The sequence below is a fragment of the Prionailurus bengalensis genome, chromosome C2 (genome assembly GCF_016509475.1).
Source record: "Prionailurus bengalensis isolate Pbe53 chromosome C2, Fcat_Pben_1.1_paternal_pri, whole genome shotgun sequence".
In the NCBI taxonomy this organism is placed as follows: Eukaryota; Metazoa; Chordata; class Mammalia; order Carnivora; family Felidae; genus Prionailurus; species Prionailurus bengalensis.
The window spans coordinates 74,705,681-74,777,097 of NC_057350.1; the positions used below are offsets into that span (position 1 = coordinate 74,705,681).

At 49.1% G+C, this 71,417-nt stretch overlaps 1 long non-coding RNA gene across 1 annotated transcript; it reads left to right on the forward strand.

Annotated features, from left to right (window-relative positions):
- The first annotated feature begins 27,541 nt into the window (after positions 1 to 27,541).
- On the forward strand, positions 27,542 to 38,653 carry LOC122492363. Its single transcript, XR_006299596.1, has 2 exons — positions 27,542 to 27,776; positions 38,247 to 38,653. It is a non-coding gene; the product is annotated as an uncharacterized LOC122492363 (long non-coding RNA).
- The last annotated feature ends 32,764 nt before the right edge of the window (positions 38,654 to 71,417 follow it).

A 71,417-nucleotide genomic window follows, 5' to 3' on the forward strand; every position in this document is an offset into this window, starting at 1 on the left:
TAGCCTTTTGATGTCTAATGTTATCTTTTACTTTCAATATTGACAACCTGTATCTTCTCTGTTTCTTGATCAGCTTAGCTAGAAATTAATTTTATTGATGTCTTTAGAAAACCAGTTTTTGTTTCATTGATTTTGTATTTCATTGTGTTTCATTGTGATTTTTTGTGTTTCATTGTATATGTATATGTATGTATATATATGTATATATGTGTATATATAAATATATGTATATATATAAATATATATATATCAAGTTTTTTGTTGAATTGATCTTTTTTTCATTATAAACTGTTTTTATTTGTTTAATTAAAAATTTTTTTAAATCTTTATTTATTTTTGAGAGAAAGAGAGAGACAGAGTAAGAGTGGGGAGGAGCAGAGAGAAAGGGAGACACAGAATCTGAAGCAGGCTCCGGGCTCTGAGCTATCAATACAGAGCCTGGTGCGGGGCTCGAATTCACAAACTGCGAGATCATGACCTGAGCCAAAGTCAGACACTTAACTGCCTGAGCCACCCAGGTGCCCCTATTTCTTTAATTTTTTTGTCTTGAAATCTATTTTATCTATATTAATATAACTTCTCATACTTTCTCTTTTATTCTAAAGACTTTATTTTTCAGTAATCTCCACACCCAGTGTGGGGCTTGAACTCACAACCTCAATATTGAGAGGTGCACACTTTACTGACTGAGCCAGCCAGGTGCCCCTCAAACTTTCTAATGGTTATTGTTTGCAGGGCAAATATTTTTTTTTACCATCCATTTACCTTAAGCCTATCTTTGTCTTTATATTTAAAGTGTGTGTGTGTGTGTGTGTGTGTATGTATGTGTGTGTGTATATATATATATATATATATATAAACATATACTGGGTTGGTTGTTTTTTCCTTTGATTCCTCGTTGCCTGCCTTTTGTTGGATTATTTGGATAGCTTTTAGAATTCCATTTTAACTTACATATTAACTTTTAGAAAACATTTAAAAATTTTTTCAGGGTTTCTCTAAAGACTGCATTTGATGTATCCTTAACTTTTCAGTCTACCTTATGGCTAATATTTCACACAAAATGGAGAAAATTTGCAACCTTATAATTTCATACCCCTCCATTCCTTATGCCTAAGTTATTATATATGTTGCAATTATATATGTTATAAACCACTCAAGGCAGTAATATAGTTTTTGTTTTAAACAGTTGTATATATTATAAAGAAATTAAAAGGAGATACAGTTTTTGTCTTGTTTTGTATTATACAGAAATTAAGAGGAAAAAATAGAGTTTTGTATTTATACAGATATATATATATATTTTAATGTTTATTTATTTTTGAGAAACAGAGAGAGAGAGAGAGAGAGAGAGAGAGGGAGAGAGAGAGAGAATGAGCAGGGGAGGGGCAGAGAGAGAGGGAGACAGAATCTGAAGCAGACTCCAGGCTCTGAGCTGTCAGTAAGGAGTGCAAGGCAGGGCTGGAACTCACGAACCACAAGATCATGACCTGAGCCGAAGTCAGATGCTCAACCAACTAAGCCACCCAGGCACCCCCAGATATTTTTTATTTTTAATTGTTCTTTTCTTTCTGAGGATCTGAGTTCCCATTTGGCATCATTTCCTTTCAGTTTGGAAAACCTTTTTTGCATTCTCTGCAGTGCAAGTCTATTGGTGACAGATTTGTTTAGTTTTTCTTTATTTGATAATTTATTTCTCTTTTATTCTTGAATATTTTCACTGAATCTAGTGTTCTGGGTTGACAAGATTTTTTTTTTAATTTTGGAACTTAAAATGTTGTTCTACTCTCTTCTGGCTTTCATAATACCTGATGAGATATCAGCTCTTAATTGGATTATTATTCTCCTGCATATAATGTGTCGTTTCCTCTTTCTTCTTGCAAGATTTTCTCTTTATCGTTGGCTTTCAACATTTGACTATGGTGTTAATGAGATTTTCTTTATGTTTACACTGCTTGCTGTTCATTGAATATCTTGAATCTGTAAATTTATATCTTCATATTTGAGAAAAATTAAAAAAAAAATTTAAAGTTTATTTATTTTTGAGAGGGGGAGGGGAGCATAAGCAGGGGAGGGGCAGAGAGAGAGGGAGAATCCAAAGCAGGCTCCAGGCTCTGAGCTGTCAGCACAGAGCCCAAGGCAGGGCTCGAACTCAGGAATCCTGAGATCATGACCTGAGCTGAAGTTGGACACTTAACCGATTGAGCCACCCGGGCACCCTGAGAAAATTTTGCTTTGACTTTCTTCAGGTTTTTTTTCCTGCTTCTTTTCCTCTCCTCTTCTTTAGAGACGACATGGAGGTCTACTTTATACCTTTACTCTTTTTCCTTTAAATTCAATAATTTCTATTGTTGCATGTTCAAGTTCACTTTCTCTTTTCTTCTTTAATTTTTCATCTAGTGATTTAGAGTAAAAATTTGATGTTATGGTTTTCAATTCTAGAATTTCCTTTTTCTTTTTATTTCTGCGATTTCCTTTTCCTGAGATTTCATTGTGAGCACATTTTCATTTGTTTCACTGAAGATAGTTCTAATGCATACTAGAAATTCCTTGTTTGCTAATTGAAACATCTGGGTCATCTGTGATTGTCTCAGGTGGTACTCTTTTATCCTGGGAATGTGTCTTTTTTTCCCAGTTCTATGTATTTCAAATAATTTTGGATTATTTTCTGGACATTATGTTAAATTGTATGGATTCCGGATTTTAGTATTTTTTCCTTGACTGGATATTATTTCTTTTGTTTTATCAGGCAGTTATCTTGCTTGGCTTCCAACTGTGGACTCTGTTTCTTAGGCAACAATGACATTATCGGTTCTCTTTCTTCAATAGTTTAGCTGTCTTCTCTTTGTATGTGTGGTTCAGGGTTCAGACAGAGATGTAGACAGAGAGAATTCTGGGAGCTTCTTTCTTCCTTTTTCCCGTTAAGGATCTACCCTCTTTTTCTTCACTATCATTGTTTCTCTGGTTGCCAGACTAGAAAAGATTATTATTAAAAATGAAAAAATATACGTTTGTTTTATTTTTGAGAGAGAGAGAGAGAGTGTGTAAGTGGGGGGAGGGGCAGAGAGAGGGAGACATAGAATCTGAAGCAGACTCCAGGCTCTGAGCTGTCAGCACAGAGCCCAAGATGGGCTCCAAACTCACGAACTCTGAGATCAAGACCTGAGCTGAACTCGGACACTGAACCGACTGAGCTGCCCGGGTGCCCCCAGAAAAGATTATTTTTACCGCCAGTGCCCACCCAGCTCCTCATCGCATATTGTACCAATTGATCTGGTGTCACCGAAAAGCTGCAAGTGTGGAAATTTGCTCTTTCCATCGTATTCTACCTGCTTTTTGTTCACTGAGTGTGATATTACCCAACCATTACCAGCAGCGGAAGTGGACTGCATTTAACTTAGAAAATGAACCATCTATTTCTTAATAAGCGCAAAGAATGGAGGAATTTCAGGACTTTCAGAATTACAAAGAGCTTGCTGGGTGTGACAGCCCTAAATTCATGCTCAGGGATAAAGCTTCTTCCCGAATCCCACTCTGCTGGATTGCTCTCGGTGACAGAGGGCTCACTCCCCCACGAAGCAGCTCACACCATTTTAGGCAATCTGACCATTTGAGGTATTTTCTTTCCACGTACTCAAAACGTTGTCACTTCAGCGTTTTCTCTTCAGTTCCAGTCCCAATCCTCAGGGCCACATAGAGGGAGCCCAATCCCCTTTTCCCACACAATCACTGCGCCCTCAAGTGCGGGATGCAGCTTTAGCTCAGACAGCCAGTATTTGTGGTGTGGGTTTCTAGACCTTTCCAGATTCGAATCTCCTTCTCCCGAGCTTAGGTTACCCACCGATGTACTTCCAGCCATGTTGCAATTGCTCCTATGAAGCTGGGGGTAGGTAAGCACCCCTGGGTCCTTCTGCTGCCGTCTAAGGAGGGCAAAATCAAGCTTCAGAGGATTTGCCATTGTCAAACCCCGTCTTGCCCTGAGACTTCCCCTCGCCCTCTGAGCACCAGGCCTGGCCAGAGCTTGGAATTGAATGCCTCAGGGCCCTTGAATCTGTTTGCATTTCTGCTCTGTAGTTTTCAGAACGATCCGTCTGCTCTGCAGCGTGTGATGGTTTACATTCAGGTCAGCGTCCGCACAGTCACCACCGGACAAGATACTGTATGGAAACTTATAGTTTGTGAAACAGTTTCTATATCACCTCTTTGGATGCGTGGAATAAGCAGAATGACTGAATGATGTGTGCAGACGTGCGTGTAATATTCCCATTGGACAGATGAAGAAACTGAGGCTGCAAGTAGGCTCCAGGCTGCTGGGAATAGGGAGAAAGGACATCAAAACCGATGGAATGCTCTCTCTATTTATCACAAAACCCTTTTCTCAATGTCTCAGAGGCTTCAGGCTTCCATTCAGATGCATCTCTGGGCCATCCTCTGCCTAGAAATTATTTTCTTAAGGGCATTTTTGGATTCAGAGGATCTAAACGAGTCCCCCGTCCCCGCACTCCCAGCCCCAAGGACTGTGGTACAGTTGTGCAAAGTCACAAGAGAGAAGGGAGGCTCTAGGCCGCTTTCCAAGGAATTGCTTCTAGAATCATTTGCTTCCAGCCCCAAACAAAAGCTCAGGTATGGAAGCATGGCGTGCCCCTGACCTTTCACATCCCCAGAGCCAAGCTGTGTGGAGGAGGGAGCTGCAGCACAAAAGGGTCTGAGGAGTGACCCGGCCTGCCTCAGCTACCTGCTGTTCCCCACAATGGGGCCCGAGGCCCCGGTTGCCTCTGGAGGCAAGAGAAAAGGGCCCAGATAATGACAGGCTCAGCTACCGCTGCTCTCTTCAGAGAGAGGAGAAGAGGGAGGCGGCCAAACCTCCCGGATAATAAAGAAGTAACAAATGAGGAATAAAAGCTTATGGAAGACATCTTAACCCAGGGATGAAAAAAATGTCAACATCTGTGAGGCTTTCTGCACCAGCAGACCCAGGGCCTAATGAAAACCCTGGAAAAGCCATTCATTCACGGGCGCAGAGGCAAAAAGGCTACATTTTTCTATGGGGGCGTCGAGGGTTCCATGAGGCCGCCTTTCCCACTGCGCTGCTGCTGAAGCGGGCCCTAATGTTCATCTCCAGCTTTGTTAAGGAACCAGGGGCAGGAGGAGAACGGCGCTCCCGGACCCTCTTTAGTGCGCGGGCTGTGGCCGTGGCGAGGGGGGTGGATTTGGGCATGGGGCGAGGTGTCTGCCCGTGAGGCAAGGGAGAAGGCCCGGGGGGAATTAGAAAAAACGCTGTTTAACAAGAGTCCCTTTTGACTGGGGCCTTTAGGAAGGATGCGGCCCCAGGAAAAGTAATCCTCTTAGCACTACTTATGTGTGTGTACAAAACAGGGAAATCGAATCTGAATGCCCTCATTGCATTTGCTAAAATACCTAATGAAAACACAAAGATTTCTCATTCTGATCTTCACCTTTCATTCAGAAGATGGAGAGCGGCAGATGTTTGCTTATAAGACTGATGTAAAAAACTCAAACTGGGAATTTGGGGTGGGGGAGGAGCTGACCCTCCACTCTCCTTTCAAGGGGTGTGGGTTACAGAACCCGGAGCCTTTGTATCTTCCCCCGGGGAGTTTTCCACACCCTCCTGCCTGGTGCCTTCCAGGTGTTGGCGTGATTTTATTTGGGGGGGCGGGGGTTGTGCTCTATGTTCACCATTGGAATGGCTCTCCAGAGGCCTCAACGGGAGCGATCTCAAATTCTGGCCAACGGATGCAGCGCCGGTTGGCGCGAAAAGAAACGTGCTCCCAGATTTGCGATTGTTTTGCCTTTGTACCCTGGCAGGAGTGCTCTGAGATGGTCCTCACCGCACTCACACGTATACCCCCCCCTGCCCCTCGCCCTACACGCAGGAACGCATTCCCCTCCGCACACACATACACACGCCTACGCTCATAACAACTCATTCCACGTTCTCCCGCGTAGAGGCATCCTTGCAGCTATAAATACACACACAACATCACCGCCCCCGAGCCCCCACAGTCACCCACCCTCTCCCAGTCTGGACTGTTTTAGTTTAGCCTATGGGCAAACGTCTTCCTTACCCATCTCCTTAGCACACAGTTGTTGTTATTTTTTTTAACCAAATGTTTCAGTTACGATTTGGCTCTAGAATGAAACAAGATGCAAGTGAGGATAAGTCAAATGTTTTGGAGACCGCCAAGGAGACTTTAAGCTAAAGGAGGAGAGTGCACTTTTATTTCTCCCTTGGTAGGTAAGGGGGCTCTTCAAAGTTCAAAACCATCGCTTGCTGTTGGGTTACTGAAAGAATGGAAGTGAAGGGGGCAGATGCAGGAAGGCCGATTATGGCTCCAGGTCTGGTTCAAACTGTCCATCCGTGGGTCGGTACTGTGGTCTTGGGCTGCCAGGGCAGATAGTGAGCTCCCAGGCTCTCAAAGTGTTCAACAAGCAATGGGCTCTGAACCCTCTGTCATGTATCATCGTTAATTGGTTGGGAGTCCCATGCTAGATGTGCAGTAGCACTGGGTGAACTCGACGTCTTTTGTCATCATGATATTAATAATAATATCATTATTTATGAGTACTAACTATGTACTAGGCACTCTTCTAAGGGCCTTAATGGATAACTTCATTTAATTTTCACGGCTGCATTCCATAGAACTCTCTTACGCCTATTTTGTAGCTCAGGAAACAAGACCAGAGAAGCTGGGATCGACAGAGCCCGTCAGTATTCAAACCCAGACCCCTGTAACACCAAGCTTTGGCACCTGACCTCGAGTTTCAAGACCTCTTGAGAGAACTTGACTCGGAAACATTTTCTGTTCTTTTCTTTTCTTGGTCAGTAGGAAGGGATTGACTTTGTCCTACCTGGTTGATCCCGTATTGGGGCAGTGTCTCTTCTCGTCATTCTTTTGGAGGAATGAGGGATACCTGGGGGAGCTGGAGGCTGCTGTGGGCTGGGGAGGGTTCCACACCAGCTGCCAGGCCCCAGACATGGAGGTGGTTGGACATTGTTCCTCCCCCAAACCAGGAGGGCACCCAAGTCAGGTGTTTCGTCCACTGGCCAACAGAACTCTATCCAGCAGTCGCTTACTCTAAGGCACTGGCCTCACTGATTGGCACACACCTTCTGAGAAGCATACTTTCTCATTCTTCAGGTCCCCTCTAGTGAGTGGAGAATGCCGCCCACTTAGAAAAAGTCAGCAGACACCTGTGATTCTTTCACATCCACCACACCTGACGTTCCAAGGGGTCAGGGAGCCATAGTCACAGACCTGGAACCTGTAGGGATCATTGGATCTAACTCTCTATAACTCTCTATGGTGCTTCTAATTTTTTTTTTTTTTACATGTGTTTATTTTAGAGAGACGGAGAGAGAGCACAAGTGGGGGAGGGGCAGAGAGAGAAGGAGACACAGAATCTGAAGCGGGCTCCAGGCTCTGAGCTGTCCGCACAGAGCCTGACGTAGGGCTCGAACTCACAAACCGTGACGTCATGACCTGAGGTCAAGTCGGACCCTTAACCCACCGAACCACCCAGGTGCCCCACCCCATGGTGCTTCTAAAGATGTGTCCATAAATTCTTTGACACTGCTCCCCTCAAGAGGCAGATCTCAGGGGTGCCTGGGTGGCGCAGTCGGTTAAGCGTCCGACTTCAGCCAGGTCACGATCTCGCGGTCTGTGAGTTCGAGCCCCGCGTCAGGCTCTGGGCTGATGGCTGGGAGCCTGGAGCCTGTTTCCAATTCTGTGTCTCCCTCTCTCTCTGCCCCTCCCCCATTCATGCTCTGTCTCTCTCTGTCCCAAAAATAAATAAAAAACGTTGAAAAAAAAATTAAAAAAAAAAAAGAGGCAGATCTCAGTTACCCTCTTCCTGAGTGTGGACTGGATTTAGTGACTAGCCCACTAGGGAACAGAGCAGACCTGATGGGATATCACTTCCAAGATTGGGTTATAAAAAGACAGTAGTTTCTGTCTTGGGTTCTCTCTGTCTCTCTCTCTCTCTCTCCCTCTTTCTCTCTCATCACTTGCTCTGGGGAAAGCCAGCTGCCATGCTGTGAAGCAGCCTATGGAGAAACCTGCCAGCCACTGCATGAACAAGCGTGGAAATGGTCTTCTGAACCTGCCGACAACCACGCGAGCGACCTGGAAGCAGATCCCAGCTTCCCCGTGGCCCTGGTGGATTTACTTACTGCAACGTCAGGAGACCCCTTGAACTGAAAAGCCGTCAGGCTGTGGCCAGGTTCCAGGCCCTCGGACACCTTGAGACCGTAAGGGCTGTTGCCGAAACTGCTACATTTGGGAGGAAGTTGTTTCCAAGCGCTTCCTCATTGATTGCTTGGGAGAATGGAGGCACCGTGGGGGTGGGGAAGTGACTTACCCATTTTCACAAATGACAAGTCAGTTCTTGAAATGAATTCAGATATTTTGACGTCTCGTCGTGTTCTCTTTGCACCATATCAGACCCCCTTTCACCCCCACTTGCCGCTAAGGGAGGAGAAGGATTTAATCCCACAAGCCTCTGCCTGCCTGTGAGCTCAGGTGTTTGGATACGGCAGGGGATGCAGCCGTGACACAGGGTCTTGGGGGGAGAGAGGGGATCACGCGTGGGGCTGAGAGGGTGACGGCGCCCACATCGCCACCCCCCCCCCTTCCCAGGGCTCATGTTTTGGCCCAAGTAGGAAGTTCAACCCACACATATGAATTCAGAATTTAATACAGAACTTACCACCCAGAAATGACCGTGTGAAGTAAGTGTAATTTGCCTGTGTTTATTTTTTTATGATGAACTTAAGCAAAGTTTATGGAAAAAAAAGGAACCCGATGATCATGAAACAGAGCTATTTACATCTCTCCACATTCTCCCTGGGAGTGCTCTTTGCACAGCTGTAATGGCCTGTGTAGACTGTAAGAGTTTCGCCTTTCTCACTGGGCAAGTGTCTGTTGTCCCCCAGGTCCCGCGCGGTTGGGAACTCAGAGCCCGCTGTGTCTGGCACTCTCCCAGACCACCCTCCCGTTGGCCCAGCTCACCCACTTTCCGCTCATTGTGGGGTGGCCCCAGCTCCCTGACCCGAGGCCTCTCGGCCTGGTGCAGTCGTTGGAACGCACTGTGTGGCATGGCCCGGGGTCTTGGCACTCTCTCTGCCTCCGCTGAGGGCTGGTCTCCTGGCTCCTCATACGGCGGAAGTGGGGACACAGTGCGCACAGCCTGCCTGCCGCTGAGGGGCCTGGCTTGTCGCTGCTAAGGACACCCGCATTTCCCCAGCTCACCAGGCCCGCGTTCTCAGCGTGTAATACCCCCTCCACCCGTATCCGAATCACTGGTTGGTGTGGGTTGCTGGGCCTCACCCACCGTTTTGGTGTCTGGGGAAGGGGCCTAGGAATCTGCATTTTTGCAGGGCCCCTACACTCAGCACAATTTGAGATTATGGTTTTGCTCCCTCTTTTTATTTATAATACAGAGCTTTTTTAAAAAAAAAAAGTTTATTTATTTTTGAAAGAGAAAGAGAGAGAGCAAGTGGGGGAGGGGGAAGGAGGGGGGGCGGACAGAGGATCGGAAGCAGGCTCCTGAACTCATGACCAGTGAGGCCATGACCCGAGCCGAGCCAGAAGCTTAACCCACTGAGCCACCTAGGTGGCCCTATAATACAGAGCTTTTAAAACTGCTGGTTGGCCTGGCCAACTTTGGAGAGATAGTCAAAAGCAACCCTCGATTCTCTGACCTGAGCCCTTGGCTGCACTGGGTCTTCCTCCCACCTCAGTTTTCTCTTGCCGTCTATCTTTATCTCTTGCCATGACCCGTTCTCACCTAAGGCAACAGGAGGTCAGAAGAAGCCAGGATGTCATTCTCATTGGTCTGCTGGTTTCCTGTCGGAAGCCTAGGGAATGGCATCCAAGGAAGGAACTGGCAATTATCGGCACCCTCCAAAAATAAGGGCTAATGCTTCACTCTTGGTCTCTGCGAGTTGGCTTTGTATGCGCACTACGTTGGGGGTGGGTCTACAGTGGGAGCCAGCAAGCAGCAGTGACCACGGAGGACTTTGAGGCTGTGCTAGAGGACTGAGCTCCTACCAAACCCTCTCATTGCCCCTCCCACAGTCTCCGCGGGGCCAGTTCCCCAGCACTTCTGTTCACTGCTTCCCCCAAGCTGAGGAAGCTTGGCGTTCATGCAATGTCCCACATTCCTCTGTGAGGGTGACAGCTCCCTGCCCTGGGCTTCAGTGGCCCCAGCTGTGATCTGAGAGATTCTGAGTAGACGGTCCGGGAGGCCCTTTCTAGTTCAAGTTCTGTGGCTATCTGCTGTGGACAGGGGTCACTCAGTACCTCCTAGATCCTGCCCCAGACGTGCCTGACCTCTTCCCCTCCCTGAGGCGGCCTGCACCCATGGTGTTCACAGCTTGGTCCATTATTCTGTTGGTGGAGGAAAAAAAGCAAGGGTCCAGACCCCAAATCCTGTGAAATCCAAGCCGACTAACATGTCGGTCCATCTGAGCGAGGTGCAGGCTCAAGGGGTTAGAAGGTGCTGAGGCCTGCAAACACGCCCGCAACCCTTTACTTCCAGCTGCCCTCCGACTGTGGAGGGGGGCAGGGCTCAGTGAGCGGCTGCTGGCTTTGGAGCTCTGCTTGGAGGCCTGGGATGTCTGAATTCCCCCCAAGACATTTCTCCAAACTGCCTGCCCTCCTGAGGAAGAGCCCCACCGGTGACGGAAGCCGGGCGGATGCACAGTGGGAGATGCGATTGGAATCTAAACAAAGGCAGCAGAGAGGACCGGAAGTGTGACACAGGCACAGGCACGAACTCACAGCCCCAACAGCTGTTCTCCCCTGTGTGTGGACAGACTCGTCTGCAGCCTGGGAACACCAGCCAGGGGGTCGTGTGCATCGCCTGCCACCCTCCTCCCCACCCTTGCTTCCCCGCGCCCTCAGGCTTCCACCGCTGACATCTCAGGTCTTGCGGGATGTCACTCAGGCCAGCAATTATTAACTCCCCGGGGTGATCTGTCCTTGGTGTCCCCCATCGAGTGTCCATTCCCTACCTTGCCTGTTGCCAAGACTCCTTGGCTGCCCTCGGCAAGCTGTTGTCTGTCCAGTCCTCCCCACAGGCCCTAGGAAGGAAGTCGCTTGGGAATAGGAGCTGCCCACCTTCTGCCCTGGGCCCACACCGAGGACAGATAGGAGGGGCAGGACCTGTTCCGTTAACTGGATACTGAGTTCCACAGCTGGGGGCTGTCTTGTAAATCCTGACTCAGACACACAGCAGTAGTCAACACGGGAACAGGGTGGTCGCAAGAGGCTGCTGTGAATGGGAGAGAAACATGAGGGCCGGATCTGACCCTGAGGACCAGGGTGGGGGATGGGCTGGGCAAGGTTAACCCTCTCCCCCTCAAAAAAAGAAGACGATCCTAAGCAAACATGTGATCAAGGCTGTGATTAATAAGGAGCTTCTAGTCCTGCCTGGGCGACATTGGGGAAGTCACACAACATTGCTGGGACTCCATTTCCCTATTTGTAAAACATCAGGATACACCGACTGACAGCTAAGAGCCACCCTAGCATTCGTGTGCTTTGTTTCGTTTCTGTTGTGTAAGTGTGCAGTTCCCAGAATGTGTTTGTGCCAAGGTGTGGCTGAGGAGACAGGAAGAGGGGTCTTGGTGGGTGTGCACAGGCAGGCGTTTCCAGGGGCAGAAGACAGTTTCCTCCATTCCGTAGGTGAGGAGGAGATAGCCTCAGAGAAGCTGGGCCAGTCCACCAGCTGGAGTGTGGCTGGGCCACAGCTCTGGCCACGTTTTGCTTTGTTCTTTCTAGAAAACCATCCCTGCCCTTTTCCTTCCAACTCCCCTTGTCAAAACCCCAGCTGCCAGGGCAGAGTGGAGCCTTCCCTGAGGTGAGCAGAGCCTATGGCTCCTCCCACCAGAACCCCTGTAACACTTTGTCTACCCTTCTCTTGCCCCCTTCACTTCTCCTTAGACCAGAGACAGTCTTCTTGCCCCAGGGGACTGGGAGCCCCTGGAAGGCTGGGGTTTCCTCCTGTTGTCTTTCTCTCCCAGCCCATTATAGTGGAGTGCATGGAAGGCTCCATCGAGTGTGTGAAGTTACTCAGAGGGTCCCCTGCCTCCATAGGCGGGTTCCCCAATTCTGCCACATACCCCCCAGCCTCCGCCAGGGCTCAGAGATGAGACTGTAGAACCCCCATCCCAGCACGTGGGGTACACGTTCCTGTATGGAGAAGCACCTGCCACAGAGGACAGGGGCTGAGAAGGATCCCGTGCTGTTAACACTGCCTCAGAGGGGTCTTGCCTGCAGGCTCCCCCAGATCAGGCAAGGGAGTATGGGATCCCCTGTACTTGCCTGTGGAAAGAAGCTTGCTGAGCACAGAGGACGCCAGCCCTCTGAGTTGTCGAGACTGTATGCAACCCCTCCCTCTTTTCACATCTTGCTTCCACCTTCAACACCGGGGAGCCAGAGGACGCCAGTGGGTCATTCTCACCGTCCACGGTCCATTCACTTCCTGTTAGAAGCCCAGTGAGGACGATGACTGAGTATGGTTTAAGCCTGTCCTGGCACCTCGCTCTGTGTGAGGGCACATGGAAGGGACTCAGTGAAGGATGTTTGGAGTCGATGGAATCTATTCTTCCAGTTTGTCTCAGGACTGTTGACTTCAAGGACTTCAGTGCTGTGATGGGTCCAGCCCCATTTCGGGCTGCCTGACCATCCATCCACGAAGAGATTTGCTCAGAACCATCTGCCCACATTCATTCGTTAGACTCTGGCTTCTCCCTGCATGGTGGGGGGTGGGGGGGGTAGCTTCACAGGGGCGTGCAGGAGGTGGGGCACAGAGGCGGTAAGAGAGCATGGGCTTTGGAGTCAATAAGGCCTGGGTTCAGGGGCGCCTGGGTGTCTCAGTTGGTTAAGCGTCTGACTTCGGCTCAGTCATGATCTCACAGTCCATGGGTTCGAGCCCTGTGTCCAGGTCTGTGCTGACAGCTCAGAGCCTGGAGCCTGCTTCGGATTCTGTGTTTACCTCCCTCTCCCTCTGCCCCGCCCCTGCTCACTCTCTCTCTCTCTCTCAAAAATAAACGATGGGGCACCTGGGTGGCTCGGTCGGTTGAGCGTCTGACTTCAGCTCAGGTCATGATCTCACGGCTCTTGAGTTCAAGCCCTGCGTCGGGCTCTGTGCTGACAGCTCAGAGCCTGGAGCCTGCTTCAGATTCTGTGTCTCCCTCTCTCGCTGCCCTTCCTCTGCTTGCACTCTGTCTCTCTCTTTTTCAAACATAATAAGTAAACATTAAAAAATAAAATAAATAAATGTTAAAATTGTTTTTTTTTAAAAAAGAGGCCCGTGTTCGAATTCTGACTCCACCTCTCCCTGTGTGTTGCTCTGGAAAGAACTTCACATTTCTGGGTTTTGCTTTTCTTACTTATGGGAGGGCGATAATACCCACCTCACAAGGTTTCTGTCGTGTTTCAAACGAGATAGTGTTGGCAGACGCTGGGCACACAGTAGGTGCTCAAGAAACATGGCGCCAGTCGCTACCCTTCCCTCTCGGGTGGAGGAAGGAGGTAAGATTCGTCCCTGTGGGGACTGGCGAGCCACTTCCTCAGATCTGATTACATCTGTATGCCACCCAGTTGTCTGGTAGGAGGTTGCCCTGGGCAGAAAGTTCGAGGGAAACGCATCTTGTGGGGAGCTGGGCTTCCTTCCACATTCGTGCTGTGGTGGCCTAGAGAGGCACCAAGGAAACTTGCCCCGGGGTCTTCTCCGGCAGAATCCGGGTACCCTGTGTCCTTACCTGACCAGCCGTGGGACCCGGGCAATGCCTTCTGCCCTGGGCGTGGGTAGGATAGCAGCTGCCTCAACTGTAGCTCAGGGCCGTCCAAGAGTCCTGTAAGTAGCTTATACCCTGTGAAGTAATGCGCAAACACCGGGGTCATCACGTTTTCACTGTGAGCACTATCGGTTTCTTCAAGAAAGTTTAAGAAGCAAAAGACTTGGCACTAGGTCTTGGTTCAAAATTTTTTGTAAGCAGCAGAAAAAAGGAGGGAGCGAGGTTAAAAAGAAAAAAAAAAAAAAGGATTCAAGCCAACAGCTCCGACTGCGTTTTCAGCCAAATAGAGGAAAGAAGTGAGTAGCAAAGATTTGTTTCCAAGGGAGTCTGTCTGAGCCAAGCAGACCGCTGCCAGCTCAGCCGGGGGCTGGGGCCCGTCCCTCCTCAGGGGGGTCCGTGCCCTGCCTGCTCTCCCAGGCCCCATTTCTCCCGCTGCGTGTTAGACGGGGCTCTTTGGTGCTGGGGCGGGATGCCAGGAGCCCTTGGGGCCTGGCTTTCTGGGCTGGATCTGTTTCTACTCTCCTGGGAAGCTTGAGGGAGGGTAGGAGGAAGACAAACCCAACCCTCGTGCTGGGTGTATGACTCTAAGGCTTAACCAAACACTGTCTGGTGACCGCCCAGCTCTCCTTCGGACTGTGGCGGGGGGGAGGAAGGGGGGGTGGAGGAGGGGGGCTGCTGGGGGAGGGGCTGCTGGGAGGTTGTGGAAGATGGTGGGAATGGGTCTGGGGGAGAATAGGGATGATGGGGGTGGAGGCAGGAGGGGACCCTTCTCTTGCTTTCCCTGCCTGCCACCGAGCTGGCTCAGTCTCCTTCACTTTAACCTTCTTTTTTATCTCTGACCAGGTGACTTGTCTCTCCACCACTTTCTCCTGCTTTTCTCAGCTGTCTTGTAGCCTAGGTCCCACAGCTGTCCCAGGAAACACAGGCAAAGCCCTCGAGGCCGCCTCTGGCTGTGCCTTTCCATCTCTAGTGGCTAGGGCTATGGTCCCCAAGCTGCCCGTGGGCGGCAGGCGCTGGCCTCCCCAGCACAGGTCTTCGGCATTTTACTCGGGGGCAGGTTGGGTGGGGGCCTTGGCGTGACAGGTTGGGAAGTCCTGAGAGCTGTCAGAGGCCCAGTTAGAAAGGGATGAGGGAGTGGAATAGACCAGATCCGTCTGGAAGAGGAATAGGCCAGATCCGTCTGGGAGAGGTTGCTTCTAGCAGTCAGTGAAACCCTGCCTGGGCCCAGCCGGGCAAATCAAGGTGCCCCGGAGCAAATCCAGGTGCCCTAATACACCGGTGGACCGAGGGGTTGTAAGTCAGCTGATCAGAGCTGAGGGTGTGCTTTCTCACAGAAAAAAAAAGTGTTTCATGATCAACTGTGTCTCCCAGTGCCTAAGGACCTCCCTTCCCAGGTATAAGTCAGGCCACGCTTTCTCAATGAGGATTTTGCTCTTCTGGCTCACTTCTAGGTGCTGGAAATGCAGGTAAGTTGAACGTCAGTGCACGTGCCTGGACACAGGAGGAGTGGGCATCTTTCGGGTGGGAGAGGCCCTTCGTGGGTGTCTGTTTTCAGGATAGGCTGTGTCGCTTCTGGGCCCCATGTCAGCTACCCATGTCAGAATGTGCATAATCTCTAGGAATGCTTCTTTTCCAATGCCCGATGCCATCTCCAGTGGGGAGCAGGGAGGCAGGGGAGGGGTGGAGCGAGCAAGGGCCTTGGGATGGAGTCTGAGAAGGCACTGACATGGGGACTTCATGCGGTGGTGGGGGTGGAAAGACCACATTATTATTACTATAGCTGCCCGTGCCCACACTCCCTGATGCTTTGCCACGACCCTTGTCATCTGTTTCTCCCCCTGGCCACAGCCTCCAGACTGATCTCCCGGCTGCCGTCTCCCCACTTCCACCTTGAGCAATCCTTTCCTGAGCTCCCATGGCTTCCCCAATAAAGCCTAAACTCCTTCACTGCCCCCTTATGCATTTTCTATCTTTTTGTTGCAATAGAACACTTGCCATTCTGCAAATCTTCTCCCAGGCTCTGTCCTCCATGATTTCCCTGTCTACCTCTGCAACCCCAGCCTCATGCTGTCAGCTGCCTCCGTCCCTCCCTCCGTCCTCCAGCCACAGGAGCCTCCTTTCAGCCCTTGGACCCTGCAAGCACATGCCCACCTCTGCACCTGTTGTCCCTCTGCCTGAAGCCTTTCTGTCTAACTACTCCCCACAGCCCCCCACCCCCTTGTCAGGTGAACCCTGACCTCTCCTTTAGAGCTTAACTTCCCTGCCTGTTCCCTTAGCACCTGCCAGCCTCTCCTCTCCCGTCCTCTGCACTTCGTCCTCCACAGAACCTAGAGCAGAGTATTGAAATCATCAGGAATTTCTCCTTCTCCAACATGCTGATGCAGGACAGGCCTATCCTTCCTTCTCTGGAGGCTGTCCAGTGGTTAGCATTTAGTAAGCTCTTAGGAAAACATTTATTGAGTCAAAATAATCTCTTTCTTACTGGCCTGACAGCCCCTCAAAGGCAGGACCCGCCTCCACATCACCAGGATGTCCAGCAGGGTACTGGCCTCACAGATTGCCCACAAATGCTTAGTAAATTGAATTTCAGTGACGCTGCTATTGGGAGAGTAATCAATAGTGTTTTCTATCTCTAAACACCCCCTGCTTGCAAAAAACTTCCAGGCTGTTCTTGGTTAACAACCATTCTGGGTTTTCAAAGGTGAAAAGCAATTTGCCACAAGCAGAGAATGACAAATAGTCAGGATGGGAGAGGAAGAAGGGAGGGAAGCAATTATGGGGGGGAGGGGAGGGGAGAAGGGGCTCTCAACCCCATCTCCTGAGCCCTCGTTTCGCAAGTGAGAAGGAAAACTAAGAAGGCTTATTCTCAGAAAATCCCTTTTGCTCCTTAAGAGACCAGGAAAGTGCCTTGTCCTTCTGTCCTGTTTAAGTATCAGAGTCTGTGAGCCTGAAGGACCCCGATCACATTGGAGGTGATGGCCAAGGGTGCAAGGACCGTGGGAGTCACCCGAGGGACACACACGTTATGCAACACATGAGGTTTTTTTTTTTTTTTAATTTTTTTTTAACATTTATTTATTTTTGAGAGAGAGAGAGAGACAGAGCATGAACAGGGGGAGGGCCAGAGAGAGAGGGAGACACAGAATCTGAAGCAGGCTCCAGGCTCTGAGTTGTCAGCACAGAGCCTGATGCAGGGCTCGAACTCACGGACCTGAGATCGTGACCTGAGCGAAGTTGGACACTCAACCGACTGAGCCACCCAGGCGCCCCAACAACACATGAGGTTTAACAACGTCTCCACAAATGTTTAACATCTCCACCAACACGGGGCTATCGGCAGTTAAAAATGAAATTCTCGGGGCGCCTGGGTGGCGCAGTCGGTTAGGCGTCCGACTTCAGCCAGGTCACGATCTCGCGCTCCGTGAGTTCGAGCCCCGCGTCGGGCTCTGAGCTGATGGCTCGGAGCCTGGAGCCTGTTTCCGATTCTGTGTCTCCCTCTCTCTCTGCCCCTCCCCCGTTCATGCTCTGTCTCTCTCTGTCCCAAAAATAAATAAACGTTGAAAAAAAAATTAAAAAAAAAAAATGAAATTCTCTCTTTTGGTCGTTCAACCGTATTTGCTCAGCGCCCACGTGGTCCCTACTCTCCTGATATTTCCATTTTATTGGAAGAAGAGAGATTAAACACAGATACACATACATACGTGTAAGTAAACAAGAACACGTCAGAGGGTTGTACGCTGATCAGTGACGTATACAGCGCACTGCTGGAGGAGACAACTGTCGAGGGGAGCCCCGGCACAGAAGCCGGGGAAGGACACTCCAGGCTGAGGGTGCTACCAGTGTTGGCTTGCTGGATCCAAGGTCTGGAGGGGGAAGAAGGGAGGGAGAGGACCGCGGAGGCAGCGGGTGTCAGATGATCTTTCCTCCTTCACCCGGGAAATTACCAAATCACGTGGAGCAGGAGTTGGTGGAAAGAGAACGGTAACTCGGGAGACGGGGCTGTACTCGCTCCGTCTCTGACCTAACAGGCCTTGGGCGGGATGCTTTTCCGTCTCTTGGACTGCAGCTGTGTTATTCTGCCTCCCTCCTTCTGGGTGATGTCTGGCCACCCCAGCCCCAGAAGGCCATTCCCGTACACGTCCTCTGGGGTGCAGATGAAAACAGGATAAGATGTCCTCTGCTCTGTTGGTTAATTGGCCCGGCAAGCTTCCATTAAGAGTTGTACTTTCCGGAGGGTCTGTGCTTAAAAGGGCCTCCTTTTAAGATGATGACTGCTCCCCAACCACGTGACTCTCGGTCGCTGGTGTTGTGCACACCAACAGCTGCTCGACAGCTGGCCGGGCTTCTAGACTCATGGGGTGGCTGGCTGACGGGGAGCTCCATGACGGCCACAGGAGTTCCAGCTCAAGAATCACCAATAGTCTCCCTAGAAATGGGCCACCGCCCAGCACCTGCCTCCCGCCTGACTCAGGGTGACTGCAGTGTGGATTTTGGCCGGTGGATACCAAGCACCAAATTCATGTGTGGCGGCCAGGGGACCACCCAGCCCTGAACCGCTGGCCTGCTACGCTACAGGGTGGGTTATTTTCGTGCACGGACTTGTTTTTCCTGGCAGGGGGACGGCCACATACTTCATGGCAGCAAGTCGTGGAGCCTCTGTGGGCTCTATTTACACAGCGGGGGGGAGAGAGATGCACTTTTTTGTGTGTGTAAACAGAACGGTTTATAACCCATTAAACTGCCTGTCCTGATAGATTCGGGCCCCTCCTGCATGCGGATAATATGTACAATATGCGTAGTGCTTCGGAAGGTACCAGCAACACCTCTGGCCAAGCACTGCTGTTCTGAATAACCCTCCTCGGCAGTGCGGGCTAATGAATGCCAGGGAGAAGCCCACAGCGGTGGTGACCAGGGAATCCTGGGATCCTCAGGAAGTGGGGAAGATCCCTGATGCCCTTCGCTCATGATCTACCTTATACAAAGGTTTCCCACCACCACGTCTGCCCAATCTGAGCACAGAATACCTCCAGCCGTCAGGCGCTCACCGCCCAGGACCTCGGCTATTCCTTGGGGGTTGGCTCAGCTTTTAGAAAGTTCTTTCTTAGTGCAGTCAAAATCTACCCTCTAAGTGTTCACCTTGGGGCTCTTTGGGGTCAGACAAGGTCCAATCTCCCCTTTCCTGGAACTGCTCTGCGCTTCGGGAGGTAGAGCTCTTGATCGGGGTTGAACTGCTTCGGCCTCTTCAGCTGGCTCTCCTACAACCTGGTTTTGACCCCTTTCACCGGCTCGCCAAGCCCCATTCCCTTTTCTAGAAGTGTGGCTCCCAGGTGTGAACTGAGTAGCTGGAGAGAGGGGGCTGACAGTCCCTCGCATCCTCTGAGAGGCAGGAGGGCCCTTCTGTCAAATGAGAAGTGGGGTTCCCATCTCCTGGCCTCAGGCTGGCGAGCACCCCACTCTGTTAGCCACAAGGTCCCTGGAATGGGTGCTCCTGGGGCTCTGAGTAGATGGCTCCGTTGCTGGCTAAGAGCTTACGTTCTCCCTGTTCTGCATTTCCCCTCGTGTGGAAAACGGAAATACTAAACCAGGTTAATAACATTTTACTAACAACAAGAAGCCCTCGTTATGAGTGTAGTGCCTTGGGCGCTTTTACAGGCATCTTACGCTCTCCAGAGTAGAGCAACCGAAGAGCTGGGTTCCTGCCCCATGGTACAGCTGAGGAAACTGAGGCTCAGGGGAGTGAGATGACGTGACCATGGCCCCGGGTAGATGGCAACACTACCCAGGAATAGAACCGGGGGTTTTTGAGGCCAAATCAAATGTTTTTCCCATGTCCTCAAACAGCTCTCTTGCGTGCAGGGGAGATAAGACTTTTTCCTAATGAAACAACCAAAGATTTGAATCCTGTGTTTGTTCTCTGGCACACCGGGGACAAATGTGAGGCCTCGGGTCATGCCCTTCGTCCCCTTCATGCAGCACTGTTGAGTCCATGAAGCAGAGGCCAAGGGAAAGGGCTGAGTCTAGTGGTCCCCTCTTTGCTGCAATGTCCTGGCCCGGAGACCAGAGTCAGACATGCCCGCCCAGCTGGGGCCTGGTTTGAGCCTTCCCAGGATGGTGGCAGGTGTCTGCTCTGTCACTCTCCTCAGTGCCTGGAAGTCCAAGGCCATGAGGACTGGCTGCCTTCCCGGAAAACACAGGTCACTGTCTGGTCGGCCTGTCCTTGAGCCCAGGCCTAGCTCTGTCCCATGGCAGGATATGGACGGGGAGCGGCGAACTGTCCTCCTCCTCTCTCCTGGGTAGGACAGCAGGCTCCCAGACCTGGGAAAACCTCCAGGTGAGAACCTCTGTTCTGTAGGAGAGGCGTCAGCTCTAAGCCAGGCCTCCGGGGTCGTCACAGGGACTGGGGATCCCAAGGGCCGTGTGTCCAGTGACGTTCCAGGTGGGAGGCCAGCCTCTGGAGAGCTCAAAGGAAGGACTGTGTTGTTAGGGAAGAAGACAGGGCAAGAGTCACCTCCCTCTCCTTGATGAGCGAGTGGCTCCAAAATGGCCTCTCTCCAATCTGTCTCTGCCAGGGCAGGATACACAGGGTCAACAGGGCTGACGTCAGTCCCTGTCGCCCCCACTCCCCACCATCTGAGCTGCCTGGTCTCAGCACAGCTTGTGTGTGGTTGAGATAGCACGGGGAGGAGACTTCCCGAATCCTAGATTTGACCACAGTGAGCAGAAAGCCTTTTTTTCTCCTGGAGAACGGTGGGGTCAGCCTGCCGGTGGACGGGAAGGCTGACCCTGAGATGTGTGGGGTTTGAAGAAGCAGGATGATCTCGCAGGAGGGGGTTGGGTTTAATCAGGCTCCCACTGGGCCCTGAGGCCCTTGTGACAAAGAAAAGAGCCAGTCTTGTTCTCGAGATGGGGTCATGTTTGTGCGAGGCCCGGAGACGGAGGGGGTGGGTGGTGGGCAAGAAGGTGGCCTTTTCCCCCTCTTTGCTGGCGTCGAATGTGGTGCACTGAAAAGAAAACCTGTGGGAGGTAGGCTGAAAAGACCTGGTGTCGAGTCCCAGCTCTGCCACAGACTGACCACCAGAGGTGGACTCCGTGTTCTTATCTGTGAAAGGGGGTGTTGAAAAATGTGCCCCCTGAAAGGTTACCAAGCCGTGAGCCCTGGATGTGAGAGGGCATATTCAGTTGTGAGGCGCTAGCGGCCAGGACCGATGTCACCAACAAGCTTGGTGGTGGTGGCTCACCCCTGGGTGGGGGGGAGGGGGAGGAGGGGCAGCCCAGTGGGATTTTGCATCATTCCTTCCCCACTAGGAGGAGCACTTGGCACTTGCAGAGGCTGGATTTTCTGCGTGGCAGGATGAGAGGTTGGAGTGGAACCCGCTGCCCTGCTCCCACCTCCCCCTCCCCCCCACCTCCTCCCGCCACTCTCCCCCCTCTACCCCCTCTCCCAGGCTTCCCTCAGGGCAAACATCCCAGCAGGACCTTCCATCTCCCTCTGACCGCCCTCCCTCAGCCTTGGCAGCCTTTCAGAGACCGAGGAGGAGGCCAGGCTGCCAGGAAGGGTGGGGCTGCCTGGCAAGGCCCAGCCGCAGTGTGACCCCGCCAGTCCCGGAAACGCTCCAAACCTTGGACCTCAGCGGACATCCGGCGACTCAGCGGCAGGGCCTGTCAGGGGGACGGAGCGCGTGTGGGATTCCTCTGAGGTCGGGTTTGCTGGAGACTTCTAAGAGGAGAAAGGAAGAGCCGTATTTTAGCCAATTCTGGAGTCAGAGGGCTCTGGGATGTGTTCACAGTGTGAACAGAAGTACTGGGACGGCCTCCAAAAAGGCTTCTCGCAGGGTTGTGCATGTATCCTAGATTTCTTTTTTTTTATTATTAATTTTTTTTTTTAATGTTTAGTTATTTATTTTGAGAGACACAGACAGAGCATGAGCAGGGAAGGAGCAGAGAGAGAGACACAGAATCCGAAACAGGCTCCAGGCTCCGAGCTATCAGCACAGAGCCCGACGCGGGGCTCGAACTCACAAACCGTGAGATCATGACCTGAGCCGACGCTGGACGCTCAACCGACTGAGCCACCCAGGCGCCCCCTTGATTTCTTAATTAAAAAAAAAAAAAATAAGTCAATAGTGCTTTCTGAAGAGTGCTCGCCACGTACTAGGCGCTTGCTAAACCTGTTACCCACATGAATCCTTCAACAACTCGATGAGACGAGAGTATTGTTATGCCCAATTTATAAATGAAGACACCAAGGGTCAGGGGCAAGTGTCATTTGCTCAACGTCACAGAAATACTAATTGCTGGAGTCTGGATTGAAACCCAGGCGGGGCTGGCTGATTTCAGACCCCAGGTTCTTCACTTTCTTAAAAGGCAGAAACCACAGTCTCCTTGTCTCTATAGAATGCCTGGTACCTGGAAGACATCCAGTAAAGATAGGCTGATCAGGACCTGATGTATTTTGGGGGTCTGATTCTCTCCCATTACAGACTGATGAAATAACATAAAATATGGGAAAGTACTTAGCTCAGAGGCAGGTGTGCGTGTAGTAGGTCCACATAAATCCGAAGGTGAGGCCCGGCTTTCCTCCTTTCTACTTGATGTATCTGTGCTTGTGAATAGTTTTTTCAGAGAACACAGCACCCCCTGGGGTCCCTGCCCCCGGCAAGGCTGTGAAATGACCCTGTTATATCCCCTTGGCCAGAGGGAGTAAAGGGCCATGCTGGTGGGGTGGGGGAGGGAAGGATGAGTCTGTGACTCTCTTCTGCGTCCCACATGCCACAGGTTTGGGAGAAAAGACACCCGCTCTGTTTGCTGACGTCTCTAAGAGAGCCCTCCTCTTCCAGCTCCACAGAGACGGTGTGGACCCGGAAGCTTGGACCACTCAGAGCCCCGAGAGGCTGAGTCACACCCACATGTGTGAGAAACACCGACAGTGTCACAGCATCGAAGGATGTTGGAGTGGGTGTGGTCTTGTTGGAAGGAAAAGGGTCTGCGGTGGTCCCCTGGTTCCCATGCACACCCACGGGGCACTTGGCCTGCCTCCTTATTTCCAGGCAACTGCACACCTGCTTCTCCCTCTGGGAGCCTCCCGGCCCGCCTGCCTTCTTGGCTTTCTTTAAGGTGGTTGAGATAGAACTGTCCCATAATTCCGTGTGTTTAACCCTCTCTGGGCTGGGTCTCAACAGACCCGCACTGACATGAAATTGGTCACAGTCCAGGCAGAAAATGTAACCCATTCCAGAAATCTCCGCGGTTACGGTTATGAAGGCACTGGAGGAGATGAGAGGGCAGACAAGGGTGAAAGGCAGTCTTGAGAGTAGCAACCACTGGAAAATGCTACCATTCTTGGGTGGAAAGTCACAGAGAGGAGATGATGTTTCCAGAACCGGAGAGACTGGAATCCTGGTGGAGGTTTCCTGGCAGGAACTGGGACCGCAGAGGTGACCTGCCAGGATAGAACGACTCTGGTTTCTACCCTCCTGGCTGTGGCTGTTGGGACCTTGGCAAATGTGGCCTACAGGGATCAGCCTCCTATGGGAGGGAGCAGGGTGCAGGAGGGGAGGACCCGGATCTGAGGGCAAACAAGCAAACGACCTGCCTAATCTCCAGCTACTCAGACCTTTGAAAGAGACTGCATCCCTCCAAGGGGCGATCGAGAGGGTTGGCCCTAAACTTGCCTCTGGAAATTGTCCCAGATCCTCTACTGGTTATTGCAATTAGTGGTAATGCCTAAGCATTATCCCTGCTGGGACTGAGGCAGAGAAAGAACCATTTTTTCAAGCAGATCTGCTTCTTGGGTATTTTTCGAAGGCTATGGGAACCTCTGGTTCTTGACCAAGCACCAGGTTTGACGATAAAATCAGTCTCGAGGGACGGAAAGATCTATGGCAGGCACTCGGGCAGACTTACATGCGTGTTAGGAGGGACACTGGACTCAGGGTCAGGAGACCTGAGGATATGTCTTGGCTCAGACAAGTTGCTTACCATCTTTGAGCCTCAGGCTGCACATCTTTCAAATGGGGACTCTGTGTTTGCCAGGGTTCTGTAGAAGTGAGCAACAGAATGCACGCAAGGGGGGTTGTAGACGACAGAATGTTCAAAGTCTTGTGCCTGGGAATGCACACGATCACAGGATGTTGCTCAGCTCCGTTTTGGGGTCGATGTATCCCTTTGGAGTCGACACCTATAACCCTTGTCTTGTAACCACAGAATCGAAGACAGCTGGATTCCAGGCAGCTTGTCCAAACCTTCTCCTGAAGGAGGAGCCTGTTCTCCAAAGTTCTCAAAGATGATCCTTCCCACCCTCCCTTCCACAAATGTTTGGAGCACCCACGCTTTGTCAGGCACTGCGCTGGTCCTGGGGCAGTAACAGAGACAGATATGGGCCTCGTCCTCACCGAGCTGACAGTCTAGCACTTGAAAGTCTCTGCAAACAATTTCTGTTGAATACCTCCCGTAACAGGATGCTCGCCACCTTACAGGACGGCCTCTTTTTTTTTTTTTTTTCCGGTCAGTTTTGCCTTATTTAAACTGTAATGCTTGTTCTGACCTCTGGGGCTATACAAAACAAGTCTAACCCCATTTCCTATGTCAGTGCCCTTAGAACGTGGAAAAATAAACATGGTACGCTCAGAAAACATTCTCACTCTCCAGTTTCCACTCGTGAAAGGGAAGCTGATTCTCTGTGACGTTAAATTCCCCCAGGCCATGAGGTCAGAGCCAGGGTGGTCTGTGTATACTCTGGGTGCTCGGGCCCTGTCCCCAGGCCACCGGGGGCGGAGGGAAACTGTGTGGCGGAGACCCGTGAAGGGATGCGGGGCAGAGGTTTGCAGGTGGCCGGGGAGGCGGGCCCGAGTGAAGCCCGGGGGTCTGTCACTCTGGTGTGCGGGGGGAGGGGGGTGGTGGTGTATGGGAGGCACTCTCTGGCCGTCTGCCCAGGACAAGCCACAAGCCTGAGCTCCCGGGTTTCTGCTCTGATTCACAGCTTCCTCTCTTCCCAGAGGAATCCCCTTTATAGCTCTCGAGGCCTGACCCCAGCGTCCCCGCGAATGTCGTCTGACTGCTGCACGGAGTGCAGCCGCAGCTCCTGTGCCGGGTGCCAGCTGGACGTGCTTGGCGGCTGGGGCCCTGGGAGCCACCTCTCGGGATGTCAGAGGGGAGCTGCAGCCGCCCTTCCGTCAGCAGGAAGCCCAGCCACAAACACTTGGACAGGAAGCGCAGGCGCTGGCCAGCTGAGCGAGCTCTGGTTTCTCCCGTGTCTGAGGGCCTGGCCCAGTGTAGAGGAAGACCAGCCAGGTGCTGCAGCCTGCACTGACAGGGCTGGGATGTGGGCTCTGGGCGTGAGCGGAAAAGCACCGCTGAGGCTGGACCAGAGGAGGCGCTTCCTGGAGGAGGGTGAGGGAGCAGGGAACACGGCGTCTAGCAGACCTCGGCCAGCTGGCTGGGGACACGCAAAGACCCCTTTGTGATGGTTCCAGACAAAATGTGTTCGCTTGGGCCCAGACCTCCGGCATAAGCCCAGGCCGGCTCCAACCTCCAGGCGGCCTCCGCCTCTGTGAAAACACACTGTAGTCCCCTGGGGTGGGATGTCCACACGTTCCCAGCTTGAAGAATGACTCCTCTCAGGGGAAGCCTCTTTCGTAACCTACCGGGTTGTATTGTGAGTGAATTAATACAAAATAGAGCGTGCTGAGCTGGGGACAAAGGCAATTTTGCATTCCGGTTGACGTTGTTGCTTCTAAGTGCTACGCGTGATTATCCTCAGGGCAGTCTGTGTGTGCAGACCATGTGTGTGCCCCAAGGACCCCCAGGATTTACAGAGCGCTTCAAATTTTCATAAGTCGCTCGGGTATTTTTTTTCCCCCACTTTTGCTTCTCACGACCTGATACGTCAGTAAGAGATGCCCGGTATCTGGGGACCAGGAGGTAGGCAGATTGGCTCAAGGTCACACGGCTCAGTCATGGCAGATCCAGGGCCACCTCCATGACTTGTCTTGCTCTAAAAAGATAACTTAGATGATTATTACTTTCCAAGTGCCCGAACCTCTCCTACCTTACCCTGGACTGCGTGCTTTCAAGCTCCCGCCCTCGGAGTCTGTAGCTAATAGTCCGTTGTTTGAAGCACATTTTGAAAACCTTCTGGGTGAATCCTGCCTGTGGCTTTATTCCCTCCCCCTGCCGTGCCCACAGGTTTTTATTGGTGGCATTTCAATAATCTAGATTTTATCATAGTCTATGACCTCTATGGTTCTGACTCTAGACCAAGGGTTAGCAACTTTTTCTGTAAAGGGATAGACAGTAAATATTTTAAGTTACGGGCCACTTGGTCTCTGTAGCAATTGCCCAACTCTGCCATTGTGGTGCAAAAGCAGCCATAGACAGTGTGTAAACAAATGGCGTGGCTGTGTTCCAATAAAGCTTTATTCACAAAAACCAGCAGTGAGCTAGGTTTTGCACCCAGGCTGTAGTTCACGGATCTCTGCTTTTGAACTCCCTGAAGACAGAGACTCTTGTTCTTACACAACTACAAGCACTCTCCCTACTCCCGGCACCAGTGTTGGGTTGACTGTGTTTATACCTTGTGCTTAACGGAGTTCATTGTTAGTTAATTCAATGAGTGGAATGTCCGAAGGAGTTGCAAATGAAGCCATTATAGAACTGGTTAGGTTTTGATTCTGATCCTCAGCTGGAAGCTATACAATATGATTGAGTATAATCTCATTGAGGAGAATTGGTAGGCCTGATTTGAACACCAATTCTGCTACTTCTTAGCCCTGAAAGCTTGGGCACGTAACTTGTGCTGAAGAAATGGTGGCCATTGCTACCTGGAGGGACATGGTGTTCCTGCTGAACGCTCTCTGTGCTCGGGGTCAGGTTCCAGATGGGGCCTCAGTATTGTCTACTGTCTGACACACAGAGAGGATATCATGAGAATAAATGGAAAGATATCCTTTAGCCAGGAAAAGGTAGGGTTATGTAAACCCAGGCAGTTTTGCAGAGATGTCCCTTATGTGGCATCCCAAAGTCACTGTCTACAACAGAACTCGTCTCCACCATCCACCTCCCAAGCTGCGCTTTCCTCTCCGTCTCCACAGATGCCAAGGTGGACACCTGAAGGTCATCTGCATCTGGCTGGCTCCCTCCTACCCCAAGACCAGTGTGCACCAAAGCAGTCACCTTCCCCTCTTCTGCATGCCCTTGCCTATTCAGGGTCTATCGCCTGTGTTATAGCTGCTTCCGGTGGCTCCCTACCTCATCTGCGTAACCACTTTGCTGTTAGATTTACGTTTCAAAATACAAATCTGGCTTCTGAAATCTTCAATGGTCCCCCACTGCTGGCAGGCCAAAGTCCACTGATCTCCTTTGGTCTTTCCAGCCTCATCTCCCAGCATTCTTTGCCACGTGTTCTAGCCTCTTGGGTGGACCTCACTATGGGCAGTCTCATCTGTTGCATTTTTTTTTTTTTATGTTGTTACCTGCTCCATTCTGCTCACACCCCAGCACTCCGATTCTGTCCAGGATATCACAAATCAATCACTAAGTAGTATCCTGTGGCCTCAGAGTTTTTAAACACATTTTTTAAAGGCTCGTCACTCAGGTCTAGTTTGGAACTTAGCTCTGGGAAAATCTGTACCATTGGCATATTTAATTTTTTTTTTTTCAGCTGAAATCAGGGAACTTACATATCAGACAATTTCTGTCTAGAAATATCCAGACATTGTGTTTATGGGTCAACTCGGTAATAGCAAACATGAGGCTTCCAGTCCTGGAGAATAGTGTTGTGAGCAGTAAGGATGCCATTTGATTAAATTCTCCTTCCAGAATTCCTCTAGTGTTACAGAACAGAGGGCTCCTTCCAGCAGCTGGAACCTCCAGCAAAACCTGTCCCCGAGTGACCACTCATGAATCCGACATGACCGGCAGCTGATACATGGCCTCCTTACAACTTCAAAGCCTGGTGAGTCTGGAATGAAGAATGAGGCTTCCAGGCCAGGGAATTGGAAGGGAGAAAAAAAATCACATGGGTGTTGTCCTTGCCATCCTGCTGATGGGTAATTGTAACTCATCCTTGTCCTTGGGAAGGGTCCAAGTGCAAACACCAGGGCCAGTCTGTATTGGTTTTCTTCCCACTCTACTCGCCCCTCTCCTCTCCACCTTAGTCTAACCTGCTACCCACTCAGGGCTTATTGAAATCCTTTCTTCTGAGCATAGGGAACTAGGACATGGGGCCCCATACAGTGTTGACGGAACCTTCGTCCTCACTGGTTTGCATACCAGAATTAAGTACTCTGCTGTCTTGTCCAAAGCTACAGAGACTGTTTTGTTTTGTTTTGTTTTGTTTTGTTTTGCAGAGCATTGTATAAAGGCTCAGTTCTTCTCGGACATCAGTAGGGCTGAAAACTTGGGCATATGCAAAGAAATGATTTTTTTCAAAAATAAGAAAGACATTTGTTTTTGCTTAAAATCTGCTATTACTAACCTCTCTGATGTAAAATTCCTGTTGGGTTTAGACACAGTGAAGTATAAGGGACAGAGAACTAGATGGAAGATTGTCCCTTAATCTGGAAAGGAAATTAGCTCCTCCTTACCTTACAAAATGCTTCTTTTTGATGCTAACTCACCTGTACCCTAGGGCCGTTAGGAAAAACTATTGCTGTGTTGGATTTCTACAATGCTTTGAATTGTAAGTAAGAAAGCACTGTGAGAGGCATAGCTTAATTTTAGAAACTTGAAATATTGAAACCTCAACTTACTACACAAACAGAAGAATGCATTTTGGCAGTGTAGACTAATCTGCAACACTGAAAAGATGAACATCACGCAGCATTGAGAATGTGATTCGATTTACTGAGGTTTAGCCTAGCATTTCACGTAAACCTTCCATGGCATAAATCAGTTAAGGATTTTTTTCATATTGTATGGATTAGGATTAGGTTTGGGTTTAAACAAGGCATAAGTTTGGTTCTCTTGTGTAAAAATCCAGGTGGGTGGTATGGGGCTGAATCACCTCCCTAGTATATCAGACACCCAGACTTGTCCCTTCATTCATTTCTTTAATCAGTCAGTCAGCAAATATTTATCCAGCATCAATTAGGCACTGGCATTACAGCAGCGGGGGAAATATGGGGAGACACAAAAATCTCTGCCATCATGAGGTTTGCATTTTGATCCACTGTGCATGGCCTTGAACTCAGGGCCCGAGATGGCAATATCTCTGCATTCTGGGCAGCAGGATGGAAGAAGGAATAAAGGAGAAGGAGGAAAGAATGCACCTATGTAATTTCTTTTTAAGTTAATTTATTTATTTTGAGAGAGGGAGCACAAGTGGGGAAGGGGCAGGCAGAGAGGGAGAGAGAGAGAGAATCCCAAGCAGGCTCCACCAGCGCTGAGCCCAATGTGGGGCTTGAACTCACAAACCAAGAGATCCTGACCTAAGCCAAAGTTAGACGCTAAACAGATTGAGCCACCCAAGCACCCTGCACCTATGTAATTTCTTAAGAAAGCTCTTGGAAGCCAGATGATTCTTTCCCATTCATTCTATGTGGTGATTGGTCATGTGGCCCCACCTAGCTGCAAGGGAAACTGGGGAATGTAGTTTTCTTCTTCCTCTCCTCCTCTTCCTCCTCCCCCCCCCCTTCTTCTTCCTCTTCTTCTTCCTCTCCTTCTTCTTCAAGTGGGAATGCAGTCTTTGTTTCCAGTGACCCCCACGAGCCAGCTGAAAATCTATTATTAAGGAAGAAGAGAAAATGAATAATGGTGGGGGGCAGGGGACTACTGGTATCATCCACAAATAAAACTTGTAATTAAAAAATAATAACACATTTTATTTAATATAGAAAATCCAAAACATTATTTCAACAAACAACCAATAGAACAATTATTTCACATTCTTTTGTTACTCAGTCTATAAAATCCAGTGTCTATTTCCCACTTACATCACTTCCATTCTCTCGCTCGTTCACGCACACCGTATCTGAGTTCCGATCAGTCATAAGGCAAGTGACCCACAGCCACACCAGACTGTGCGACCTCGGACCCTGGCAACTTGAAGTGTGCCTCACAGGCCAGCAGCACGGGCAGCACTGGGGACCTGGTTAGAAATGGTGACTCTGGGCCCCACCCCAGACCTACTAAATTAGAATTTGTATTTTATTTTATTAAAAAAATTTTTTTTAATGTTTATTTTTAAGAGAGAGAGAGATAGAGCACGGGCTGGGGAGGGGCAGAGAGAGGGAGACACAGAATCCGAAGCAGGCTCCAGGCTCCGAGCCGTCAGCACAGAGCCCAATGCAGGGCTCAAACTCACAAACTGTGAGATCATGACCTGAGCCGAAGTCGGATGCTTAACCGACTGAGCCACCCAGGCGCCCCTAGAATTTGTATTTTAATAAGATCCCTAGGTGATTGGTGTGCACATTCAAGTATGGTGGGCACTTTTCCATATTTCTTTAAAAAAAAACATTTTTTTACATGTTTTTATTTATTTTTGAGACAGAGAGAGCATGAGCAGGGGAGGGGCAGAGAGAGAGGGAGACACAGAATCCAAAGCAGGCTCCAGGTTCTGGGCTGTCAGCACAGAGCCCTATGTGGGGCTCGAACCCACAGACCGTGAGGTCGTGACCTGAGTTGAAGTCGGACGCCCAACCAACTGAGCCACCCGGGTGCCCCTGTATTTCTTCTTCAGATGAGGATGTGTCAGAGACTAATAAAAAGTCCAGAGACAAGAGAAGCTACTCCCAGCAAACTCTCTGCACTCAAGTGCGGGAATTTGTCAGACCCCATCCTTCCTTTTTTGGATCCTTTTAGACTGCTAATTTGACCTTTCGAGAAGGGGCAGCTTTAAAGACGTTACATTCAAAGACGTTACATTTAAAGACGAGAAGGGGCAGCTTTAAACACGTTACATTCAAAGACGTTACATTCAAAATCTATTAATTTTGGCTAATTGACCAAAGGAGAAACCGGAAAAACCAAACAACATAGAATTGTTGGATTATAAAAATATATTTCCTTTTAAATTCAAGATACTGTGTAAGTTCGGAGCGTGGTGCAACCATCACCCTCGTCCGTTTTAGAACATTTTCATCACCCTAAGAAGAAATCCTGTGTCTCTTGTCAGTGAGCACCCCTTCGCTGCTAGCTCTAGGTAACCACTAGTCTCCTTCAGGTCCCTGTAAATGTGCCTATTCTGAAAAGCGTACCTTATGTGGTTTTTGGTGATTGGCTCCTTTCTTTTAGCCTAATGTTTTCAAGGTTCGTCTTTACTGGAGCCTGTATCAGTACTTCATTCTTTTTTATGGCCGAATAATACTCCACGGTATGGATATATCGTATTTTGTTTATCCCTTCAGAAACTTGTAAAGTTTTAGTATCGAAGACAGAAAGAAGCAGAAAAAACAGTAAGGCGTTCAGGGTCACAGAGGATCAGAATTGAGAGGAACCTCAAAAATCACTCTCTGCCTTGTTTTCCATGTGGAAAACCTGAGACCCAGCAAAGGGGAGCCATTGGCCCGGGGTCCCTCAACATCAGGGGTCTCAAGCTGTGGTGAGGACCCAGGTTGTCCTGACTCCAAGACCTGTGCTGTTCTCTGCCGCCATACGTCCAGGGCCTCGTCCAGGGCTCTCCTCCAAGGTGGCCATGGGAGCAGTCATCCCTGGTGATAGCAGAGAAAGGCACGAGAATTCTCATCTCAAACTTGGCTTCGATTTGGAAAACGGTTTGGAGTTCAGAGCCCCAGGTGGATTTGGAGTGTGGAAATACAGGGAGACACAAAAAGCCCTGCCATGGTGAGGTTTGCATTTTCATCCAGTGTGCATGGCCTTGGACTCAGGCCATGAACTCAGTTACTTCTGGAGAACTGTTTCGAAGAACTGGGAGCGAGGGCTCCGTCTGGTATTCTGGACCTCTCTCCATTTCACTTTCGGCCACATCTCTCAACCATCAGGAAGAATGTGTGAAACACTCAGGAATGAAGGGCGTGGCTCAGATGGACCCACTCAAACAGAGGCCGAGGAGGGAAGACGACTTGCCCGAGGCGCAGCCCGTGTTCACAGGGCACCGTCTGTCTGTGGTTCTTTTGCCAGTCGGGGCCTTGTTTGCAGGCAACAGAAGTAGGTTCTTTCCCCTGATGCCACCACCTCAGGAGACTTGCTGCCTCTTCTCGGGACTCTTGACTGCCACCACCATCATAAATAAATCTTGGAAACCTCCGTTTTCAGGCTTCGCTGTTGGATTCAAAAGCTCAGGCATGAACCCGTGATAGACTGGGTGCCTTGAAGTATGGAGGGTGAATGTCTGTTCCCCTTCGGCCTCCGCCACAGCGGGTGGGGCTGTGCCTCTCCCCTATTTTGGGATTCTTCTAAATTAGGCAGATTGGATAGTGGGTAGTCAAAAAACAACAGGTGCCCATGACAGATATAAATATAGTGTTCTCCAGTGAGGAAAAACCAGAAGCTGTGTCTCACCAAACAATACCGAAGTTGGGCAGTGACTCAGGGAGGCAGGAGCTGGGAAAGAGGGATCTGGGTACTTGAAAGAGGCTGAAGAACTTTCTGGGGGAATGTGACCCATTCTGACTTTCAGAGAGACAGACGTGAGTTCAGTGGCAGACTGGGGTCCAATAGAGGATGAGCCCGTGAGGAGCCAAGAAACGAAGTCGTGTGAGGAAGAACTAAAGTAACAGGGGCCATTTAACCCTGATAAGAGCCAGGCGCTGGGGAACAAGGAGGGTGCGTCCACTGTCTTTAAACGCCAGAAGAGCCATCATGGGGCAAAGGTAGTCCAGAAGGCGTGGCTTGTACTGAGATGGGGAATTGTAGGGAGGCAGATTTCAGCATGATATGAAGAGGTTTCTGGCACCCAGAGGCACCCACCAAGTAACTGGAGTGATTCAGAAGGTGGGGACCTCTCCGCCCCCAGCAATGTTCAAGCCAGAGTCCGGGAGGTGGGTGGGTCAGCCTCCAAGGTTGCACTGGCCAGGACAGTGGCCAGTAGCCACATGTGACTCTTGAGCACATGTTGAAACGATACTTTTTGGATATACTGGTCCAGCCCAGCCCCGGTCTGAGAGGCCAAGGAGTAGGATCCGGCAGGCGTGGGTTTTCCTTGACTTACCAGTCAGGCACATCACCCTCCCCTGGGGAGACGGAAGGTCAGAAGTAACTGTTTCTCCCAGTGCTGCCAGTGGGAGGGGGTATGAGGCAGAAGGACCCTTACGTGTGCCTCGCCTGAACCTCCAGAAAGAGTCCAGTGTCCAGTGTGGTGGGATGGACAGAGACTGGGGTTGGGGGTTGAACACCCCAGGGGCTGCTTGGGGGGGTTACTGTGCCTTGGGTGTGTTCTGTCTTCTCGCGGGGGCTAGTAATGCCCACATGGGCCGAGTCCATGCTAAGTGTTCAGCACAGAAAGCCATTGTTGGAGTCCTTGACCGCGACACTTGGCGTATTACCCATGACATGGAGCAACCTGGGAGTCGGGGCTGAGCTTTTTCCGATGACATACAACTGGTTTTGTATCTGAGTTATAGAACTGTGGCATTTCAGAGCCGTTAGAGGTCCCAGATACCATCTCCGTGTGGTGCAGATTAGGTAACTGGTCTGTAGGAGGGGAAGTGCGGAAACAGCTAGGAGGAAGGCCGGGAGGGGGTTTTAGGTGACACGTGTGACTTCTCCCCCGTCTCCCCCCACCCCTGTCAACACCGCTTCCTAGACCTAGTAATTCAGGAAGGCAGCCTGTCCGACCAAAAGGCAGGAAGTCCACCGGTCCCACTCCCATCCCGGTGGCGGCCACCGGCTGGTGGCGGCTGCTTCCATTCTCGGCCAGGCAGGGACCACACACCCTTCGGGCATGCAGCACAGGCCCGACTGCTCACTTCATTCTAGGAGGGGCCACGTTTGGTCGATTTCTTAGTTGTTTATATTTTTCTCATATTTTATGTCTCTGTGACAACTTCATCATCTCAGGTTCCAGGGGAGATATTCCTGACCCGGCATCTGGGAAGAGAGATTTTTTGTGATTCGTTTTTTCCCATGCTTTTCCCACTGCTTTTACTGTTCAGGAACTGAAAAAATATTAAGTTTCCTATTTTAATACGAATCTATTGCAAACCCCAAGTATTTGATAAGAGAATCTATTTTTCCTCATTTTGAAAAACAAATACTCTGTGTGATGTATTCATTAGAGTATATTTTACAGGATCAGGTTTTATCTTAGAATAAATTTGAGCCAAAGTTTCACTATCTGGGAACCAGAAGTATGGTATATTTATTTGATTGAACCCCTGCCTCTGTATATTGGCATTTCTCTAATACCTTTTTTGTTTACACAGCATACATATAATTTACTCTAGAGAAGTCTGCTCCTCAGAGAGTGACAGGCGTGACAAGAAACAAGATATTTTTCTATTTGAAGAGAAATACAGATGGGGCGCCTGGGTGGCTCAGTCGCTTAAGCGTCCGACTTCGGCTCAGGTCATGATCTCACAGTTCATGGGTTCGGGCCCCACATCGGGCTCTGTGCTGAGGGTTCGGATTCTGTGTCTCCCTCTCTGCCCTGCTCCCCAACTCACGCCTGCTCTCTCTCTCAAAAACAAATAAACATTGAAACAATTAAAAATAAATAAAATGTTTCAAAAGAGAAATTAGGCAGATGGGGTGGAGTTCGCTTACAGTTCGCATCCACAGCACAGATGAGGGACAACTTCAGAGGTGGAGTCGGACTCAACTTTGCCCACGGGAGCTGGAGATCTTGGCTCCGAGGCCCTCCCTCTCAGCTGCCTCTTCTGCAGCCCTAGGGGTCCACTGAGCCACGTCACTAAGGGTGGCGCTGGGATTAAAGGAAACGCACTGGCCCTGTGCCCGGGACACTAGTGAATTGCAGGAGCAGCTAGCTGGAAGCTTCGGAGAGGTCACCGCCATGGAGGAGGGGACGCTTTTGAACAGGGCCCTGCTGGCACTGATGATCCGTACCTCTGTCTGGCAATTGCAGTTGGGTGAGGTGCCTCCCAAACCGTGAACGCCCAGCTGCTTTTTAGCTTTTTAGTAGGAAAAAAAAAAAAAATGAGGATCCTCTCACTCCAGGTTTCCACGTTGTCCTTTCTGCTGATTAAACAGTCATCCTTCGGTGCAAACGTTTGAAACTGACCTACTCAAACGAGGCCTGGTCCAAGGGAGGTGAGCTTTCGCACTGAAATGCTCTTCTGATGTCTTGGGTTGGCTGTTTCTTCTCCTTTATTCCAGGTCCTAAATCTCAGTTTGATTTGTGATGTCTGGGTATTTATTTTAAGCAAGCCAGCCTGGACTTCATCAAAGTGGCAGTATTTTAGGGAATCCGATTGCAGGGCTAACGTCTGAGGTTTCAAAGGGTGTCAGCTTCAAGTCTCTGACCTCCGCTCCAGAAGGGTAGAGGTAGGCACTAAAAGCTGCCATCTTTATGGAGGATGATAAGCAAATGGGGCTTTCTCCTAATGTGACCAAAAGACCCCGCAGGGAGGGGCCCAGTTGAGGTCAGTGCTGCATTCGTCACTGTGAGACTCCTGCTTTCTGCTACGTGTCTACTTGCTCCTAGCAGAGTATTTATTGAGCACTTACTATCTGCCCAGCTCTGTGCCGAGTGCTGTGGGGAACAGACCTAACACATGAAAGACTGTACCGTGTGGGTGCCGGCTCCTTCCCCAGCTTCCTAAGCCATGCTGATTGCATCCAGAGAGTTCCTTGACCGGAGGGGGCTGAGGCTTGTTTTGGTAGCACAATCCCAATAGCTGAAGACCTGGAATGAACTGACGTTTTGCCTTTAGCACTCTAGTTCAACTCTGGGACTAGAACACCGTCTGAAACCCTACCCTTCTGAGCTGGGCCCCAGACAACTGGCTAATCTCTTGCCACCTTCTCCGATGCTCCCCGTATGTTCAGCTGGGGCTTTACTCCCGTCTGGGTGGCGACCAGCCCGAGTTAGGTGCTGAGTATTGCCACTGTCTCATTGGCCCTGCAAACGGGCAAGACCAGTGCAGACGCATCATTTCCCCAGTTCCTCAGCTGCTTCCCTGTGTGTCTCCCCTTCCCCCTGCACAGAAGGGCACCTCCCACTCAGCACCGAGCTAGGAACCTGAGAATCACCTTAAATCATTCCTCTTCCCTCTCTGCCGCCATCCAAGTAAAGTTGATGGTCAATTTCTCAAAGCTATGGATTCTTCTCCGACCACACTGCTACAACCTCAGCTCAGCCCTCCTGTGCCAGTCTAGCTCCCTATCACAGTCTCGGCACCCAGCATAGGGTCTGACATGTGGCTGCTGATAGTACTTGTTGAATCAGTGAATGAGAGAGTGAGTGAGCAGCTTAGACCTTCCACGATGATCTCCCTAGTCTCATTCTGCTCTCGCTCCAGCTCCCTCTTCACTTGGCACCCATCCGAACTCCTTCTGGCCCCCTGTGTGCCCACCCCTCTGGGAGCCTTCTCTCGTCCTCCTGTCTGAATGAGATGGCTCCTCCGTGCCCCAGAGCCCCATACGCCCAGCCCGTTCCTCTAGAGCACATATCCCCCTGCACTGGCATTGCTTGTTTGTGCACTAAGTGTTCTCTTTCTGGACACTGAGCTCCTTGAATCAGGGTCTGTGTCTTACTTATCATTGCGTCCCCAGCACTTCACACGTAGGAGGCGCTCCTTAAATATTTATTGACTAAATGAAGGTCTAGAAAAGCCTGCTGCTGTGCCTAACACCTTGCCACCCTTATGTCTCTAGTCCCTCCCCTATCACCACCGCCCAATCCGTCTGGGTTTTGGCACTGGGGAAATCTGATGTGCAGTGGGGTCTATGAGTCTTGGGACCAGCTCCATATGGAAGTTTGTTTTCAGGAACTGGCGTCACCCATTCTGGTTCTTGCCCTACATTGGGTCACTTGGTATAGAGTGTCCTGGCCCGCACAGTAGGGTGTGCTTTGGTGGTTTTTGACTTCCCAGGATCTATCTAGTGCTGTGCCCTCTTCTGACATTTGCTGACTGGGTCTCTATTGGTGTTCTGTGCTGGACTATGAACCCTGTGGGGCAGGGGTGACATCTAATTCATGTCTTACCACCCCCTCCCAGCCCCGCAGCACCCAGAACGAAGACCTGTTGGCACATAGTAGGTTTCTAGGAAAAGGCAGGTGACGTTGATCAGAACCTGGAGGGACTCAAGGTGGGTGGGGCTCTGGGAATGAGGGTGGCTGGAGAGGAGAACCCCAAGGGTAAGGAAGGAGAGGAGAGAAGGGAAGATCTTCCTCACCAAGGGTGTGGATGCAGGACGAGCTGATGTGAAGGATCTTGGTGGGAACAGCAGGCACACGGAGGGAGGGAGATGGGAGAGCAGAGAATCCTGATGCACGAGCCCATGGCCAGGCCTCCCGGGCAGCGGAGAGCCACAGAGAGGTGCATGCCGGGCCCGGGGCATGGTGCATCCTGCCCTCCTCCGGCCGCAGGGGCTCTTGGTCTTTCTCTGCCCCATTCCCCACATGATGCAAAGCTCTTCTCACTCTTTTATAACAATGTAAGCATCAAGTCAGTGAGCTCTTTATGCTCCCTCTAGAGAGGATGTGGACCAAGGGCTTGTTCTTTTCATCACTGTCACCACCACCCCTGTCCTCACCATGTTTCACACCTGAATGCCACTGCATGGTTTACCTGGGTGTTCACCTTTATGATCTCACTCCAACAGTCACTGTTGCCTTCTTTCACTTTATAGTCGAAGATACAGAAGCTCAGAGAGGTTGAAGGGCTAAGCCAAAGTCACACAGACATTCTGGGGAGGGGCAAAGGGGCGTGGATTGATAAACCTGCTCTGGGATTCCTCTTAGGAGGTGTCAGCAGGGGCACAGCCCAAGTCTGTGCGCACACACGTCACTGTGTGTGTCTGTCCTGATTCTCTTCGCGTGCACCTGCATCTGTCTGTCGTGTCGGGAGTGCGTGGACAACTCAGCGTGCACCTTTGTAGGTGTGCGTGTGTGGGACTGTGCTGGGAGTGTCCTCGGGGCCGTGCGTGTGTGTGTGTGTGTGTGTGTGAGTGTGGCCTGGGCGCGTACACACGTGTGCATACAGGCACTCCGCCTCCTTCTCAGATGTCTTGGCTGTGGATTTGACAACTGAAACCCAGCTGCGCTCTGGCCGGGACACATCCGCTGTGGAAACCTAGGAGGAGCTGACAGTCCCTAAAGAGGGGTTACACATGCTGCCAGCAAGCACTCCTGGCCCACTGCCTAATTCCCTGCAAATGCTCTTTAAATCTGTTTCTAATTTGGACTCTGCCTGTCCCTGCCCCCTCCCAGCCCTCCCCACTCCCCCAACTTGCCTCCAACCAGTCAAATTATGCTGAATAATGGCTGCGGAGGGGGGAGTGTGCTAAAGGTCACCAGTGGGCTGTTGGAGGGTGTAATAATGTCACATTTTAATTTACACAGGGAACCGGGCGGGCATCAAAGCCAATAAATTTGGACTGTACTCGCGACGGCGGCCAACGGCAACTCCTGGAGGTCATGCCACTTGCAGGGAAGAAATCACTGTCACACCCCACGGTCCACTGGGCTTGAGCAAACCCATGTTCTTGCGAACAGATGCAAAATCCAGCATTTTCTGCCTGCAAGGGAACTTGCACTTGGAGACTTGCAGCATCAGCAAGAATCTCTCCAGTTGTCTGAGCATCATCACCCAGATGTTCTGGGTATTAAGAGTCTCAAGCAAAATACGTCGTCCATATTTTTTTGCAGCCCTGTGAGATACTCAACACCACGATGACCCAGATCCATGGGAAAGTGTATACAAAGCAGAGTGGGAAGAGCCGAAAGCCGAGTTGTGTGTATATACGGATGGCAGCTTGAGAAGCTTATTTACATTCGAGAAAGGTGGGGAGGGGCTGTGGGGGACATCTGTTGGAACCACGTTCATGTTGAGGGGTTGGGGACGTGATGTGAGGTACAGCTTAATAATCAATGCGGACTTAAAATGAAAAGGTGCATTCTTTGAGGCACCTTGAGGACCAATGGAGTCCAGAGGGCGGGAGGTCTGGAGATGGTCACTTCTCATCTGTGCTGTGTGGCCAGGTAGCGGGGGAAGCCGGGAGCGGGACGAAGCACGGGCTGTGGGTGTCTGGAGTCCTTTGCAAGTGAGGCCGTGGCTGCGGTGATCTGGTGAGAGCCCGTTCCCTCCCTCCAGCATCCTGAGAGTCTGCAACTGGCGTGTGCTCCAGGGGCTGCCGCGGGGGCCTGGCGTGCTGCCCACCCCTCAGCTGGCTCCGCAAAGACAGGAAGGTGGGGTTTGCAGTCCTGGGGGCCACCGCCAGGAAGCCTTGAGGCTGTCAAGACTCTGGAGCACACGCTTCTCCATCTGGTGGGAAAGGAAACGGGGGGGAGGGGGAGAGGGGAGCTGCTCAGGGCTGAATGACACCCCGAGGGCCTCTGCTCCCCTTTCCCTGCCACACACCGGCCAGCAGCCCCCAGGATGCCTTGGGAAGAGCAGCGAGGAGGGTCCCACACTTCTGTCGCGCCCCAGGGCCAGTCTCTTATTCCATCTCTCAAGGGGCTTCCTCTTCGTCTCCTTTATTATTTTTAAAAAAAAAAATTTTTTTTTTCAACGTTTATTTATTTTTGGGACAGAGCGAGACAGAGCATGAACGGGGGAGGGGCAGAGAGAGAGGGAGACACAGAATCGGAAACAGGCTCCAGGCTCTGAGCCATCAGCCCAGAGCCTGACGCGGGGCTAGAACTCCCGGACCGCGAGATCGTGACCTGGCTGAAGTCGGACACTTAACTGACTGCGCCACCCAGGCGCCCCCGTCTCCTTTATTTTTAAACTGTTGCCCTTTGTTTAGTTGTGTGTGATGCTAAGGACTTTGCATATGTTAAAAGCGGCGCTTAATCCTCAGAATGCACCTGCGAGGTAAGGGTGGCAGAGATGGCTCATTTTCAGCCAGAAGTTCCTCCTGCCGTTTCTTCAGGGCTGAGGTCCTGCTGGGAAATAACCCGCTCCTCCAGGAACCCCGTTCTCCACCCCCCTCTACAGTTAGTGGTGGTCACAGCACTGGGTTCTGACCAGTGGCACACCAACAGAAGTGAGCTGCTCCATACAGAGCCCGGCCCGTGAAAAGCTCCCCAGAAGCACTCTCCAAGCCCTCTACCTTGCCCCCAAGGGTGGGGGGGGGGAGGGATGGGGACCACCCCCAGATGCCCTTGGAAGCCACAGATGTAAAATGGTTCCAGAATGCCTGTGTGGAGAAAGACTACCCGGCCAGCATGTTCCTTGCTCAGTCCCGAGCAAGAAAGAAACATATCCTATTGTTTCCAAGCCATTATACTTTTTGGGGTCTGTTTGTGATACTGGTCAACCTACCGTAAGTAACCAATTAGGAATTTTCACTCCCATTTTACCGATGAGCACACTGAAGGCCAGACAGGAAAATAAATTGCCCAAGGTCACACATTCAAGAAATTGCAGGGTCACAATGCGAGACTAGGCCTCAGTGGTCTTAGGGTCATGTGAGGTGTGTGAATTTCCCTAAGGATCACCGCAGGGGAATCTACATGCAGGGTGTGGCTTTTCCTCATTTGTGAGACCACAGGAACCTTTTCGCTATAGAGCTTCTGGTGCGACTAGCATGGTCCTGAGACACTTTAGGAGGGGTAACCTCCAGTGTGGTGCCTGTTGCGGGCTGAATTGTATCCCTTCAACCCCAACAAAAGAGATACATTGAAATCTTAACCCTCAGTACCTGGGAATGTGACCTGATTTGGAAATAGGGTCTTTGCAGATTTAACCAAGTTAAGGTGAAGACTATAGGCAGGCCCTCATTCAACCCAACTGGTATCCTTATAAGAAGGGAAATGGGGACACACAGACAGATGGGCACAGAGGGAAGATGCTGTGGAGACACAGAGGCACACAAGGAGAACGCCATGTGAAGACAGAGGATTGGAAGGACGCATCTATAAGCCAAAGAACGCCGAGGATTCTGGGCACACGCGAGAAGCTAGCAGAAGCAAGGAAAGATTCTCTCCTAGAGCCATCGGAGGGAGCATGCCTCAGCCAACACCTTGGTTTCAGACTCCCAGTCTCCAGAATCATGAAGGAATATATTTCTGTTGTTTTAAGCCACCCAGTTTGGGGCACTTCAGTACGGCAGCCATGGGAAATGAATACACCTGCCTCTAGCTTCTTTCAAGACCGAAATTTCCTGGCAGTGTTATTTTACTGATAATCATCCAAATGACTGACTGGGGTGGCTTCAGTTTACCAGAACACAGATGGAGAGAGGAGCTGGGAGGGACACGTAGCGGCTAAGAGCGTCAGCTCTGGTGCCCGGCTCTGTATCCCACTTTGGCTGCTTGACCTCTCTGTGCACAGCTTGCTTTCCTTTCTATGGGGTGTGGGGTGGCGATAACAAGGCCACAGTCGCTTCATAGGTTACAGGGAGGGTTCAATGAGTTAGCACATCTAAAATACCTAGACTGGTACCTGGCGTGTAGCTAGTACTTGCTCCTTTAAAGTTATCCATCCAGGCAGGATTGCACGGTCGCTTTAGAGATGGACAGACATGACTTTGAATCCAAATTCTGCTATTTACCAACAGTGTTACCTTGAGCATTGGCTTATTTTACTAAACGTCAATTTCCCCATCTCTACAATAAAAGTAATGCCTGCTGTGGAAAGAGGATTTCCAAGGGATGTAAAATTACAGCTCTCAAACAGATAACAAATGAACACCCGTGAAAGATTTTCACTTACCATTGAATGAACTAGAGAGATGTTACAGTTGGGTCAAAGGAGAACCCAAAAAACAGACACATGTAGGTGAGAAAACTTGAAATGCATTTTCCAATGGACACAATGAACTGGCCTTGCTTGCACAGGGGAAGGTTGCCTGGCTCATTTGTGTCCACAGTCAAGAACCGCTGTGTGTCCCCTGTCCCCTACCACTTACAGAGCTGCAGAATGAACTCAGAGGTTCAAAGGGTGTGCTCTGAACAATACGTACTTTGCTCTTAGAGACATCCAGTAACCTTTCTTGCTTATTCCAGTTTCCTTCTGGTCTCTCACATGTTTATATATATGCACAGGGTTGGAAACAAGATAGATGAATATATGAAAAAAGTTGCTGAACAAGGTATGATCCTATTTTCATAAAAACAACGAGCTGTGGGGTTTTATATATATATATATATATGCCAAATGCATGAGTAGGTGTGCACGTATATGGTGGATTAAATATAGGGGCGCCTGGGTGGCTCAGTCGATTAGGTGTCCCACTTCAACTCAGGTCACGATCTCACGGTCCATGGGTTCGAGCCCCGTGTCGGGCTCTGTGCTGACAGCTCGGAGCCTGGAGCCTGCTTTGGATTCTGTGTCTCCCTCTCTCTCTCTGCCCCTCCCCCACACGCACTCTCTCTCTCAAAAATAAAGATTAAAAAAAAATTAAACTTCTGCCTTGTTTGAATAAAAACAAATACCTGCTCCACAGTGTATTGTAAATGAGGAATGTCTGAATGAGAAATATGTCTGTGGTGCTTGGCACGATGCCAGCGTTCAATAAATGGTAGGCTTCATTATTATTATTAATGTATATTCAAAGAGCCCAGAGCCTCCAGGCCTGTTCTTGGAAGAAATCACTAACAGGATCAACCATACGGCTGCCCGAAGATTTCTCCCTTTGAGAGAAGCTAGTTTTGAAACCTTGGACTAGTGTTTTGGGACCCACTTGCCTGCCCCTTACCCCCTCGAGATCAGAGGAAGTCTCCTTCCTGAGTTACGGCCTCGGGGTGGCTCCTGTCTGCTATATTTCCTTAGCCCTGTTGGCAGACCCATGCTTAGACCCAGCCGGTGACAAGCTCCTTGACCACAGGACGGAGGCCTGGCTGGCCAAACTCTACCTGGAGGGGCTGCCTAAGGTCCGTGGCCTCCTCCAGCCCAGGCTGGGGCTATGAGTCATCCGTCCGCTCCAAATGAGTGTGATCAGCCTTCCCCAGCCAGGGAAAGGGGACAACAACATGCAGAGACATGCAGAGACCAATGTCTCGCAACGTGCGGAGACAACATCGAGCTTTTGATTACGTAAAACTGAGTATCTAATCTTATCCTCTGACTCATCCCCAAGGGGCAGCCTTGTTACATTGGAGAGGCCGTGGAACGGAGTCAGCACACCTGACCCTGGTGCAGGTTTGGCCATTACCTGGCTTTCATCACCATGAACCGAGCCTTAGTTTTCCCATCTGCCCAATGGGAATGAGACCAGTGTTTCTCTCCAGGGGCAGTTGTGAAGCTCAAAAAAGGTGGTGTCTGTGAAGGCACTTGGTGAGGTGTGGAGTTCTGTGGAGACTTAGTTCTGGTTGATGTGGTGAAGCACTGCAGGCTGGTTAATATGCTGTAATAATAGCAAACGTCCTACGGTACTTACCTTGTTACTCAGGCCATGTCGTATACGCTTTACTTATATCTTAGTTATTCAATATTCATAGCAGCCCCATGAGGCACGTGTTATTATCCAATCCCCACTTTACAGATAACAAAACAGAAGAGGTGAGTAACTCCCCAAACCTTTCCATGGCAATAGTCTTACCCCGGGGAAGAATCTTTCCTCAGGGGACCACCACTTCACCAAACCCACAGACTCAACTGGGTTTCCTTTTCCTTTTTATTGTAGAATATTTCGCCACATAGAAGAGTACCAAGAATACTGTAATAAAAACACATAAATAGCGGGTGCCCCGCTTTATTACTTACCAAACTCCTGGCCAGTTTGCTTTATCTCGATCCCCTCCTCTCCCTGGATTCTTCTGAAGCAAATCCCAGACATCACGAGTATATATATTTCATTTTGTATTTCCATAAGACAGAGATTCTTCCAAAAACATTAACCATGAAACCGTTAATCTTTTAACCACGAAACCTAACACTTTTTGACGCTAATTCAATAATCCTTAGTATAATCTACTATTTGGTCAGTGTTTATATTTCCCTGATTATCTTCTACATGAAAAAAATTTATTTGAATTGGGATACCAATAAAGTTCATATATTGTAAATGGTTGATAGGTCTCTTATGATTGTTTTAATCTAGAGGTATCTTCCTCTATTTTTTTTTCTAGCATTTTGTTTGTTATTGCTGCTTGAAGAAGCAAAGTTACTTGCCCTATACAGTTTGCCACAGTATGGATCTTACTGAATGCAGTCCTATAGTTTATATGGTTGTGGTAGCTCTGTCCCCTAGATTTTCTGTATATGGGCTGCCCAGAGTCCGTGTTTTGGATTTTTTTTTAGCAAGAACACTTCATAGGTGGTGTCCTGTTTCTCCCTCCAGTATTCCAGTTACTAGCCTCTTGGCTTCCCAGGATCCAGGACGCCATCTTGAAAGAACATGTGTGAATATAAGGACACTGGGATCCAGTGGGGCAAAGCCAGAAAGGAAATGGCTCAAGAAAACTTGAGGTCTTGAACTGTGCCCACTGTTTTAGTTGGGAGGGCTCCTCCTCCTCCTAATAACGAGCATCACTTCTTGAGTGCTACAATGTGCCAAGTAGTGTTCTCCCCGCTTTTACTGTAAAAACCAGTTTATTCCTTCTTAACCCTAGGCAGTCAGTGCTAATAGGTATTACAGTTTAGAAAAGGGGAACCAGAGGGATTAAATCACTAGCTCCAAATCTCACCACAGTGTTTGTCAGAGGACACAGTCCTGTCTCTGGCAGTCCTTGACTCAGGGACTTTCCAGGCCTATATCATCAGCACACTTTGAAATGCTGCCTTCTCACTCTGACCGACCCTTCGTGATCTCAAAATAGTGTGGCAGCTACAAATTCCTCTTTTATCTTTTAGGGAGTTTGCCTCTGGGACAGCCACTCACTTCCAGATTCCTCGTCCCAAGGTCCCCTTGTAGACATAAGAATTATGCTTTCTTGTCAGGCAGTACGTTGCAAGCTAGATTCACAAATATGGCTGGCCCATAGGCCTGGAACCCTCAGCCTTCTGGAAAATGCTGCTTGCCTGTCTCTTTTTTTTTTTTTTTAATTTTTTTTTTCAACGTTTATTTATTTTTGCGACAGAGAGAGACAGAGCATGAACGGGGGAGGGGCAGAGAGAGAGGGAGACACAGAATCGGAAGCAGGCTCCAGGCTCTGAGCCATCAGCCCAGAGCCTGACGCGGGGCTCGAACTCCCGGACCGCAAGATCGTGACCTGGCTGAAGTCAGACGCTTAACCGACTGCGCCACCCAGGCGCCCCTACCTTGCTTGCCTGTCTCTTGATGCTAGAGGACCACGATAATGCTTTGCTCTACAGACCATCTGTAGGGACTGTTTAGTTCAACCGCTTTACAAAATACAGGTCCTAGGGTTGGAGGTCTTCCTACCTAGCTCTGGGGCTGTGGCTAAAGCCATAGATCTCTCTCTGTTTCACCTGAAGAACTAGGATGATGATCTTTGTATGTTACAGGGATGTCGCTGGCCTAAGACTCCTCTTTAGAAAAAAGGGAACTAATAAATATCACGTAAAAGCTTCAAGAACCAAACCTCAATGTTCTACTGTGAACCAAACCTCTCTGCTCCAGAAACATGGAGCAGGTTGGAGTGGGGTTGGGGTGGGGAGGAGAGGGGGAGAGTAGAGTAGCAGGGAGCATCAGGACCAGCTACATAATTTGCGGGATTATTGCAAAATGAAAATGTGCGGCTCCTTGCTCAAAAATTATCAAGAACTTCAAGGTAGTGACAACTGAGCATTACACAAAACATGGGGCCCTTCCGAGTTGGCTCTTGCTGGAACTTTTTGATGCACCCAAAGCACTTTTATAAATGGTGTGACGTTTATAAAATGAGACCAGCTAGGGGCGCCTAGGTGGCGCAGTCGGTTAAGCGTCCGACTTCAGCCAGGTCACGATCTCGCGGTCCGTGAGTTTGAGCCCCGCGTCGGGCTCTGGGCTGATGGCTCAGAGCCTGGAGCCTGTTTCCGATTCTGTGTCTCCCTCTCTCTCTGCCCCTCCCCTGTTCATGCTCTGTTTCTGTCCCAAAAATAAATAAACGTTGAAAAAAAAATTTTTTTTAAAAATGAGACCAGCTAGGCTGGGTTGTATAGCATGCTACTTTTAATATTGTCTCAACTAACTCTGAACTGTGGGATATCCCAGATAGAGGTAGAGTCGGAATAAACAGTGAGTATCCCGGGGGAAAATCTTAGGGAATCTAAAGACCATTCCGTGGTAGTAATTGCCTAGTACAGTGATTTCTGCCTCAGAATGAAGGGGCAGGGGCAAGTAGTGTGTGCAAAAAGCACTATTTATGACTTCCGTATACAAATCCTAGAAAGAGCGGCCCCACAAAAGCTTCCTGGTCTATTCAAGATGGAGAGGAGGTAGGGTAAGGAAGCATTGCCCATGGTTGGTTTCGAGGAGGCTGAGACACAGTGCCTGTGATTCTTTGTGGAAAACAGCAATATGAGGACAGACATTTGGCAGATGTTTATCAAAATAAAAGAAGTCTGGAAATGTGGAATGGCGGCCGCAGATGAGATTTCTCTGAGGAGAACCCTTGGCAGAATGGAGCGTTCCCCTCTTTAGAGGAGAAGTTGACCCCTATAGAGACAGGTCATACCCAGAAGTTGGAGCAGGAATGTTTGGAGTTGGCATACCAGGCAGTTTTTCACCAGCTATCTCTACAGGATCTCAGAGACTTCCATCAGGAAGCCCAGGGATACGAATCCACATTGCCCAACCCAGGGCATCTAGTTCACAAACCATTCGCATCTAGACTACTGGGAGATGTGCTCCGGGAAGTCTTCCACGTGCGTTACCGTGAGGCCAGTATCCCCAGAGGTGTATGATGTCCTCAGCATTTTTCTCCTCTGAGGTTGCTGGAGCATTCTATAAAACAGCGGCTGTCCCACCAGTGGTCCGGGGGTCCTCCGTGGGAATGGCATGGACTTCTCTGCTATGATGAGGCCTAGGCTGACGAGGGACATTCCGTGTCCTTTTTTCTCCTTCCCCATGCAGCATCCCAATGAGTTCCCTTTAGGGGATGAAATCAGCTTGGAGCAAAACCACTCCAATTCCAGAAAGCAGGACTTGGTCCTCCTGAAAAGTTACTTAATGCAGCTCTAATGCTCATTTAATCTTTAAGTCTGGCCATCCTTTTTCCTGGCCTGATGGTAATTGACTATGGTTGTAAATAAAAGGTAGGGGACAGCCGTGATTGAGGGCACAGGATTTGTAGCCAGACTGCCCGAGTTCAAATCCCACCTCTGCCAGGACTAGTTGTGTGAAACTCAGCAAGCTACCCAACCTCTCTGTGCCTCAATTTCCTCATCTGTAAAATGGGGATAATATTATGGATTGTTCAGAGAGTTATGAGTTAATATAAGAGAAGTTCTGCTGTGTAATACGTGTCATTATTATTATTAAAAATTTTTTTTAAACGTTTACTTATTATTGAGAGACAGAGAGACACAGAGCGTGAGCAGGGGAGGGGTAGAGAGAGGGGGAGACACAGAATCTGAAGTAGGCTCCAGGCTCTGAGCTGTCAGCACAGAGCCTGACGCAGGGCTCGAACTCACAAACTGCAAGATCGTGACCTGAGCCGAAGTCGGTCGCTTAACCAACTGAGCCACCCAGGGGCCCCTATAAGTGAGAGCAAGGATCCATTAAATAATTAGGCATATTTATTATGAAATAAAAAAGATGAGCTCACTAGTTTCTCAATAACCCTGGTACCTAACCTGGGGTAATTTTTTGGTTTGTGACTAAAATGTTGAGTATTAACTACCTAAAAGCAGATTCCCAGTCGACTCTAAAGTCATTATCCCTCGTTTCCAGATGAGCAGATTCTTTCTTGCTTTGAAAGAAAAATGAAAAGGAAAGAACTGATTTCTTTTGTGGAGTTGGATACTTTCCAGAACCTTACGGCCAAGCTTTAAATTGATGAATGACTGAACTGCCAGTGGAGACCCTGACTGGCGGGGACCACTGGGATGCTAAAATAAAACGATATAAAATGAAGACAATTCAGCTTGAGTTTCCACAGGGGCATTCGATCCAACCAGACTTCTTTCCAGAGCAAATGAGACCGGAAGGAGCCAACACCTTTAACAACATCGCTGGTGTCGCCTCCTGAAGGGCCGCCACCCTCAGATGGAAAAGGACATAAATAGGGGAGAGCCAACAAAGGAAAGGTGTCGGCCTGCGGAGCGAATTGCTTCGTGCCACTTTTGAAATGACAATGGGTTAGAAGAAAATGAAGCATGATGTAAAACAGGAGAAGAAAAGGTTCTCTGCGTGTAAAGAGGATGCCTCGGCCCTGGGTCAGCGAGGCCTGGACTCATCCAGGTTGGAGCCGCGTGTGGCCCCTCAGGTCCTTGGCCTCGTCTCCCTCGACACTGGCTATGCTCTGCTCTCTGCACAGAAGCGAAAACGCTGACGCTTTTTTTTTTTAATTTTTTTTTTCAACGTTTATTTATTTTTGAGACAGAGAGAGACAGAGCATGAACGGGGGAGGGGCAGAGAGAGAGGGAGACACAGAACCGGAAGCAGGCTCCAGGCTCTGAGCCATCAGCCCAGAGCCTGACGCGGGGCTCGAACTCCCGGACCGCGAGATCGTGACCTGGCTGAAGTCGGACGCTTAACCGACTGCGCCACCCAGGCGCCCCAACGCTGACACTTTTTAACTATTTACCCCAGTTAGGAAATTTAAAGAAATCAACTTTATTATAAAAATAATACACGCGGTTTGGAGAAAGCTTGGGATACAAAAAGGTAGGAAAAACAAGGAGAAATTCTTCAACTCTCACTATCTAGAGCAAACATTTGTGCAAAGTTTGGGGTGTTTTCCTCCAGACCTAAAAAAAAAAAAAAGCCAGCCAGAGTGGTTAGGAGGGAACAAAATATCTGGTTGTGATTCTATCTCACTTAATATTATTTCATCCTGTATAGTATTACAAAAACTTCGTAGATGTAGTTAGATGGCTGCATAATATTCTATCACATAGAGTCATTATAAATTAACATTCTTTTTAAAGGACGTTTTGAGGATTGCCTTTTTCACTAATATAAGTGATGCTACCATGAACACTTTTTAAATAACTGCTTTATTCAGATACAGTTCATGTCCCATAAAATTCACTCTGCAGGGGCGCCCAGGTGGCTCAGTCGGTTAAGCGCCCGACTTCGGCTCAGGTCACGATCTCACGGTTCATGGGTTCGAGCCCCGCGTCGGGCTCTGCGGTGTCAGCGCAGAGCCCGCTTCAGATCCTCCGTCTCCCCCACTCACACTCTCCCTCTCTCTCTCTCTCTCAAAATATAAATAAACTTTAAAAAAAATTCACTTCGCAAAGCCTACAGTTTGGTAGCTTTTAGCCTATGCACAGTTGTACCACCATCACCACTGTCGAATCCAGGACATTTTTATTACCTCAGAAAGAAATCCTGCACCCACCCCTCCTTCCCTCTAGCCCTTGGCAACCCCGCATCTGTTTCTATTGCTCCGGATTCACCTACTCTTTACTTCATGTAAACGGAACCGTAGGGCATGTGGCCTTTGTGTCTGGCTGTACTTTGCATATTTGCAGGATTCATCCAGGCTGTCACGTGGATCAGTACTTCATTCCTTTTTATGGCCAGATCGTACTGCCCTGTTTGGACGCGCTACGTTTTGATTATTCAGTCATCGGTCGATTTAAAGACGTTTCTACCTTTTTTTGGCCGCTGTGAATAATGTTGCCGTGCACATTCACGTAAAGCTTTTGGGTGCACACGCACTTTCAATAATCTCTAGGCTATGCCTAGGAGTGCAATCGCTGAGTCATACGCTAACTCGATGTTCAACTTTTTGAGGAACCGCCAAGCTGTCTTGCAAAGAGGCTGCCCCGGTTTTACATTCCCACCATCCGTGTGTGAAGTGTCAAGTTGCTTTACCTCTTTGTCAATACTTATTATTTTCTGTTTGTATTTTTTTTTAATTTTTTAAACGTTTCTATTTATTTTTGAGACAGGGAGAGACAGAGCATAAGCAAGGGAGGGGCAGAGTGAAAGGGAGATACAGAATCTGAAGCAGGCTCCGGGCTCTGAGCTGTCAGCACGGAGCCCGACGCGGGGCTCGAACTCGCGGACTGTGAGATCATGACCTGAGCTGAAGTCAGACACTTAACTGACCGAACCAGCCAGGCACCCCAATGTGTAGTTTTTTTAATAGCCATCCTACTAAGTGCGAAGCATCTTTTCGTGTGCTTTTTGGTCATCTGTATGTTTATCTTTTTTGAAGAAATACCTCTTCAAACTCATTCCCTATTTTAAAGTGGTGTTCTTTTTCTTTCTGTCTTTTGGTTGTAAGAATTCTTTTAGATTATGGATAAAAATTCCTTACCAGATACGTGCAGAAAAATTCAAATGTTTTCTCTCATTCTGTGAGTTGCCTTTTCACCTTCTCCATAGTGTCCTTTGATGCACAACAGTTTTCAGTTTTGATGAAATCCAATGTAGTTATTTTTACGTGTCCGTTTGGTAGCATATCAAAGACTCTGCTGCCTAGACCGCGGTTGCAAAGATCCACACCTTTGTTTTCGTCTGAGAGCGTCATAGTTTAGGTCTCAGAGTTTGTGGCTCACGGAAATGCCCAGGGTTGTTTTGTAGAGGAGAGTTTGCAGAGTTAAATGGTATGAAAATTTTGATGTGTCTGGATGCGTATTGCCAAATGGCTTTCCCAAGCGGCTGTACCGATGCATTTGCCCATTAACAAATAGGAGACAGCCCAGTGCACTGCACCCTGTGAAGCTTTCTTTTTTTATTTTTTAAATGTTTTTTACAAAATTTTTTTTAACACTTATTTATTTTTGAGACAGAGAGAGACAGAGCATGAGCAGGGGAGGGTCAGAGAGAGAGGGAGACACAGAATCCGAAACAGGCTCCAGGCTCTGAGCTGTCAGCCCAGAGCCTGATGCGGGGCTTGAGCTCACAGACCGCGAGATCATGACCTGAGCTGAAGTCGGACGCCCAACCGACTGAGCCACCCAGAAGCTCCTGTGAAGCTTTCTTAAGGTTCCTACTGATCTTATTCAACGAGATGTAACCGCATTCCAGCTGTGCTTCCCCCAGCATTGACCCTTTTCTGACCAATGTTTTTTAGGTATCGAGATACTCAGCAACAAGCAGAGTTTGTAATGTGGTTGTCGTTAATGTCATTGACTAAACACTGAGATTGCCATGGAATGATTTAGCTAACTGTTGAAAATAAACACCACTGAGCATCTGCTCTATGCAAAGTGCTGTGGAGGGCGGGGGGAGGGGGAGGGGTAATAGGAGGGGAAGGGAGTACAAAGATGACCAATACATAATGCCATCATGGTCAGGGCTCATATCCCAGTATGAGGAAAACTTCCTACATTTATAATGAGCACTCTGACAACCATCTACCTAGGGCCCCTCCAAACAGCTCTGGGGGTTGGCAAACAAAATGTCATCCCTACTTCAATGATGCAGAAATCAGCTCACAGGCAAAATGACTTGCCCAAGGTCATGGGGCTAGTGAGGCAAAAAGCAAGTCAACCGATATGTATTGAGTGTTCACTGTGTGCCAGGCACTGGTCTGGAGATACACATCACTGATGAACGGGGAGCTTGCATTCTGGTTGAGGGGAGACAGATACGAAGAGGTCTACAAATAAATTTTAAAATCTTCATGGGGGTGGGGTGGAGGCATACAGCCTTACCTAGTGTGTGAGTCAGGGTTCTCCTGTGAAACAGAATCACAACTATATATATATATACACATATGTATCTATCTATCTATCTATCTATATACACATATGTATATATATATATATATACACAATATAATATATAAAATAATGTATTTGTTATAGGCAATTGGCTCACAAGAATATGGAGGCTGAAAAGTCCCCAAGATCTGCAGCTGGCAAGCTGGAGACCCCCAGTTATGATGGATGGCATAGTTCCAGTCTGAGTCCCAAGGCCTGAGAACAAGGAGAGTCGACTGTGTATGTTCCCGCCTGAAAGCTGGCAGGCTCAAAATCCAAACAGAGCCAGTGTTTCCATTTGAGTCCAAAGGAGGGTCAAGTCTGATACATCAGCTCAAGTAGTCAGGCAGGAGGAAATTCCGCCTTACCTGAGGAAGGGTCAGCCTTTTTGTTCTACTCAGGCCTTCAACTGATTCGATGAGGCCCACCCACATGAGGGAGGGCACTCTGCTTTACTCAGTCAACCACTCCCAAGTGTTTATATCTCATCCAAAGCACCTTCACAAACACACCCAGAATAGTGTTTGCCCAAATATCTGGGCATCCTGTAGCCTAGGCCAAGGTGACACATACAATAAACTGTATCACACATAGCATTGGTGAAAGCCTCACTGAGGTGGTGACATTTGCACTAAGAGTAACCAAGTAACCTTGGAGAGGAGCTTTCAAGGTAGAGGGACTAACAAGTTCTAGGGTGGAACAATCCTGAATATTCCAGGAAGAGCAAAAAGATCAGTGTGGCTGGAAGGAGAGGATTAGTAGGAGAGGACACTGGAAGGGGGGGGGGGGGGCGGGACTGGATTGTGTGAGGTTTGTAGACTGTCATGAGAAGTTTGGATTTTATTCTAAGTGGGAAGGCATTGGGGTGATAGAAAGACCACGGTGATAAAATGAAACGATAGGTAGTGTGTGTGTGTGTGTGTGTCTGTGTGTGTGTGTGTGTCTGTGTGTGTGTCTGTGTGTGTGTGTGTGTGTCTGTGTGTGTGTGTGTCTGTGTGTCTGTGTCTGTGTCTGTGTGTGTGTCTGTGTGTGTGTGTGTGTCTGTGTGTCTGTGTGTGTGTGTGTGTGTGTGTGTGTGTGTGTGTGTTGGGCAGGGAGACCGGTTGCAAGGGCAAGATGATAGCAGTTTGAACTAGGACGGTGGCTGTAAAGGTGATGGTTAGAGGTTGGGTACATTTTGGAAACAGCGCTTGTAGAACTTATTGGTGGATTGAATGCAAGACCCAAAGATAATGGATGAATCAAATATTACTCCCAGATTTTGGTCCGAGCAACTGAGTGGATGGTGGGACCAAGATGCAGAATGTTTGCTGGGGCTTTGGGGTAACGGGTGGAGTTTTGGAGAAAACAAGTTCTCTTTTGGCCTCATTAAGTTTTTTGGTTTTTGTTTTTTTGAGAAAAAGAGACAGAGCGAGAGGGGGAGGGGCAGAGAGAGAGGGAGAGAGAGAATCCCAAGCAGGCTCCGTACTGTCAGCACGGAGCCTGATGTGGGGCTTGAACTCACGAAGCGTGAGATCGTGACCTGAGCCGAAACCACTCAGACGCTTAACCGACCCTGGCCTCATTCAGTTTGAATGTGTTACCTCTAGAACTCAGGCCCTCTAACCAGACAGGTGTTTTCCCTACAGTGTCATAACCGTTCATCCATTCAAAATGTATTTATTGAGTACCTGCAAAGCTCTGTTCTAGATGCTGAGGAAACAGCACTAAACAAGCCAGACTCAGCAGGGATATTATTGCTAGCAGCGCCAGACCTTGGAACTAGCAACTCTCCATTGAGACTCTGCCCTGTGCTGGGCATTGTGTAGAATACAGAATGAATCAGACACATTCCCATCTCACCAAATGCTTTCAACTTAATTGGATAACTTGCGCGGGAGACAAATAACAACTGATGGCCATAAATCAGTTCAAAATATATTTATGGAGTGCCTGCTCTTTTCCAGGCACTATGCTCATCATCCTACATGCTGGGAGTATAAAGATGAATGAAAATGCAGTCCTGTTCCCCCCAAAAGCTCACCTTCAAGTGGAGGGGACAGACACTTTCAAGCGGGGGAAAGGCTAAATGGTTTGAGTCCGCTGTGGTCAGTGCACGGCAATACGAAAGCACGACTATGCCTAGCGGAAGTTCTTGTCTTGCAATGGGGGGCTACCTGGAAGAGGTAATAACTCAGCTGAGTCTTGAGGGCAAGTCAGACCAAGGAAGAAGGAAAGCATTCCCTAAGGGGAGAGCACAAGAACACAACAGGGAGCCGCCATACTTTTCAGCAGAGAAGTGAGTGACTGAGCTTACCTTTTATAGCTTCACATACGTAGATAACTGGGGGTTTGAAATGGAAGTGATGGAGGGGGAAGGGGGGGGACTGGAGACAGCCATGCCTGTCAGGAGGATGTGGCAAGGATGAGGTCTAAGAGAGAGAAGGCGGGGGCCTGATATGACTGACAGGAGGGGTCTGCGATCCTACAAACCTGGGTAGTCAGGGCAGTGTTCCCAAGGGAGGGGCACTGAGAAGGGCTGAAGGGGGGACGTGGGGGGACTTGGACATAGAACAGATCAGGAGGCTGGCAGGGAGGGTTCAGGGAGGGCGTGGTCTGTGACAACCACCAACAGGCACTTCCCTCCACCATTTAGGGTTTCAGGACGGGTAATCTCCAGGGCATGTTAGGGGTTAGGCACACACCCCTTTCCAAAGACAAGGAGATGACAGGTCAAGGAGACTGAGTGATGTGCCTACGGTCAGACACTTGCACGGTGGTGTGGGTCTTCATTCTGTCCCGTATCTCCCCTGGTGTCATGGGTTAGAACTTAGACAGCCGCCGTCGGGGGAGGGACCCTGGCTCCCTACCTGCCAAGGAACAAGGCTGGGGTGGGGGGGAGCAGGGCAGGGCCCCACTCCGCCTCTTCCCACAGCAGCCCCTCCCCGACGTGGGGGTGCCCCCCACTCCCCTGAGCCTTGCCTCCTGCCTCCCCTGACCCCGCAGGCCTGACAGCCGTCAAGCTCATCACCTCTGAGATCAGAGAGACTGGGAAGTAGACACTAGCGCTGGTGTGCGGAGGAAACACACAGAAGAGCAATTAAAGCGGCGCGGGGCGGCGGGCTTGCCTTTAATGGCTTGCAGCTGCACGAAGCGGGGGCCCCCCTCCTCCTTCGGGCCCTGCCCTGCTGCTGGGGCTGCCTGTCTGTATTTCGCATCCCCACCAATTAGATCCCCATGTGTGCTGCAGGCGTGAAAAAATAGAAAGTGAATAATCCTTCATTCTCTGTATGGCGAGCAGCTTTGATCCTCTCGGTGCGGTGGCCCCGTTCGGTCCGAAAGTGCATCCCTTCTCAGTGTTCCTTTTTTTTTTTTTTTTAACCCAGTTTCCTTGTCTCAAAATGACATTAACCTCCTCCCAGAGACCTGTGAAATGACCACAATTCATCTTCAGACCCTTCTGATCAAAGCTGGGTTGGGTTTTTTCTTCGTCTCTCTTTCAAACTTTTGCTACACACAAGGCCCTCTTCTCTCACACTGGTTTGCTGCCAGTGTTTCCAGGCTGAAATCAAAAGGCAGAGTCTATTAATATCAGGCTTCTGCAACAAGGCCACCATTGTCTGCTTCGTTTCAGAGTACCTACGGTCTTCTGGTGAGAGAGAGAGATGGTAGGTAAGGGCTTTGAAACATGACCAGGAAGAGAAGGAGTTAATCCCGGTTTATTTCAAAGCCATGATAAGTCTCTGCGACCCCGGCTATAGGTTCAAAATACTGATCACTTGTCTTGTTTTGAAAGCATTAGGGTCTTGAGTCATCTTTGGCGGGGAGACCTATTTTCAGGCTATAAAAAAGGTGGCCGCGAAGCTGCCGGTGGTGGCGGTGGCGTAGGGGAAGGGGCAACGAAGGAGGCGGTGGTGGAGGAGGAAGGGGCGTTGGGGGCAGAGGTGCAGAGGAGACAGAGGTAGAGTGGGTGGAGACGGTGGGGGGTAGTGATGGCAGTGATGGAGGAAGCAGAAGAGGAAGTAAAGGAGGGGATGGGGAGAGATGGTGGCAGCGGGGTCAACGAAGTGTGAACGGAGTTCCCGAAAACAAGAGCAAGCTACTGTCCGCGCTTCCTTTACCATGTCCCGGTGGATCCCACAAGCTGGGGAGAATGCAAAGTTTATCCCAGGAATCTCTGGTTTCCCGAGGGTGGGGCGGGGGAGGAATATGTGAATCCTTTTCTCCTGGGTCACTGGGCAGGTTTAGGGTGGCGACTGCTCACAGCTGAAGTCTGCTTGGGGGAGGGGGCTTGCTGGAAACAGCTGTCCCTGGATGAGCATCTCATAGACATAGATCCGTGCCACCCAAGCCCATGACAAACATCCACTGCAGTACAACCTTTCTGGGAGGGTGAGTGGGGTGTGGGAAGTGGTAGGGTAGAGATCACCTGGATCTTCCAAAAAGAACATGCTTAGGGCTCTGGAGTGAACCGTATCGTTCAGTAAGAAAAGTGAACCGGGGTTCTGGGGCCTGGGTTCTAGCCCTGCCTTTGCTAGCTGTGTGGCCGTGGATAAGCCACTTTCTGTTCGCCAGCCCGTCATTATGTGAAATGAGGTTATCGGATCCGAAGATCTCTGTCAACTCTGACGCTTTGTTTCGATTTTGGAGAAATTGATGCGAACATCGGAGCTTTGCTTGAGTTCCATCCTGACTTTGTTGAGGATGGAATACTATTTTCCATTTCTTTTGGCTGGTCCTTTGTTTTTGAAGAGCAGAGTGGTTCTTAATTTACCTTTGTCAGCCTTGGGTAAATGGGTGGGCCACATCACCCAGTGCCCGTAACCCTTGAGCCATGGCCGGAACCAGACTCCGACCAGAGTCAGGCTGATTTTTCCCATACCTGCCTTAGAAAAAAGTCACAGATTCTGGGGCTCTGGGTGGCTCAGTTGGTTAAACGTCCGACTTCGGCTCAGGTCACGATCTCGCGGGTTGTGAGTTCGAGCCCTGCGTTGGGCTCTGTGCTGACAGCTCAGAGCCTGGAGCCTGCTTCAAAGTCTCTGTCTCCCCCTCTCTCTGCCCCTCCCATGCTCATGCTCTCTGTCTCTCAATAATAAATAAATGTTAAAAAAAATTGTTTTTAAAAAGAAAAGAAAAAAGTCACAGGTTTTGGTGAAAGCGTTCCAAAGCAGCCTGCTACCACCCGTGAAAGCACATTGACAGCAGTGAGAAATGCTAGGCAAGCCCCAGAATAGGGTCAGACTATCCTGAGGCCAGAGTAAGCAACTGACATGGGTCTAGAACAGCTAGCAGAACAAGGAGCAAGGAAGGGCATGGAGTAGGAAGGGCAATTCAGGAGTGAATTCCCTGCTGCTGATGAGTCAGGACAGTTGCTGGTGGTGAACTTTTCCGGTGAAGGACGAAATTGCCCTTGTCAGGATGCGGTGGTGTGGCAGGAGCACTGGATTTCCAATCAACTTACTTCTGAGGCTTTAAATACATGACTTCCCATCTCTAGACCTCAATTTCCCCAATCCTGTTGTAATGAGATGGTAACAATGCCAGCTCGGTGTTGCTCTGAGCCTAGGAGCTCTTTGCAAATAGCTCAATAGTCTATATGTGTTAAAGGGTTTTTATTCCCATAGTCTCCCTTGGCTTTTGACTTGGCTTTGATGAGGCAGGCAGGAGGGAAGGTGAGCTGGGTGGGAGCTCTCCTGCCACACCTGAGCAGCCTGCAGCCATTGCTGATTTAAATTACGGATTCCAAATGAGAGAGTACCACTTAGGGCACCTGTAATTGAAATATTCTCTGAGGCGCACCAGCTATAACCACATTTGAGCGCCTCAGAAGATATAATTAGGCAATTGAGAGCCAGGCCTTGAAAGGAGAGGACCCAATATTTCCTGAGTATTTAAAAAAAATGTTTATTTGTTTATTTTTGAGAGAGAGAGAGGGAGCAAGGGACGGGCAGAGAGAGAGAAGGAGAGAGAGAATCCCAAGCAGGCTCCAGATGACAGCGTAGAGCCCCATGCGGGGCTCGATCTCACAAACAAAACCGTGAGACTGTGAGATCATGACCTCGGCTGAAATCTGGAGTCGGTGTTTTACTGACTGAGCCACCCAGGCGCCACGTCCTGAGTATTGACTACATGTCAGGTGGGTGCTTGAAACGGATGATCACAGTTAATTCTTGTAAGGTAGAAATTACTATCCATATTTTACAGGTGAGGAAACGGAGGCTTGGAGAGATTAGGTAACACCCCCAAGGTCACAGAACTGAATCTAAATTCCAGTGCAGGTCTGTCTGTCTGTGTGGGTTCCCATTATTGCATGTTGACATCTTACTGAAACAAATTGAAATCTTTCTCCTGATTTTTAAACATGGCGAAATGGCCTGCCTGACTCTGGATCCTTGGGGTTGACACCCCTTTTGCAAAGCCAGCTCTCTTGGCCAGAATCAACCATCAGGGAGGATAGTAGAAACTGTGTGAGGGAACCCTTGAGTACCATTAACCAGCATTAATTCTCGTTCCCCCAAAAAAGGGAATCTAAAGGTGCTTCAAAGAAAAAGAAAAAAAAACCATTCCGTTAGAGACTCACAGGGGAAGGAATTTTATTATTCTTGGTTTTGTTTGTTTGAAGGCAGGGACAGGATTGCTCAAAAGCTTTGCCAATGACACACAAGTGGGGGAAAAAAAGTTACAGGGAGGGAGGGAGGCAAACCATAAGAGACTCTTAAAAACTGAGAATAAACTGAGAGTTGATGGGAGGTGGGAGGGAGGGGAAAGTCGGTGATAGGCATTGAGGAGGGCACCTGTTGAGATGAGCACTGGGTATTGTATGGAAACCAATTTGACGAAAAATTATATTTAATATAAAAAAATGACACGCAAGTGATAGCATCTGAGGGGTTGGTGCTGGTGTAGACACTCCGGATTTAGCAACCTCGGGATGCTTAGTGAAGGGGCAAAAACACCCCTCTATCTCTTAGATGATTCAGATCCAGAGTGACAACACTATGTCGTATTGAAAAAGGTATGTGATGTTCAAGAGCTTCTGCTTAGAGATGGGGCTGGAAGAACACGTCAGTTTGGTTATTCCGGCTTGTTGAAATACTCCTCTGCCCTCTCTTCTCCATTTGGATCCTTCTCATCTTCCAGGTCCTAGTTTACATACTTGTTGTTACTTATTTTTTAAAGTAAGCTCTACACCCAACATGGGGCTCAAACTCACGACCCAGAGATCAAGAGCCCCATGCTCTCCCCAGTGACCTGCCCAGTTCCCCCATCATCTTTTAGGTCTCAGTTTAAACATCACCTCCTCAGCGACACCTCCTCAGAGGATGAGATCCGGAGGCTGTGTCTCATAGCGCACCGTCCTTCCCCTTCCTAGGTGTGCAATTGGGAATGATCCGTTTCATCATTTACCTGTGTGCCGTCTGTGTCCCCGCCGGACTGTCAGATCCACGGGGACAGGCACCACCAGGCCGAGTGGTTTCTTCACCACGTTCCTGAGTGCCTCACACGTGGCGGAACGAACGGCTATGTGACAGCGGTTAGAAACAAGCAGTTGGAGGAGGTGAGCTCCGTGGCGCATCTAAGTGTACGGAGGGAAGAGAAAGACCCCATTCGAAGCAGCTTTAAATGTAGGGACATTGATTATAGCACCTAAGGAGCCTCACAGCTGGCACTTCCAGGACTGGCACAATGGCTCCCTAGTGTCACCAGCGAGCTTCACTCCCACGAGGGAAAGTGGGGGTGGGGTGAGGACAAGCACGGGCATGGGCAACAGCTGTGTCCACTGCGCTCCCTACATGTAGGCCCCGGGGGCCCCACCGTTGGAGGCTGGCCTCGTAGACAGGAGGATTAAGAAAGAACGTCTATCTTTTTATGAATTACAGAAAAACTCTAACTGCAATTGTTCCCTGATGCGTTGACCTAGCGGTAGACCTTCACCGTTTAGAAATTCAAGGTGATTCATTAGCTGCCCTCTGTGAAATTAGCTCCACCTCCCCGCAGCTGAGAGATTAGACCAGGCCCTTTGCTTGGAAGGCACGAGGGAGTGTCACCTGTCCAGTGGTTGGGTGATGAGATTCGCCAAGCCCTAGGAGTCCTCTCCTTTCCCATCCCTGCTTCCAACCTTGGCCCAAGGCTGCCTGTTAGACTTCAGAAATGTCTGGACTACTGTATATTCCTTGGGTTGTACATCTGGTTGCTTCCTTGGCATCTCCACTGGGCTAATAGACCTCCTGGATTTAACGCATCCCAAACCAACTCTTGGTTACCCTCGCCCTACGGGTTTGCTTCTTTCCCAATCTTGTGCATGTCGGTGCCGCCATCCCTTGGTGCTCGAGCCAGACTCCAGGAGTCACATTTGATGCGTCACTTTCCCTCCCAACCCACATCCAATCTATCAGCAGCTCGTGCCCAAAACACACCACGGTCCAGCCACTTCTCGTGGTTCCGGCCTCTGCAGCCTAATCCGGGAACGCCCCTCTCTTGGCCGGGCCTCTGGTTTGTCTCTGCTGCTGCTCTGCTTGGCAGTCAAACCTTCCTGGTCGTTTTTAAATGCGACGGATCCTATCACTCCCAGCTTAAAAACCTCCAGTGGTTTCCTGGTGCCTATGGAATAAAATTCAGTCTTCCTCCATGGCCTACAAGACTCCGGGATCTGTCCTTTACGCACCTCCCTGACTTTTTGAAGTTTCCATCATTACATTCCAGCCACCGGCCAGGTCTTCAGGGCTCTTGCAGTAGTAATGTCTGCCTGAAATACCAGAACTCTGCGGGCTGGGTTTTTCTCAGAATTCAGGCTTAACTTAAATATGTCCTTCTTAGGGAAATCTCCTCGAACTCCAGCCTCCAACCCCTTACCGTGTTTTATTTTCTTCACTGCACTTGCCACTATCTGCTTTTTTTAAAAACTTTACTTTTTGAGAGAGAGAGAAGAGAGAGAGTGAGCGGAGGAAGGGCAGAGAGAGAGAGAGAGAACAGAGGAGGGGCAGAAAGAGAGAGAGAGAGAATCCCAAGCAGGCCCTGCACTGTCAGCACAAAGCCAGATGCGGGGCTCGAACTCACAAACTGTGAGATCGTGACCTGAGCGCAAGTCAAGAGTCAGGCTCTTAACCACTGCGCCACCCAGGCATCCCACCACTATCTAATTTTTATTCATTGGTTTGCGTTTATTATCTGTCTTCCTCAGCAGAATATATGCTCCATGAGGACTTATACTGCTTATGGCTCCAGCCCTTAGTACTAGAACAGTGTCCGTATTTATAGGTTCTCCGTGAACATCTGTTGAAAAAAGACACGCTTCAAAGACTTTGACTCTCATATTAAAATATAAAACTCTCTGTGTGAAGAAGGAGAGCAAGGGCTCTTTTGGGAAGACTGAGACACAGCAGGAGACAGGGAGCACCACAGATATAGGTAGGAGAGGCCTCAGACAGTATCGTGGGGAGTGAGCTTAACGGCGTAAAGGGAGCGCAAGCGTGCATGCAGGGACAGGTGGTCCAGAATTTGAACTTGGTCCATTCCTGGCACGTTTAGAGACTGAAGATGCCAGGGTCGAGGAAGGTCACTCTAGGGTCTGCCTGGAGTCCCGGAACCTTTTTTTAAACCAAGTTTGGAGCCTCGGGCAAGTCGTCTAGCCTCTCTAGGCCTTACTCTGTCATGGCATTGGGCCAGATGATTGCTAAGTTTTGGGCCACCTATGACTGCTCCATGTCCCTTCCACGGTGCATTCAGGAAGTACTTTTTTGTTTTTTTCATTAAGCGTGGATCGAGCCCCTACTGCGTTTGCCAACTGTGCTACAGGCTATAGGCACACAGCAGAGGACAAGGCACAGTCCCTCTCCTGACGGAACTAACAGAGAAGTCAGAAATTAAACCAATGGCAAATAAACGCGTCATCACCAATTGTGTGGGGAAGGGGAGAGAATAGGTGCGACGAGAGAGTTTCTAAAAAAGAATACCTTGTGGGGACGGTAAGGTCAGATAAACCTACTCCAAAAAAAAAAAAAGGTAATAGTTCCTTAATTTAAAAAGTGTTCAAGCTTCGGGGGAAGGTGATGATGAGGTGGCTTTGGGGAGAGTTTCTGGCTGGGTCTCTGACAGTGGGGTGTGCGTTTGGACAGATGCTTTCTGCCATCTCAGCAATGGATTCCTCTGTTCCCTATACGTGACAAGTTGGGACTTCCCGGAGCCAGCAGTGTGAGCTCAGGGGGTTATCTCTGGCCGAGGGGCAGGATGGGAAGGAGAAGGCGAGGAACAGTTTTCTTCTGCGTAGCAGATGAAGGTGAAACTTGGCATTTTCAGCTTTTCTTGCCAATCCCCTGACCCCATGTGGCCCAACTCCTGCCGATAGGCATCAAAGAGATGTTCGAGACCGAGGCTCTCCCCCACCCCCCTTACTCAGTGTATGATGTTGTGGTGGGTATGAACCTTGGTACATAAACTCGTCTGTTCAAGAAATACAGCTTTCGTTTGTTTAAAATTATCTTAAAACCCTTCTCCACTATGACAGAGGAAATCAATCCCAGGCATGACCGGGGATCTCTCCTCTGCTCTCCCCCACAGGTCCCGGGGAAAGGCAGAATCCGCTGAACACTCCCTGGCTTGGCTCTCCATATGCACCACGGAGCCATCCTGAGGAGGCCCTGGCATCTCCCTGAAGGGGAAAAACCGCACAGGATGCCGGGAACCACTCTCCAGGTCTGAGAGAAATTTCTCACCACTCTCTTCTCCTGGGTCAGCATCTCTTGCTTCTGCAAGAGACAGCAGGAGACTTGATTTTCAGGTGACTTTTTTTTTTTTTTTTGCTTATTGTTTTACAGAAACCCTTGAGGCAGGAATCTCTACTTGCTTGGAAGGCTTGTGAAAATTCAGGAGAAAGGCGTGCAAATTAACACTTTAAAAATTGTCTTGCCATAGAACGGGGACTTTGCAATCTGGGACAATCTGGGAAGCTCTGCGTTTGTCGGAGTCCTAGATTTACCTGGGCCAATCACCTCTTTAAGCCTCATTTTTGTCACCCGCAAGCTAGGGAAAATCATAGGAGAGACTCCTCCATGGAATTGCCATGAGGTTCAAATCTGGATTGCATGCAAAATTCTTAGTACAGCGTCTCATACAGGGCAAGTACTCAATAAATGTTAGCTATGATTTTAATAACATATGGTGTTAGCTACGGTTATAAAATTTACACTTAACTTTTATCTCCTAGCTTCGGGATCACATGTATAAAGTTTGGTGGAGGGTGGTTTCCCTTGTGCTGCTAAACCCTTCCCACCTTCCCTGGACTGTGAACGGGCCTGGTGAGGCCAGCAGTGTTTTTCATATTCCTTGAAGAGCGGGTGCAAGTCTGGTCACGACTTCCCATCAACCTCCTTGTCAAACCCAGAGAGAGTGATGATCTATCCTCCTCGGAGGTTCCTACTTATTGTGTGGCAGCTTTTGAATTATAACCTCTCTTGTTCAGACAGATTTTTTTTTTCTTCCCTCTCCTCCTCCTTCCCCTCCAAAATACTACAAGTGAATATCATTTATATTGATTTTTTTTTAAAGCCTACCCTCCGGGCAGCTCATTCGCACCCCCAGAAAGTCTGGGAGGCCCGCCTCTGATTATATTTCTCCTAAGGCTAAGTCAAATTTTCGTTTGTTATGGAAATATTCAATCGCAAAAAACAGCCTCCAGTCCTTGGGACAAACATTGACTTGAGCTGTTCGCATGCGCTGATGACAGGAGGGGGGAGGAAGCTGGAAAGACGGCCAGCCTCTTAATGATAAGCACAGGCAGCAGGATGAAGCCTCAGACAGAAAGAAAGAAGGGAAGACAAGAGGGTTTCTGGGCCTGAGGGGGAGGAAGAGAGATGAGGAGAGAGAGATCCATGGCGTAGGGATCTAGAGAAAAAAAGAAAACAAGGGCAGGCTGCCTGTGTAGTTTTCTGAGTTTTCAAACTAAGAAAAGATCTGAAATGAGACAAGAAAAAAAAATGCATGCAAAGAAAATGGCTTTAAAGGACAAGTTAACAGCGTCTTTCCACATTGAAAACCGGCCCCAGAAAATTTCATTCAGGAATTGAACACATAGGTAGGTCTCATAGACTGGGTAAAAGTGCTCATTGCTTTCTGACTGTGAGTCATTCTGTAGATCTGAATAGGTCATCTCTGCATGCATTTTCGACACTTCCAAGAAACGAGAAAAAAATCTTGACCTTACGGGTTTCGCTGATAATGTGCTTGAGGACTAGCTTTTATTTAGTGCCTGATATGTGTTAAGTATTTAGTGGACGTTTTATAAATGTGTCTAAATCCACCCTGAAAACAATCGCGTGTGGGAGATATTATTTTTCTTGTTAACAGATATAGGAAGCAAGGCTCCATGAGGTTGAATAGCTTGCCTAAAGTCCTGTGACTGGTAAGTACTGAAGCTGGGATTTAAACCTCGGCTGCCTTGGGCTCTGTGGACATCACATGGGGTGCCTTATCAGATGGGGCCTGAGCATTATGTTCCTGGTGTTCTATCACCTTCTCCTGCTTCCAGACTTTCAGGTAACCAAACTCCTCAGGGCTCCTTCCCTGTCCCAGCTGCATCACTCTAGATACTGGCCCGCCACGCCGCCCTCCCCTGCGAGCTTCCTGCGCCCCTCCCTCTGAACAGCCCAGCCGGGCCAGCATTCCAGGTACCTTTTGAATATTTCTTTATCTGATAGTCTCCCAGTGATGTTGTTAATCCCTTGACAACACAGTGTCTTATTTTATTTTTATTTTACTTTATTTTATCTTGTTTTTTAAGTTTATTTATTTATGTGAGAGAGGCAGAGACAGCGCAAGGGGTGGGAAGGGGCAGAGAGAGACGGAGAGAGAATCCCAAGCAGGCTCCCTGCTGACAGCACGAAGCCTGATGTGGGGCTCGAACTCACGAAACCGTGAGATCATGACCTGAGCTGAAACCAAGAGTCGGATGCTTAACTGACTGAGCCACCCAGGTGCCCCACAGTGTCTTATTTTAAAAGTTACATTGGGGGCGCCTGGGTGGCTTAGTCGGTTGAGCATCTGACTTTGGCTCAGGTCATGATTTCATGGTTCAGCTCATGAGTTCGAGCCCCATGTCAGGCTCTGTGCTGACAGCTCAGAGCCTGGAGCCTGTTTCGGATTCTGTGGCTCCCTCTCTCTCTCTGCCCCTTCCCTGCTTGTGCTCTGTCTCTCAAACATAAATAAACGTTAAGAAAAAAAATTTTTAAGTCACATAGGTCAGTGACTTTTAAATTTTAGGTTTTTTTTATTGATCAAAATTAAACATGCATGTAATTTGGAGAGCCAAATAATTCTACAAGGGCTGTCTCTCACATGCTTGTGTTTCTGTTTTGTCAGTTTTCAGCATTCACTCTTGAATTCCCACTATGAAAAGTCAGTTTAGCTCTTTCCTCCCCTGCCTCACCCCGCTTATACACACTCTCCTTTTTCATTCCACTTCTTCTTTAAATTTTTTTTTTCAACGTTTATTTATTTTTGGGACAGAGAGAGACAAAGCATGAACGGGGGAGGGACAGAGAGAGAGGGAGACACAGAATTGGAAACAGGCTCCAGGCTCCGAGCCATCAGCCCAGAGCCTGACGCGGGGCTCGAACTCACGGACCGCGAGATCGTGACCTGGCTGAAGTCGGCCGCTTAACCGACTGCGCCACCCAGGCGCCCCTCCACTTCTTCTTAATATTGTTGCAAGTTAATGTAGTTTATTCAAAATTCAGTATTTACATTATGAAAATATAGATTATATTTCTAACAATAAGCCGTGATTAGTTTTCCTTTCCTGGAATTGGTAACTGTCTTATTTTTTCATTTGCTTTGTTTACTTTGTATTAAACAATCATTAAAGTTCAGACTCTTTGCCAAAGATCTAAATGCCCTCCACAGGTCTCCTAGCAAATTAATCTCTGTGCAGAAAACTCTCTGGAGCTCTGTGCTACAGCGGTGGCCAGCGGTGGCCCTCCCTGTGTGGTGTTCAGCTGTCGTGGGGTGGGGTGGGGTGGGGTGGGAGGGGAGGGCCTGCAGCATCCTGGGGTTCCCTTCACTGCCCTTCTGGGGTGGATTTCTTTTTTCCGACATCCTCGATTTACTCTCTTGTGAGGAGCTCATTTTCCAGGAACTAGATGAGAAATGGGGCCTGTAGCCATGTGTTTTAAATCTCGGTATTTCCAGCACCCAGCATCATAGGTGCTCAATAGATGTGAAGTAATGAAAGGGTAAGAGAAGAAAGGAGGACAAGAAAGCATCCGCAGAAAAACAGTTATCACAGATCTGAGAGATAAAAGGGAAACAATAATCCTGATAATTTGATAAGTGACTGACCTAAACCTTTTTTTTTTTTTTTTTTGGAGAGAGACTGACAGCTTGAGCAGGGGAGGGGCAGAGACAGAGAGAGAGAGAGAGAGAGAGAGAGAGAGAGAGATTCCTAAGCAGGCTCCACACTGTCAGGGCAGAGCCTGACACGGGGCTCGATCCCACAACCCTGGGACTACGACCTGAGCAGAAATCAAGAAAAAGTCTGCTGCTCAACTAACTGAACCACACAGGTGCCCCATGACCTAAACTTTTAACTTATGATTTACATAAGTAATAAGGAAAGCTCAAAAGAACTGCTGAATTTAGGGAACTCTTCTCATCCTTTCAAAAAGCTGTCCCAGGAAAAGTACCTCATGTCATTGCATTAAAATGACATTTAAATTCATTAAATCATTTGTATGCAAAATACCTACCTCAGTGCCTAGCCTTTGTAGTACAGTTGACCCTGGAGCAAGGCTGGTTTAAGGTCCCAACCTCCTACCCAGTCAGAAATCCTTGTGTGACTTTTGACTCCCCCTAAATTTAACATCTAATAGCCTACTGTTGACTGGAAGCCTTATCCATAATATTAACTGTTGGTTAACACTTTTGTATGTGTATTAAATACTGTATTCTTATGGTAAGTTAAGCTAGAGAAAAAAAAAAAACGGTACTAAGAAAATCATGGGGGGGCCGGGGTGGCTCGCTTGGTTAAGCACCCAACTCTTGATTTCAGCTCAGGTCATGATCTCATGCCCCGCATCGGGCTCTGTGCTGACAGCTCGGAGCCTGGAGCCTGCTTCAGATTCTGTGTCTCCCTCTCCCTCTGCCCCTCCCCTGCTCATGCTCTGACTCTCTGTCTTTCAATAATAAATAAACGTTAAAAAAAAATGTTTAAAATAAAATTAAAAATTAAAAATTAAAAAAAAAAAAGAAAATCATAAGGAAGAGAAAATACATTGCCAGCACTCTACCGTATTTGTGGAACAGATCCGCATATAAGCACACCTTCACACTTCGAACCCATGTTGTTCCAGGTTCAACTAATGGAACTCGGTAACTGCCAATGACTTCCTTTCCTTCTCCTTTTAAGAACTCCGGGCCCTCTGACTTGACAAATACAAGAGTATCGATCATGCTGAAAATAGTTACAAAAGCTTAGACGTGGGTTCAGATGCAGTGAGGGTGACAAGCAGTGACATACCATTCTAACCGATGAGGAAGGTCCCCCACCCCACCCCAAGTCTGTCATGCTCTAATCTTGTTCTAGGAAATGCCCTTCCCAGAACCAACTCCACCCAGCTGCTGTTAGCACAATTTGCCTGCAAGACAGATGCTATCTCTGACGCTGGCACCGGCCTCCTCCAGGACTGGAGCCCGTGATAGATGTCCTCTGAGGTTGACTGGGGAGAAGAAGCCGTTACATTCTTCTGCAATGTAATGCAAAACAGATCCGGCTTTGGCTCCGGCCAACACCAGGGAAGTGGACTTCATTGTAAAAGCCACCTTGTCAGCGTCAGCCCCGGGTGATTAATGACTCTTTAATCCCAGAGCAGAATACCTGACAAAATACGCTTGGGCCAAAAAGGCAGAACAAACCTAATTAGCCTGGTCAACCCACTCACAAGGTGTGGGTTGCCAAGGACCCCAACAGCTCGGAAAGGAAGCCTCTCCCGGCCTCTCCCTTTAGGTCTGTGAAAGAATCAAGTGGCCACAATGGGGAAGGGACTCCATTAAAAGCAGGGGCTGGCCAATGAATAAACATGCAGGTTACCGTGTTGATATTTCACTGAATGCCATTCTGAAGTGGGGTGCTCGGGGCCTCGGAGGCCGGCGCCCCCGGTATTGTACTGGGGGAGGGACTGGCCATTTGAAGTCAAGGTGAGGACATACTGGGGGCAGATGGAACCTGCTTTGTTTGTGAAAGAGTTTTTCTGCTATTTATGCTAATGAGTGGGAAACACTTCTCAAGCATTTCAGATGATTCTGTAATGAGGCCCGGCAGAATGTGCCAACATTGTTGGCCCAGGACAATTTTAAACTCCCACTCGCCACATTAGCAGCCCCTTTCTTTACATGAAGGCCCTTGGAGGGTGAAAGAGGACAATGAAGGAAGAGTGAAAACATCACAAAGAGAGGCTTTTGTTTCCCGTTCCTTTGAACCCTCTCAAAAGCCCGGTTTCAAGGGGTGTGTTGGGCCTGCCTTTCAACGTTACTGAACCCAGAATCCCCTGTTGTTTAGCAACATAGAAAGCTGACCTTAATTGACTTCACTTCTGAGCAGGCTTTGTAAATCACTCTGCCCCCGAGTGAAATTTCCTGATGGGGTCTGTATGTGAGATACACCGTTTATACACGGGACACCAACATGGCCGACGCGCTGCACGCGCAATTTTCAGCTTACAGCCCACTTTGTGGACATTCTTGAGTTTACTTCTGGCATGCCGCCGATCTCCGAGTTAGGGATCACCCGTCACATTTCACAGCGAAGACAGCCAAGCTTCAGAGAAGTTAGGTGACCTGACCAGAGTCACACATCAAGAAGAAAAGGAGGTGTGGCCGGAATGAAGAGCTCCCTGACTTTTCCCACTCCGTCCCTGTTGTTCCAGGGGTTGTACCTGTTGCACGTGTGTGTGTGTGTGTGTGCATGTGTGCGTGTGTGCCAGAAAGACATGTCCAGAGAGGAGTTTGTTGAAAACATTATGCTTGAGAGAAAGAAGGGCACTGCTAGATTATGGTGACATTTTGGATTTCCTCCTTAATTTCTGGTCATGAGAGCATTTCCTGGATAAGACTTCTCCTTTCACTGGACTCTAGCTGTGCCCAGGTGATTCATCCCCACTCCTTCCTTCCTCAGCCTCAAGTCCTGAAACTACAGGTGCAGGGCCGTAATTCCACCTTCCCTACAGGGGAGGGCTTCCCTGAGCCTTATCACTTCCGGGGGGGGGGGGGTGTTGTGAGGAAGGGAATCATCAACTTTGGCTGCAGTTCAGGCCTGAGAGGAAAGTCTATACCCCCAGAGCCTCTAGACTAGTAACAACCAGAGTTGACTTTGATTTCTGACCAGGCTGGCGTCTTGGGCACATGATCTGCGCACTTGCAGTAGACTCTGTGCTCCAAAGGGCATGGCTTAATGCCGTGCTCTCACTATCTTGACCTTCTTAATACTTTCATCTTTGAACTTCTGTTTTATAAGCGAAGTCCAGTAAAACAGCGGAGCAAGGGAGCTGTGTGCACTTCGCGTGTCCACGGAGTTCCTGGCTGCCCCACCGCATAGAGCGTTCTCCAGGCATCCCATGCGGGAATTCAGCAAAAGTCGTAGCAAGCTCAGTGCCCTGCGCTACAACTGAGTGGGGCCCACCAGCGGGGCCCTGGAGAGGCTGTGCTTTTTTGTTGGGACCAGAATGGAAGAATGCCGAAAGAAGGCGACGGCGTTCTAAGAGACGCAACTGACCAGAGAGCCCTGTCATATCCTTCTTGCCCATGTGACCGCCCCCTGTGAGCCAGTCATTCACACTGAAGGCCATGAGGGACTTGAGGGGCCTTGGACATAGAGCAGATCAGGAGGCTGGCAGGGAGGGTTCAGGGAGGGCGTGGTCTGTGACAACAACCAACAGGAACTTCCCTCCACTGTTAGCATTTCAGACTGGTAATCTCCAGCACAGCCTCTGCTGTGAGCCAAAGGTGGAGAGGGATGGCCAATGCGTGTGTACCGCGAAACGGAATAAAAACAGTTGAGTTAGCTTTGAGCAGCACTTCCACAGTTCTGGAAAGAACAAAGCACATACACGTGTCCGGGCTCCAAAGTCAAAGTTCTGTATTTTGGTGACTCTAGGTAAGGGTTAAATGCTCTTATGTTTGCATTGAGAACTGGCATTGTACAATTTATAGGGGAATAGTAAAACTCATGCAAATGATGTCAACGTTTCATTTCTCTTTACTTGGAATGACATTAAGTAGCAACCACCTTCCCCCGCCCCCCCTCCTCCCCGCAACAAGTTGAGAGAGAGAGAGACCAAGAAAGAAAGGCAAAAGCTTTATAGGTTGGAACATTTCACAGTACCTTTTTCCTGCTTTGTGAACAAAAGGCCCAATACTTTGGTTTTGCACCGGTCCTGCATTCTGGGGCTAGCTCTGTTCTGAAAGAAGACATACGGAAATGAATAGTATGTATTAAAAAAAAAAAAAAATCTCCGGGGGCACCTGGGTGGCTCAGTTGGTCGGGTGTCCAACTTCGGCCCAGGTCGTGATCTCGTGGTCTGTGGGTTTGAGCCTGGTGTCAGGCTCTGTACTGTCAGTTCAGAGCCTGGAACCTGCTTTGGATTCTGTGTCTCCCTCTCTCTGCCCCTCCCCCACTCACACTCTGTCTCTGTCTCTCAAAAAATGAATAAATGTTAAAAAAAAAAAATCTTCTGTGATCACAGATCTCATGATTAATTCCAAAAGAACAGCACTGTGAATGGTACTGTCCTTTCTGTCTCATTTGGGTGCCACAGGGGCAGCTGGGTGGTGCTGAATCGCCCTGTGGCCAAAGGGTGGTGTGGGGGAGGCCACATGTCTCTACCGCCTAAGTAAACATGGGCAAGTCACTTATCTCGAGGCCTCTATTTTCTTAATCTGGAAAATGGAGATAACACAAGCCTTGCCTTTTTGTCAGAGGTTCTAGCAAAAAAAAAACCCAAAAAGGATATAAAGATGTTTTGAAAAATTTAAGGTGTTGTGCATGTATAAAGTACTTTAAAATTTTTAGTGTTATTAAAAAATCACAAAGCAAGAATTGTGAGCATTGCTGCTTCTGTTCCCTCTGATTTGCAAATTAATTGAAAATGAATTCCCACCAAATTTGCATAGATCTAAATTCATGTCTTCTTTTTTCTTTTAAAAAAAATCTGTTAATAACTGTTTGGAAGATAGTATGGAATTTCAGTATATTCGCAACCTTTTTTTCCCCCTTTGTGGGAATGCAATTGGCATCAGTGTTTTTATTCATTTATTTTTAAAAATTTTTAAAAATGTTTTTATTTATTTTTGAGACAGAGAGAGACAGAGCATGAGCAGGGGAGGGGCACAGAGAAAAGGAGACACAGAATCCAAAGCAGGCTCCAGGCACAGAGCCTGACGTGGGGCTCAAACCCACAGACTGTGAGATCATGACCTGAGCTGAAGTTGGATGCTCAACTGACTGAGCCACCCAGGCGCCCCTGGCATCAGTGTTTTTAAAGGCTGGGGTGAGTCTGGCCAAAGTAAGGAAGTTTTATTTTATGCAAAAAAACAAAAATACAAAGTAGTTTATACAGTATTCTATAATTACACAGTTGTCAAACCTGTGCCCAGAAAAATGTCATGGAAATAAACCAGAAGCCTAACAATAAAAAAAATAAATAAATAAACCTGGTACAGAAGATAAATGGGCCAGAATCACATAGGACCCTATCATAATGTGGTCTGCTGTTTTTATCAGAGTTTAGATAACTTTCGGATTAAAATGTTTCTCCAACTGTAGCAGCTGTTCACAGGCAAAATCTGATAGATTAGCCTGCAGAGACTATAGAAATGTGCTAATCTTATCCCTTCAA